Here is a 72,089-nt window from a genome sequence, read left to right as displayed (position 1 = left end):
ATAAACAACTTCAGTGAAGTAGCTGGATATAAAATTAACTTAAACAAGTCAATGGCCTTTCGCTACACAAAGAATAAACAGGCTGAGAAAGAAATTAGGGAAACAACACTCTTCACAATAGTCACAAATAATATAAAAAAAACTTTGGTGTGACTCTAAGGATATGAAAGATCTGTATGATAAGAACTTCAAGTCTCTGAAGAAAGAAATTAAAGAAGATCTCAGAAGATAGAAAGATCTCCCATGCTCATGGATTGGCAGGATTACTTTAGTAAAAATGCCTATCTTGCTGAAAGCAATCTACAGATTCAATGCAATCCCCATCAAAATTCCAACACAATTCTTCACAGAGTTAGAAAGGGCAATTTGCAAATTCATCTGGAATAACAAAAAAACCTAAAATAGCAAAGACTATTCTCAACAATAAAATAACCTCTGATGTTATCACCATCCCTGACCTCAAGCTGTACTACAAAGCAATTGTGATGAAATCTGCATTGTAATGGTACAGTGATAGACAGGTAGATCAATGGAATAGAATTGAAGACCCAGAAGTGAACACACACACACCTATGGTCACTTGATCTTTGACAAGGGTGCTAAAACCATCCAGTGGATAGAAACCAGCATCTTCATCAAATGGTACTGGGTTAACTGGTGTTTAACATGTAGAAGAATGTGAATTAATCCATTCTTTTTTTTTTTTTTTTTTTTTTTACGTATTTCTTTGTACAAAGCTCAAGTCTAAGTGGATGAAGGAACTACACATAAAACCAGAGACACTGAAATTTAGAGAAGAAAGTGGGGAAAAGCCTCGAAGATATGGGCAAAGGGGAAAAAAATCCTGAACAGAACAGTAATGACTTGCATTGTAAGATCACAATCTGCATAAGGGACCTCATAAAATTGCAAAGCTTCTGTAAGGCAAGGACATTATCAATAAGACAAAAAAACGCTACCAACAGATTGAGAAAAGAACTTTACCAATCCTAAATCAGATAGGGGGCTAATATCCAATATAGATAAATAACTCAAGAAGTTGGACACCAGCAAACCAATTAAACCTATTAAAAATTTTGGTACAGAGCTAACAAAGAATTCTCAACTGAGGAATACCTAGTGGCTGATAAGCACCTGAAAAACATCTTCTACATCCTTAATTATCAGGAAAATGCAAATCAAAACAACCCTGAGATTCCACCACACAACAGTCAGAATGGCTAAGGTCAACAATTCAGGTGACAGCAGATGCTGGTGAGGATGTGGAGAAAGAGGAACACTCCTCCATTGCTGGTGGAATTGCACGCTGGTGCAACTACTCTGAAAATCTGTTTGATGGTTCCTCAGAAAATTGAACATAGCACTACCAGAAGATCCAGCAATACCACTCCTTGGCATATACTCAGAAGATGTCCCAACATGTAATAAGGACACATGCTCCACTATGTTCATAGCAGCCTTATTTATAATAGCCAGAAGCTGAAAAGAACCCAGAATTACCTCAACAGAGGAAAGGATACAGAAAATGTGGTACAATTAGACAAAAGGGGTACTACTCAGGTAACTTCATACAAACAATGAATTTATGAAATTCTTGGGGAAATGATCAGATCTGGAGGAAATTTTCCTGAATGAGGTAACCCATTCCCTAAAGAAGACACATGATATGCACTCACTGATAAATTAGCCCAGAAGCTCAAATCCTTCTTAGAATGGGGAACAAAATACCCATGGAAGGAGTTACAGAGACAAAGTTAGGAGTAGAGACTGAAGGAATGGCAATCAATATATTGTCCCACTTGGGGATCCATCCCGTAAACAAAACCAAACCCAGACTGTATGGCAGATGCCAACAAGAGCTTGCCTAATATAGCTGTCTCCTGAGGGGCTCAGCAAGTGCTGGCAATTACAGAAGTAGATGCTCAAATTCATCCATTAGATGGAGCACAGGGCACCCAGTGAAGGAGCTTGAGAAAGTACCTAAGGAGCTGAAGCAGTTTACAGCCCCATAGGAGGAACAACAATATGAACTAGCCAGTAACCCCAGAGATCCCTTGGACTAAACCACCAACCAAACATTAAACATGGTGGGACTCAGCTCCAGCTGCATATGTCATAGAGGATGGCCTAGTCAATCATCAGTGGGAGGAGAGGCCCTTAGTCCTGTGAAGGCTAGATGCCCCAGTGTAGGGGAATGCCAGGGCCAGGAAGCTGGAGTGTGTGTGTGTGTGTGTGTGTGTGTGTGTGTGTGTGTGTGTGTGTGTGTGTGTGTGTTGGGGAACAGGGGCAGGAGGGAATAGGGGATTTTCAGAGGAGGCTCTCAGTAACCAGGCCGAGAGAGCAGCAAGGAGAGATGAGACTGGTGGTTTCCATGCTGCCAGGATTCCCTCCTATGCCTAACCTAGCAGCTCCTCCTACATTTAGATAGCCCTTGGTGATAGCTATCACTGTGCTGAAGACCAGCCAGTCTTCTGAGTAGTAGGGCATTCATGAGTGGGTGGGAATAGACTAATACAATAACTTCTGTTATGCATGGGGAAAGTATACATACCTTTTTTGTTACATTGTTAATATTCCTGTAATTGAAGATTAATTTGTTTTATATATGCTTCTTTATCTAATATCTGCCACGTTTACTGCTCTTTGTCAAGGGTCATAGATTTGGGGTTTTACAGTTATTGGAAAATCTTTACAAATGTCTTCTCAGTAAGTGTAAAATAAGACATGGGAAAAGGTTTCATAGAACATGATTCTCTATAATTGGTAAAACAACGTAAAGTGATCAGTTCATCCTTGTCACTCTTGGTTTTGTCTTTAGTTTATAATTTTAATAGAAATAAACTTGGTTTCATTGCCTTAGCAAACTCCTTAAGAAAATAAACTGATGAATTTAGCCTCATATCCAGTGACTCTGTCATTTCATTATTTTCCCCAGTCATCCATTGGACATCAGTTCTTTTTTTTTTTTTTCCAGCCATTAAATTGTATTAATTTTTGAATGTTCCATTCACTATTTCTTTTTTATTACATATTTTCTTCATTTACACTTCAAATGTAATCCCCTTTCCAGGTGTCCTCTCTGAACACACCCTATCTCCCCTCCCCCTGCTCATTTATTCACCCACGGCCATGGTATTCCCCTATACTGGGGTATAGAACCTTCACAGGACCAAGGCCCTCTCCTCCTGTTGATGACCGATTACTCCATCCTCTGCTACATATACAGCTGGAGCCATGAGTCCCACTATGTGTATTCTTTGGTTGGTAGTTTAGTTCCTGGGAGCTCTGGGGGTACTTGATAGTTCATATTTTTGTTCCTCTTATAGTGCTGCAAACCCCTTCAGCTCCTTAGGTCATTCCTCTAGCTTCTCACTGGGGACCCTGTGCTCAGACCAATGGATGGCTGTGAGTATCCTCTTCTGTATTTTTCAGGATATCAGCACTTTGATAGCTCCTTCCCACAGATATTGTCAATGAAAACAAAGATTCATCCACAACTGATAAATTAAGCCCCATATCCAGGTTTCTTTTAATTTCATTATTTTCACAGTCATTTACTGAACATCAGTCCTTTGATAGCTTCCCTCCACAGGTATTATTGTCAATGACAGCAAAGTTCCACCCATTGCCCAAAAGGATTTCCAATCAATCAGCAGCTACACATCTGGAAGAGGATAGAAAAGTCTTTATACATGGAGTTTAGACAAATAAATTAAATAAATGTATAGAAAAAAAGAAGGGCATTCAGGAAAAAGTATTAGGAAGAACAGATTTCTGATTCAGTACAGCTACATATTATCTGATTTAGGTCATTTAGAGCATTGGAGGATTTCAGTTCTGTCAAGAGCATGTATTTTAAGTGACACTGCATGGTAGGTTGTGTGAGGCTGTGGGAGAGATGAGCAAGGTAAGATTCTCAGAAGATGGGCCTCTTGGAGTATCATGAGTTGATGAGCAAATATGACTCAGTGTATCACAGAGCTTAAAGTTTAAGCTAGAACAGGAAATAAATCATAAGTGTCCCTTAGGATCTGAGTGCACCAAGAGGAAATATTTCCTTTGTTAGAAATGGTCAGAGTCATGTGTTTATCCCAGTGCAGGTGAATACACTGCAAGTGCCACAAAATACTTGGATTTTCTGAGACAAATTGATGAAAATCCCTTGAAAATAAGTTCCAGGAAGACAATTGTCTGTTAGGGCTGGTAGAGCCAAATTCTCCTTCCTTTAAGTATATTTAAACCAAATTTCATAGAAGATATTTTGTTAAACTTCAAGAACTAGGCTAAAATTGGTTGTGATAAAATAATTCCAAAGCTTAATTTCAATGGAAAGTACTTTAGATTAATATTATCAAACCCTGAAACATAGTAGAAGTCTAGCTGCTGATACTTGATGAAGAAATAAATAATGTACACCCAAATTAAGTATCATTTTCCATAGAAAGTACTAATTTTTATTTTGATATCATTAAACCATTTCTCCTCTCCCATTTCCTTGCTCTGCTCCCTACTTTCCACCCTGTTTTAAAAGTTTTGACCTCCTTTTTTTTTTTTAAATGGTATTCATACAGATACAATGGTACCATTTATTTGTATATGAATATATATATATACATATATATACACACACACATATGTATGTGTGTGTGTATGTGTGTGTTTGTATGTGTGCATATGTGTGTTGAAATTGAAAGAAAGTCAGGAGGGAAGGTATGACGTATGTAGGTATTTGGAGGAAGAAAATGAGAGGAGGCAGTTATATGATTACAGTATAACTTTAAAAAATAAATAATAATGGGAGCCATATATATTTTTGTGTTTTTCACATCATGTGCATGCACACACATGCACATACACAAATCTTGGTCTATATATGAAGGTGATAGGATAACTTACAGGAGTCATTTTTATTATGTGGTTTCCAGTGATCACACTGAGGTCAACATAGTTTGGGGCAAATGTTTTACTTGCTGCTGAACCAACTATCACACACAGACACACAGACACACAGACACACACACACACACACACAGTGGGTGAAACAAAAAGCTGAGTCCAATAACTTCATACATACAAATACATGCATGCATGCATACATATATACATACAAATAAACACATATACATTCACACATAGAAAGGATGGAACAAAGCTCTAGCAAGCAGGCTCCAAGCATTTCACACATATACATATGTACATATACACATATACACACATATTTGGAGGGTGGAAGGAACAATGTCCCAACATATTCTCATACATACTTTACATATATACATACATACACATAGTTGATAGAGGGAACCATATTCTAACCCCACACTTTATTTTTTTCTTCCATAGCTTATATATCCCAGAAAATCTTTCAAGCAGAATAAAATTCCAATGTGGTTATATTTTAGTTTTCTTCTAGTGAATCAGTATGAAAAACCATTATGTTTCCGCAATATCTTTATAAGAATTAACATTATGCATGTAGTGTAGGTAACGAAAACAAATAATTCCCAAAACCCACATATTTTTTTAACTAAGCAACTTGTTATAGATAAACAAGACCGTTTTCTCACGTAGCAGTACTCTTTTACAAACAAAAGATTAATTATTTTATTATCTATCTTTAAAAGTAATCTTGTAATAATCTTAAAAGAATCACAAATCTAAACTTTTATACAAAAGTCAGTCATGTGTGTGTGTGTGTGTGTGTGTGTGTGTAATGGGGACAGCATCTTGGAGATAGGGGGTAGGAGGAATGGGATAAGGAACTGTGGAAGGGGGAACCAGGAAGGGCACAATGGCTGGACTACAAAAAATAAATAAATAAAAGTAATAAAAACTCGGTCATATGTCTTTTATATCCTCAGAATGCATAATCTACTCATTAACAATCCTTAAAAAGTTATATTAGTAAGCTGAGGGCAAAAATGGATATAAGAAATCAACTATTACTAACCCAGCCCCAGTGAGAGTCATATCAGCCAGTACTGCCATTGTTCTTGTACCCTGATCATAAAGGGTCCCTAGCTTAACTCATAAGAGTGTGCCTTTCTGAACTTTAAATTGTTCCCTAAGTTTTTTACATCAGAGCCAGTAGCAAAAACTATCTTAACCTAGCTTCACTAGCAATTTTATTTTTCCAAATAGGGTAGTGATCACTGCTGATAATCTACATCTCTAAGATCTTCCCTTGGGTGGTGATTGACTTATTAATCTGCTGCAGGAGCAATGCTAGAAAGAGATCAAACATGATTGTTATGAGTGCCAAACATATGGGCGTTTTCATACATTTCTTAGATCAAAAGGGAAATGAATGAAACTCTGTAACAGCATGAAGTCCTCTGGACAAATATTCCTCAGGGCCATGCCTCAACCAAGGTGCAGCCAGCCTGGCTGTGCTAACTGGTGAGCAGCATTCAGCAATTTCTAAAGTCATTTGTCATTTGTCTGCGTGGCCCTTCACAATCTTCACTTCCTGTTTTAGATGTTTTGGTACAGAGAAGTCCGTTAGTGAAGAATGTCCCAGTAAGGTACCTGTCTGTGTCTGTGAGTGGGATCGTGAATGGAGGCTGGATTTTTATATTCCTAGACCCACAATAAATGGACTTGTACACCAAAGGGACAAAAAGTGAAAATGGTTCTATAGTTTTGTCCATTTCATTTGTAAGTGATTAAGGTAATACTTACTTTGCACAGAGTAATATAAGAGCATACAAAATTAAAAGCTGATGAATTAGACTTTGTGTTTCATGAATATTTTTGCATACATGCGCAGAGCATGTGCTCATTGAATATGCCTGTCACAACACTGTGATGCTTAGATAAAGATATGTGTCTTTTAAATAGAATTTTGAACATGTAAATCCATGTAACACCAGTGAAATATTGAATTATTCCTTTTAAATTAACAGAAAAAGGGAGTGAGTGTAAGGGTGTTTCTGATGTGAGTGACCAAGTAGAAATGTTCTAATCATAGCTTATGGGATACTTGTGAAAGAGCAAGTCCCATGGGACATAATTTTTAATTGTTGAAGATAGGAGGATAGTTGGACAAATGGAAAAATTAAAAAAAAAAAATAGCATGCCCTGAGAGTTAAGAGACAAAATTCTTGTAAGTTGATGGTGACACTATTTTTATAACATCTCATTCACAGAGTTGCAGGTGCATCTTGAAAGGCATTTACTTTTCAGTTTGGAAGCATCAGAAGTAAAACGATCAAGAGGACTATAGATTCAATTCTAGAGGAATTGAGGCTACTTTTAGTTCTTGAATAAGATGGTGTAGAGAGAGAAATGTGGGGGTTGGGGGAAAGAGAGATGTTGGAGAGGCACAAAGAAGAGAAAGAAAAGAAGAGGAAAATCTATTCTATTTGTTAAAGGTATATTAATCCTAATATGGAGGCAAAATATTATCATATTATTAAAACCCAATTTCTTCAGAAACCCTTTAAGCACTTTATGATGTTGTAGACTGAAAAGAATAGAATCTAAGCCTCCAAATTAATTTCAGTTCATTTAAATTCTTATTTTTGCACTTGAGCATAATAAAAAAATAAAAATAAAAATAAAGGTTTCATATATCAATCCATAACTTTAAAAATAATCTAGTGAAAAGGACATTTAACAAACAAATAATAGAAAAGAGAATGTTGGATGCAACATGAAAAGAAAGAGGGAAGCATAACATGTGGTGTAAACTAGAATGTCAGGATGATGTCCAAAGAGGTTGTTGCCAATCAAAGATATATGGCAAGGGCTGCTTAATTCACTGCACAACAGAGGGAAATCTCCAAAGGAACATGTAATGAAGACCCGTTTTACAGGTAAAGGGCCAGTAGTGTAAGGACTGCACACTAAGGAAGTCTTAGAGGAAGGGTGCTATAGTGTTCCAAAGAGCTACAGTGGACATAATACCAGCTTCTGAATCCTGTTCACTTTTAGGAAGCATAGACCTAGATGTAGCAGGTTCCTAAGAAAATGAATCTTAAGGCCAACAGCTTGATTTGTATTTTTTTGTTCTCTCCCTTTATTGATTTGTTTGTATTAATTTATTTTATTAATTTAAAAACCCACACCAGCTGAGGCAACCATAGGGCCCATCTTATGCAGGAAGCACCTCCCCCAACCCCATCCCAGGAGCTCCAAATTTCTTCCACCCCACTTCCTACATGGGTCAGATAAGCAGCCAAGCTTGTGTGCCTCCTAAGGGGTCCACAGAAATCAAAGACATAGGTGAGAATCTCACCCAAATACCCATGCCAGCTGGGACAATCATAAGGTCTCCCTGATTCAGGACCCACCTCCCCTACTTCCTTTTGGGCAAGGGTGTAGATCAGCTGCCAGATACCCACCCCCACCTATAGCCTACCTGCCTTCTAGGAGGTCTGTAGTAATCCAAGATACATGGCAGAGCAGGAGCCAGATAAACTACCCACATGCCACAACCTGCTTGCCTCCTAAGAGGTCCACAGTAACCAAAGACATAGAGCCTAGCTGACATGGGCCCCACTTGCTCTACTGAAGTTCACCTTCCTCCTGGTCAGTTTCTACACTCAGGCCAGATCAGAGGGCCCAATATCTTCCCAATCCCCACAGCCTGTTTGCCTCCCGGGAGGCCCAACCTTACCAGAGACAGTACTGCCTGCCTCCAAGAAGACCAGCTCTAACTGCCACCAAAGAGGCCTGCTCTAGTCAGAGACACCAAGGCCATGTAACACCCGTGATAACAAGATGGCCAGAGGCAAGCTCAGGATCATAAATAACAGAAATCAATGTAATCTATTACCATAAGAACCCAGTTCTCCCACCACAGCAAGCCCTGAACACCCTAAAAGCAAGATTCAAACCTTAAATCCTATCTCACAAAGGTGATAAAGGACCTTAAGGAAGACATAAATAATTCCCTTAAAGAAATACAGGAGAACACAGGTAAACAGATAGAAGTCCTTAAAGGGGAAACAAATAAATATCTTAAAGACATACAGGAAAATATAATCAATCAGGTAAAAAAAATGAACAAAATGGTCCAAGAACTAAAATTGTAAATATAACCAATAGAGAAAACACAAAGAGAGGCACCTCTGGAGATGAACAACTTAGGAAAGATATCAGAAGTCATAGATGCAAGCATCACAAACAATACAAGAGATAGAAGTGTGAATCACAGGTATAGATGGTACAATAGAAAATACTGATACATCAGTCAAAGAAAATATGAAGTGTAAACAGTTCCAAACCCAAAGTATCCAGGAAATTCAATACACAAAGAAAAGATCAAAACTAAGAATAATAGGGATATAAGAATATAAAGAATCACAGGTCGGCCATCACTGGAAAGAGAGGCCCACTGGACTTGCAAACTTTATATGCCCCAGTACAGGGGAACGCCAGGGCCAAAAAGTGGGAGTGGGTGGATAGGGGAGTCGTGGGGGGGAGGTTATGGGGGACTTTTGGGATAGCATTGGAAATGTAAATGAGGAAAATAACTAAAAAAAAAAATAGTTAAAAAAATCACAGTGCAAAGGGATAGAAAACATCTTCAACAAAGTCATAGAAGTTCCCTAACCTAAGGAAATAGATGGTCATAAATGTACAAGAAGCCTACAGAACACTAAATATATTGGACCATAAAAGAAAATCCTCTTAAACAAGAAATGCACAGAACAAAGAAAGAGTATTAAAAGCTACAATGAAAAAAGGCCAAGTAATATCCGAAGACAGACCTATAAGAATTCTACCAGACTTCTTCAGAGACTCTAAAAGCCAGAAGACCCTGGACAGATGTCATCCAGACCCTAAGACAACACAAATGCCAGGCCACTCTCAATCACACAGCAAAACTTTCAATCATCATAGATGGAGAAACCAAGATACTCAATGACAAAACAAATTTTTTGTTTTGTTTTGTTTTGTTTTTGTTGTTGTTTTCTGAGACAGGGTTTCTCTGTGTAGCCCTGGCTGTCCTGGAACTCACTCTATAGACCAGGCTGGCCTCGAACTCAGAAATCCACCTGCCTCTGCCTCCCAAGTGCTGGGTTTCAAGGCATGTGCCACCACTTTCCAGTGACAAAACCAAAATTTAACAATATCTGTCTACAAAAACAGCCTTCCAGAGAACAGTAGAACAAAATCTCCAACAAGATGAAGGCAGCTACATCCAAGAAAATACAAGCAATTAAACATTTCACAGCAAACCCCAAAAGAAGAGAATCATGCACACATAATACCACCCCAGCAATAAAAATAACTGAAACAAAAATAATTTAATATATCTCAGCATCAAAGGACTCAACTCCCCAATAAAACAACACAGGCTAAGAGACTGGATACATAAACAGAATCAAGCATTTTGTTGCATATAAGAAACAAACCTCAGTGGCAAAGACAGACACAATCTCAGAGTAAAAGGCTGGAAATTTTTTCTAAGCAAATGGTCACTATAAACAAGTTGGGGCTACCTTTCTAATACCCCCACAAAAATAGACTTTCAACTAAAAGTTATCAAACAAGATTTGAAAGGACACTTCATATTCATCAAAGGAAAATTCCACCAAAGGAAATCTCAATTCTGAACACCTGTGCTCCAAATGCAAGTGCACCCACATTCATAAAAGAATCATTACTAAAGCTCAAAGCACACATTGCACCTCACAGAATAATAGTGGGAGATTTAAATACTTTACTCTCATCAGTGGACAGGGCATTTAAACATACACAGTGAAACTAATAGGAATTATGAACCAAATTGATTCAACAGATACCTATAGAACATTTCACCCTAAAACAAGAGAATACAACTTCTTCTCAGAACCTCATGGAACCTTCTCCAAAACTAACCATATTATCAGACATAAAACAAGCCTTAACAGATAGATGAAGATTAAAATCATCCCATATATTCTATCAGATCACCACAGACTAAGGCTAGAAACAGAAAGCCACAGCAAAGTACAGAATGGAGAAAAAAAAATTCACTAACCCTATATTTGACAGAGGGCTAATATGCAAAATATATAAATAACTCAAGAAGTTAACCTCCAAATTCCAAATAAACAAATTAAAAAATTGAGTACAGAGCTAAACAGAAAATTTACAAATGAAGAATCTTTAATGGCCAAGAAGCACTTAAAGAAATGTTCACTTTCTTGAGTTCTGTAGAATGTATCCTGTGCATTCAGTATATTTTAGGCTAATATCCACTTACTAGTGAATACATACCTTACATGTCCTTTTGGGTCTGAGTTACCTCACTCAGGATAATATTTTCTACTTCCATCCATTTACCTGCAAAACTCATGATGTTCTCATTCTTAGTAGCTGAATAGTATTCCATTGTGTAAATAAACTACATTTTCGGTATCTTTTCTTCTGTCTTGGGACATCTAGTTCTTTTTTTCCAGCTTCTGGCTATCACAAATAGGGCTGCTATTAACATAGTGAGACATGTGCTCCTTTGGTATTATGGGGCATCTGTGGGATATATGACCAAGAGTGGTATAGCTGGGTCTTCAGGAGAGCTATTTCCAATTTTCTGAAGAAGCTCCAGACCGATTTGCAGAGTGGCTACACCAGTTTGCAATCCTACCAGCAATGGAAAAGTGTTTCACTTTTTACACATCCTTACCAACATGTGCCGTCACCTGAGTTTTTTATCTAGCCATTCTTATTGGTATAAGGTGGAATCTCAGGGTCACTTTGATTTGCATTTATCTGATCACTAAGGACTTTGAATTCTCTCTATTTTTTGTTCAGCTATTAAAAACAATGAATTCATGAAATTCTTAGGCAAATGAATGGAACTATAGAATATCATCCTGAATGAGGTAACCCAATCACAAAAGAACACACATAATATGTACTTACTGATAAGTGGATATTAGCCCAGAAACTCAGAATACCCAAGATATAATTCACAGACTACATGAAGCTCAAAAAAGGAAGACCAAACTGTGGAGACTTCAGTACTTCTTAGAAGGGGGAACGAAATAATTATGGGAGGAGATACAGAGACAAATTACAGAGTAGAGACTGAAGTAAAGGCCATCCAGAGGAGCACTGGCTGCCCAAGGCTCACTGCATGCGTGCTGGCCTTGCTGTGGCTGACAGGAGATTCCGAAGCCATCCTCAGGTTAAAAGATAAATGAAGTACATTCTAGTTACTGGTGGTGTTATATCCATAATTGGAAAAGGAGTCATCGCCAGCAGTGTGGGCACAATAGTAAATCATGTGGCTTACATGTAACCTCAATTAAAATTGGCCCCTATATTAACATTGATTCAGGAACATTCTCTCCTTATGAACATGGAGAAGTCTTTGTGCTGGATGATGGTGGAGAAGTTGACCTTGACTTGGGAAATTATGAGTGATTCCTTGATATCCATCTCACCAAGGACAATAATCTGACCACAGGGAAGATATACCAGTATGTCATTAACAAGGAGAGCACATGAGATTACTTAGGGAAGACTGTTCAGGTTGTCCTTCATATCACTGATGCAATCCAAGAGTGGATGATGAGACAGTCATAAATACCCGTAAATGAAGATGGCTTAGAACCTCAAGTGTGTGTTATTGAGCTTGGTGGTGTAAGACCCCCAAAGCTCGGCCTCCGCTCAAGTCCTGGGATGAGCTGGCCAGCACCCCAATGACCCAAGAGAAAACCACACCTGATGCAAACTGCAAGAGGTTTATTATCAGCTAGCTGAGGACGAAGTCCCTCCGCCATGCAGGACAGGGGAGTTCGAACCTGAGCGGTGACAGTAGGGGGCTTTTAACAGCTAGCTGAGGAATTGGGAGGAGAGTTGGGAGGAGTTGGGAAGAGTTGGGAGGAGTTGGGAAGAGCTGGGAGGAGTTGGGAGGAGAGTTCTTCTCTTCCGGGTGTCCTTGGTGAAATTTACAAGGCAGGAGTGGGGAGTGAGTTCTTTCTGAATTTTTATCTCTGTGTCCTTGACATAGGAAGGCAGGCATCACTGGTTGTAAAGTATAGAAACAAAAAGGCTTTTTGCTGACTATAGAGAACAAAGAGCTTCTTTCTGGCTGTATTTTTAGAGATCAGGGAAAACAAGCTTGGGGAATGTCCAGGGGCTTTACCTTCCAAGGAGAAATGCTCTAAGTCGGGGTCCCACAGTGGCACAGTGGGAGACATTGAAAGCATGCCCTTCATTGAGGCCTTCCACCAGTTCCAGTTCAAGGTCAAGAGGGAAACTTTTGTAATATCCATGTCAGTCTGGTTCCTCAGCCAAGTTCAACAGGGGAACAGAAGACAAAACCCACCCAGAACAGTGTTCGGGAACTTAGAGGACTCGGGCTTTCTGCAGACTTAGTGATGTACAGGTGCTCAAATCCTCTTGACACATCTGTGAAAGAGAAAATATCAATGTTTTGCCATGTGGATCCTGAACAAGTAATCTGTGTTCATGATGTTTCATCCATCTACTGGGTACCCTTGTTGTTAGAAGAGCAAGGGGTTGTCGACTACTTTCTTCAGAGACTTGATCTTCCTATTGAGAGAGTCACGAAAAATGCTGATGAAATGGAAAGAGATGGCAGACAGATATGATTGCTTGCTGGAGACCTGCTCTATCGCTCTTGTGGGTAAATACACTAAATTCTCAGACTCCTATGCCTTTGTCATTAAAGCTCTAGAACATTCTGCATTGGCTATTAACCACAAGTTGGAGATCAAGTACACCGATTCCACAGACCTGGAGCAAAGTACCCTGCAGGAAGAGCCTGTGCACTACCATGAGGCATGGCAGAAGCTCTGAAGTGCTCATGGAGTGCTGGTTCCAGGAGGATTTGGTGTTTGGGGAACAGAAGGAAAAATTCAAGCAATTGTTTGGGCTTGGAAACAGAAGAAGCCGTTTTTGGGTGTGTGCTTAGGAATGCAGCTAGCAGTGGTAGAATTTTCAAGAAATGTGCTGAGAGGGCAAGATGTCAATAGTATAGAGTTTGACCCCAAGACTAGTCATCCTGTGGTCATAGACATTCCAGAACATAACCCTGGGCGAATGGGTGGAAACATGAGGCTGGGCAAGAGGAGATACCTGTTCCAGACTAAGAACTCAGGGATGAGGAAACTCTATGGAGACACAGATTACTTGGAAGAAAGGCACCACCACCAATTTGAGGTGAACCCAGTCCTGAAAAAGTGCTTGGAAGAACAAGGCTTGAAGTTTGTTGGCCAGGATATTGAAAGTGAGAGGATGGAGATCATGGAGTTGGAAGACCATCCATTTTTTGTTGGAGTGCAATATTACCCCGAGTTCCTGTCCAGGCCTATCAAACCCTCCCCACCCTACTTTGGCCTCCTCCTGGCCTCTGTGGGGCAGCTTCCACATTACCTTCAAAAAGGTTGCCGGCTCTCACACAGCGACACTTATAGTGACAGAAGTGGGAGCAGATCCCCCAACTCAGAAATCACTCAACTAAAGTTTCCATCAATAAGTGAGGACTGATCTGGATGAGTCTTCAACTTCAGCTTTGACAGTTTACAACTATGATTTTACATCCTGCTTTTGGCACTTCTTTTAAATTAAGTTTTTATTAAGATTATTTTATTATGGGGGGAAAGCATTTGGAAAACTTTGTCACTTGCATGTCCCGTTATTTACACAGGATCCTGCAACACATGTATTTGTGCGACAATACCTTTGCAGTTTTTGTGCTTCTGTGATGGGAAACAGGACTCTGGATGGAACCTGATGGTGGCTACTGGCTGTGGTTAAGGGCCATCAACCACCTTGTTTTCCAACCACTTGAGTCACTGTCATTGGAGTGAATTGCAGTTGTTTCCCTGGGGTGCCAGGATACCCAGTGCTGAGCTGCTAACTGGGTGTTGCTGGCATCTCAGTGATGCTGAGTTACAGGGGACTAGGTGCCAGCTGTGGTTGCCCTCACCATCCAGAGGGTTGTTTGGTTCTTTGGTATATCAGAAAAACTCTGTCTGTATAAAGTATCACATTAAAAAAAATAATGCAGAGATTGCCCATCCTGGGGATCCATCCCATATACAGTTACCAAACCCAGACACTATTGTGGATGCCAACAAATGCTAGCTGACTGGAACCTGATATACCTGCCTCCTGAGAGAGTTTGCCTGTGCCTGACAAATACAGAGGTATTTGAGCGGTAGATGATCACAGCCAACCATTGGACTGAGCACAGGGTCCCCAATGGAGGATCTAGAGAAAGGAGTGAATGAAACGAAGGAGTTTTCAACCCCATAGGAGGAACAAAAATATAAACTAACTGGTACCCCCAGGGCTCCCAGGAACTGAACCACCAACCAAAGAGTACACATGGAGGGACCTATGGCTCCAGATGCATAAGTAGCAGAGGATGGCTTTATTAGAAATCAGTGGGAAGATAGGTACTTGGTCCTGTGATTGCTAGATGCCCCAGTATAGGAGAATGCCAGGACAGGGAAGCGGGAGTGGTTGGGTTGGTGAACAGAGGGAGGGGTATTGGATAGTGGGTATTCAGAGTGGAAACCAGGAAAAGGGATAACATTTGAAATGTAAATAAAGAAAATATCTAATAAAAATACTAAAAGAAAATAGAATTCAAAGTAATGGGTTTCAATATAGAATATTTTTACAAATTATTGATTTTTATGCCTGTTCCTATTTTGTATGCCTTCTGGACTCATTCTTTCAGTCAGTAACTTCCCTTCTGATTTATTTTATTCATTTTCTCCTCTCCCTTTTTAAAAGCTATTCCATTTAAAATATTTTAAAGTTATTCTTTGAAAGTTTCATACATATGTATGGTGTCCTTTGATCGTATCTACCTCTGATATCATCCTCCAACTTCTGGATTGTCCTCACCATGCCCTTCTCTCTATTTCATATCCTTGCTTTCCCACTTATTTATTTACTTATTTATTCACTTTACATCCTGTTTGCAGTTCCCTCCCTCTTCTCCTTCCAGTCCCACCCTCACACCACTACCCCTCACTTTCCATGTGTTCTAGCCCACTGTGGCTCATCAAATCTCAGTAGAACTAGGCACATTCTCTCCTACTGAGGACAGAAAAGACAGCCCACCTTGGGGAAAGGGATCTAAAGAGAGTGAACAGAGAAGGCCCCCATTCCAATTGTTAGGTGCCTCATATGAAACCAAGCTGCACATCTGTTCCAAATTTGTAGGGCCATAGGTCCAAGCTCATGCATGCTCTTGGGTTGGTGGTCAGTGTCTCTGAGCCCCCATGGCCCTACATTAATTGACTCAGTAGGTCTTCTTTGGTGCCCTCAACCCCTCTGGATCATCCAGTTCTATCCCCTCCCTACTCTTTCATAAGACTCTCCAAGCTCTGCCTGATGCTTGGTTGTAGATCTCTGCATCTGTTTCTGCCCAGTACTGGATGAAGCCTCACAGATGACAGTTATTTTAGGCTCCTGTCTGCAAGCATAACAGAGTATCATTAACAGTGTCAAGGATTGGTGCTTACCCATGGGGTGAGTTCAGTTTGTGCCAGTCATTGGTTGAACATTCCCTCAATCTCTGCTCCATCTTTATCCTTGCACATCTTATAGGCAGGACAAAATTTGGTTCACAGTTTTTGTGAGTAGGTTGGAGTCCTCCTTCCTCCACTGGAAATACCTCCTGGCTATAGGAAATGGCCACTTCAGGCTCCATAAAACCCATATCTAGGAGTCTCAGCTAAGGTCACCCCCACAGACTCCCAGGAGCCTCACCCATCCCAGGTCTCTCCTGTAGCAGAGAAGAGCCTCTATCCCAGGATTTCCATTCTCTCTCACAGCCCTCTCTCCCCTCCTGATCCACACCCTGGGTCTCCTCCTCACTCCCTCTCCCACCCAGTTCCTTCCCTCCACCCACCTCCAATGTCTATTTTATTTCCCTTTTGGAATGAGATTCAAGCATTGGGACCTATTTGTTACTTAGCATCTGTGGGTCTGTGGATTATAACAGGGTTATACTGTACTTTATGGCTAATATCATCATCATCCTTTTCCTTTTTATCTTCTATGGAATCAAAACTTATGGATACTAAGTTGTTCATCGGTAGAAAGTCATACACTTGTCAAAGTTTAGGAAAATTTCTCCTACTAGATGAACATATTATAAGGTAAATCAAGATTTAACAAGGAAAGCAAGAATAATTGTTTAGATTTTATCACACAAAAATGGAATGAATATAGGAATAATTAGCAGGAGAAACTATACAAACACATAAAAGTCCTTGGAGAAGTCAGGAAGGATTTTCAGTTTCATATTCAAATAGAAATAGAAACAGAACATGCTAGTATTTATGGGACTGATAGATTGCCCTTACTCCAGTGGATGACTCTACATTTATGAGCACCAATTTAACTCAGTGGGTTAAAATAATCAATCAATCAATCAATCAATCAATGAAGGAGGAATCCCAGTAAAAAACTAATAATTCCCTTTAAAGTAATAATATACAAAAAGAGACAAACCCAAAATAAATGGAAGAAACTATGATCAGAGATGACATTATAAAATAGAAGGTCAGGAAAATACCATCACTTTCCTGAAATAATAAGATGGATGAAACATCCATTTAAACTAACAGAGATACAGGGGATCATATTAATAACACCACATATCTGCCTATCCTATGAGCAAGCACCAAATCTGACACTATTAATGTTGTTATGCTTGAAGACAGGTGCATGTTGCTGGCAGAGAGGTTCCAGCTAGCATCTAACTCAGAAGGGCACAAACACACATAGTCAAACAGTGGGTGGAGCTTGGGGAATCTTAAGGAAGTCTAGAAAAGGCTTTCAGCCCCTAAAGTGGATAGAAACACCAAAAGAACTCACTAACTTGGGGCTCTCAGAGAATGAACCACCAACCAAAGAGCATACTGGGGTTGGATATACCCTGTAACCCCTACACATATGAGAATTTAATATGAATGCTAGTTTATATCATATAGTATTTGATTATTAGATTTGCTTTTTCACTCAAGCACTCAGTATTTGTGTGTTTGTGTGTGTGTGTTTGTGTGTGTATGAGTGTTTGTGTGTGTGTAGCAGGAGCCACATACCAAATCATGTATACTCTTTGATTGGTGGTTTAATCCTCCTTGGGGAGCGTCTGGTTAGTTGCTATTGTTGTTCTTCCTATGGGGTTGCAACAATGCACTTGTTCTAAGCTATGAATTTATTTAAGGATTGTTGAAACATCCTCAATATTACATATTACAAATATAGCTTCTATGTTAATTTATTAGTGGAGCTGTGTATATGTGTGTTTCCAGTAAAAATTTTCAGACACTCCAGCTTCATAACATGATTAGTGAGGTTTAAACTTGAACATTTTGCTTTCTAGTTATTGATCCAGTGACTTTAAATATTCGTGAACATTTGGTAAAGTAATATTTTTACATTACCCATTGTAGTAGTTGTCTATGGGCATTTCAAAATTCATTTCTTCAATGGATAATCATTAAATACTCACCTATGGCTTCTTGTTACTCATGTGATACAAGTGTTCAACATTTTTGGTGAAGTACAATTTACCTAACTGATATTTATAGATTTAAAGAAAGTCTGTAAAGTTGTCAAAGTGTTCCAATATTACAATCATTTTATTTTTATAAGCATTAGTATAAAAAGTACAAATAAAAAGATGTCAGATGCCAAAATTAGTCAGAGCCAAAGTCTATACATCTTGGTGAACTTCTATATAACTGTTATGAATCTGTAAAGCTTCAGATGGGGTATTATGCCTTCTCCATCAATTGTATTTTTATGCATTTACCCACAAAAAAACCCAAAGCATTCATGGCAGAGGCAGAATTATGAAAACTGATACCTTTGTATCATCTTTTATAATTCCTCTCCATTACCAGCATTCACCTTTCACATCATTTTAATATAAAAATATTTTACCACATGCCATGCTGTACTACTTAAATGTAAACAATAAAAAATGTATTGAGAAAATTGTGTTGCTAAAAATTATTAAACACATTAAGGAATGGAATGTTTAAAAATCTGCTTGGATGGTTTTTCGTTCCATCTAGACTCCGAACTTTGTCTCTGTAACTCCTTCCATGGATATTTTGTTCCCCATTATAAGAAGGAACTAAATGTCCACACTTTGGTCTTCTTTCTTCTTGAATTTCATGTATTTTTCAAATTGTTTCTTGGGTATTCTAAGTTTCTGGGCCAATATCGGCTGATCAGTGAGTAGATATCATGTGTGTTCTTTTGTGACTGGGTTACCTCACTCAGGATGATATTTTCTATAGCCATTCCTCTGTTGAGGGACATCTGGGTTCTTTCCAGCTTCTGGCTATTATAAATAAGGCTGCTATGAACATAGTGTAGCATGTGTCCTTATTACAAGTTGGAACAGCTTCTGGGTATATACCCAGGAGACATATTGCTGGATCTTCTGGTAGTACTATGTCTAGTTTTCTGAGGAACCATCAGACTGATTTCCAGAATGGTTGTACCAGCTTGCAATCCCACCCGGAGATCCATCCTATATACAACTACCAAACCTAGACACTATTTAACATGCCAGAAAGATATTGCTGATAGGACCCTGATATAACTCTCTTTTGTGAGGTTATGCCAGTGCCAGGCAAATAAAGAAGTAGATGTTCACAGTCATCAATTAGATAGAACACAGGGCCCCTAATGAAGGAGATAGAGAAAGTACTCAAGGACCTCGCTAAAGGGGTCTGAAGCCCAATAGGAAGAACATCAATATGAACTAACCAGTACCCCCAGATCTCCTTGAGACTAAACCACCAATCAAAGAAGACACATGGTGGGACTAGTGGCTCTTGCTATATATGTAGCTGGGGATGGCCTAGGTGGCCATCAATGGGAGGAGAGGCCCTAGGTCCTCTGAAGGTTCTATGACCCAATATAGAGGAATTCTAGGACTGGGAATGGGAGTGGGTGGGTTGGAAAGCAGGGAATGGGGAGGGGATAAGAGTTTTTTGGAGAGGAAAACTAGGAAATAGGATAACATTTGAGATGTAAATAAAGAAAATATCTAATATATTTTTTTAAAGCTGATTTGCATCTACCTAAACTGAAAAAAAAAGGTGTGTTCTTATAAATTGTTTCAGGTTCATGCAGATTCTAGAAATAAATCTGTATAAAGGATACCATATTCACTTTTTTAGTCTCCATAAAAATACCAAAGACTGAGTGGCTTAAAAGCATGAATCTATTTTCTCACAAGTTATGTTAACTAGAAGTTCAAGATCAAGATGGTATCATTATGGACTTCCTATGAGATCCTCCATCTTCATTTTTAAATTTTTTCTTGTCTCTTCACATGGTAATATCTTTGTGCATATTTTTCCTGAGTGTCTTTTTATTTTGACTTCTATCTTTTTGTTTTTCCAGCTCCAAATAATAGCGAAATCATGAGAAAAATATCAAACAAATACTAATGGAGGTTGTTACATGATATATGTGATAGAAAATGAGGCATTATATAAAACCACAGGCATACATACATTTTTCTGTGTTTACTTAACAGTTCATTGATAATGATTCATCAATCCAGAAAAATGTACAAGTATCCACTAAGAGGTGTTCATAAGGGAATCAAAACTGGGGTATGTAAAATGTTCCCCTGTATCTACAATTAAAAAAAAATTCTTAACCCATTATAAAATACAATATTTGTCAAAATTACATGTTCAAAGCAAAAAAGAAATATCCCATATTTGTGATCCATTAATGAATGTCTTTTTTTGTGCACAGTAATATTTTCATATAAGGTTAGCCTTGTACCTCAGTATTAGATTTAATAATTTAATCTTAAAAGTTCTTATCTCTCAATAGATTTTACTCTGAATTAATAATGGTAAAAATTCATCATGATAAATTTTAGAGAGTTACAGTTCATCACCTAATAGACACATATTGGTGAAATCTTTGTCTTATCTCAATGCACTGTAATATATCTGAAGCAGCTGTCCCATGTGCACTCTCAACTAGTGTTTCTGAAAGGTTGAAACACATTTTTGGCTTTTAGCATTATCTCAGATAATTTTTGTTACTTATCTTATATTCAAAAATAAATACCCAGACATGATGGTGATATTATTTAAGTAAAAAAAAAAAAATCAACATACCTGAACTTCATTAAACACAAAATATTTGCCAGTCACTATGACTAGAATTTTCTCTAGAACATATATGCCAATGATCTTACAGTATTTATTATATAATTGAGCTTTTATAGCAGAATATCTTAGACTATGTGACTTTAAAATAAATAATTTCCTTGATATTCTAGAAGCTAGAATAGGCAAGATCAAGGAATTGGAATCTGATGAGATCTCCTTTTCAGACAAAAGTGATTTTTTTTTTGTCCTCCTATAATGGTGTTAGAAATGAAACCTTTTCTGGCTTGTTCTTAAGTAAGAACATAATTTCCACTAGTACAGTTATTTTCCAAAGTCTCTATTTCCTAATCCTGCCACATTGCAATTAATGTTAATCTTATGAACCAAGTATGCTCATGTAAGCCTGTAATTCAAGCTAGATGAGAGGATGTCAAATAAAATCATAAATTTCTGGGCTGCTTGGGATACATAGTCAGTTAAAGATTAGATAGAGCAACTTAGAAAGGCCCCAAAAAGTATTACTGTAAAACATTTTCAAGCTACATCACTCCTAGGTATATACTCCAAAGATTCTACATTTAACTAAAGAGATACTTGCACACTGAGGTTTACTATTGCTTTATTCACAATAACAAAAAAAAAATGGAATCAAATTAGCTATCCGTCAACAGATGGATGGATAATGAAAATGTTATAACACAACCAAATTTTATTATTCTATAAAGAAAATTGAAATTACTTGTGCTGGAGAATTGTCTCAGCAGTTTAGAGCACTTGCTCTTGCAAAGTACCTGTGTTTGATTCCTGGTAACCACATAGCAGCTTATCAGCAATATGTAACTCCAGTTCCAGGGGATCCTATACTGTCTTCTGACTTTCATAGGCACAGACATGCACATGGTGCAGACATACATCGAGGGAGGCACACACACAATAAATCTGATAATTTTAATTTAAAAAGGAAAAACAGCCTGTACAGACCTGATGCCCCAGGGTAGGGGGATACTGGGAGTACATCCTATAAGAGGCAAAATATGGGGTACTGGGGGAAGAACTCTGCCAGAGAAGACTGGGAGAGGGGCAAAATAAAGGATGTAAATGAATAAAATAATTAATAAAAATGAAAAATGAAAAATGAAATTTATAGGCCCAAGTATGGGAGTAGTAAATATATTACATGGTTTAACACAAGTCTAGAAAGACAAATGTCATATGCTCTTCTTATGTGAGTTTTAAGAAATGTAAACACTGGTGATATTAAAAAGGCTTATCAATGTCAATTGAATGATAAGTAAAACAGAAATTTTAAGATGCTCATGTTATTAAAGTAATGATGAAGCAATGATATATCCCAAATCAGAAATTTTCTAGGGTTGTGTTATTCCACTCAAGGCACAGTTAAATATATATATTGATTTTTATTGATTTTGCTCCTCAACAACTCTAAGTATGCTTTAGATGATTTATTCAAAATATTAATTGCTGAATGAATTGGTGTTGAATCCATACTAGAGAAAAGAACATCAAAATAAATGAGGAGATTAAATAATGTGCAGTGCATTTTTATAACAAAATTAATATCCAAGTTGATGTTAAATTGTTTCAAAGGAATAAAGAGAAGTAAATGTGGAAATAACATAAATATAATAAAAATGCTATTAAATTTTCAAATTAAATTTAAAATTAAATACTAAATTGAACAAATTACTTTGAACACTTTACGGATAGTTCTATCTTCTCAAGTGTCAAAGTGTGAATATACTTATATAAAATGATAACTGGATTCAAATTACAATATCTATTTAAAAACATATACAGATCAGTAGGCTAATCTCTGTCTGGATTTGTTCCATAAGCCACTTTATAAAAATATATTATATTTGGTGAGAAATCAAATCAGCAATGATCCTACAGAAAACACTGTTTCATTTGAAACAGAGCTCTTCTTCCCATAAACCAAATAACAACAACAGTAAATCTTGATTTTCATGAAAAGAAAAAAAAACAGTATTTAATAACTTAATTCATCATTTTCCTGTAGTAATTGAGAATTATCAAGAGAAGTTTTACAAAATTTGATTTTGCATGACAAAGAAAAAAATCAGTAAGTATCCTGAATGACATTTCCTTCAAGAAGCCCACCAATCTTACTTTTTAGCTTCCCTATCACCCAAAACTCTTGAGAAACAGATTTGTTCCAGTATTCACAAGAGTATGCAGGACATTGCCCTTCTTGAAGATACCTTTTATTAAAGCCTTTAATCCCAGCACTGGGGAGGAAGAGGCAGGCAAATTTCTGAGTCTGAGGCCAGCCTGGTATACAGAGTGAGTTCCAGGACAGCAAGCTTGTACAACCACTCTGGAAATCAGTCTGGCGGTTCCTTAGAAAATTGGACATAGTACTACCGGAGGATCCAGCAATACCTCTCCTGGGCATATATACAGAAGATGTCCCAACCAGTAAGAAGGACACATGCTCCACTATGTTCATAACAGCCTTATTTATAATAGCCAGAAGGTGGAAAGAACCCAGATGCCCCTCAACAGAGGAATGGATACATAAAATGTGGTACATTTACACAATGGAGTACTACTCAGCAATTAAAAAGAATGAATTTATGAAACTCCTAGGCAAATGGATGGACCTGGAGGGCATCATCCTGAGTGAGGTAACACAATCACAAAGGAACTCACACAATATGTACTCACTGATAAGTGGATATTAGGCCAAAACTTAGGATACCCAAGATATAAGATACAGTTTGCTAAACACATGAAACTCAAGAAGAATGAAGACTGAAGTGTGGACACTATGCCCCTCCTTAGAATTGGGAACAGAACACCCATGGAAAGAGTTACAGAGACAAATTTTGGAGCTGTGACAAAAGGATGGACCATCTAGAGACTGCCATATCCAGAGATCCATCCCATGATCAGCATCCAAATGCTGACACCATTGCATTCACTAGCAAGATTTTGCTGAAAGGACCCAGATATAGCTGTCTCTTGTGAGACTAGGCCGGGGCCTGGCAAACACAGAAATGGATGCTCACAGTCAGCTAGTGAATGGATCACAGGGCCCCCAATGGAGGAGCTGGAGAAAGTACTGAAGGAGCTGAAGGGATCCGCAACCCTGTAGGTGCAACAACATTATGAACTAACCAGTACCCCAGAGCTCTTCACTCTAGCTGCATATGTACCAAAAGATGGCCTAGTCGGCCATCACTGGAAAGAGAGGCCCATTGGACATGCAAACTTTATATGCCCCAGTACAGGGGAACGCCAGGGCCAAAAAAATGGGAATGGGTGGGTAGGGAAGTAGGGGGGAGGGTATGGGGGACTTTTGGGATAGCATTGGAAATGTAATTGAGGAAAAGATGTAATAAAAAAATTATTACAAAAAAAAATAAAGTGGGAAAGAGCCTCGAATTCATTGATACAGGGGTGAATTTCCTGAACAGAATTCCAATCATTCTGGCTCTAAGATTAATACATAATAAATGGAGCTTCACAAAACTTAAAAGGGTTCTGTAAGGCAAAGACAATGTCAATAGGACAAATGAACAACCTACACATATGGAAAAGATATTCACCAATCCCACATCTGATAGGGGGCTCATATGAAAAATATACAAAGAACTAAAGAAGTTAGATTCCAGAGAACCAAATAACCCTATTAAAAATGGGGTACAGATCTAAACAGAGAATTCTCAACTGAGGAACACCAAATGCCCGAGAAGCACTTAAAGAAATATTAAACATCCTTAGTCATCAGAGAAATGGAACAACCCTGAGATTCCACCTCACAACAGTTAGAATGGCTATGATCAAAACCTCCGGTGACAGCAGATGCTGGCAAGGATATGGAGAAAGAGGGACACTTCTTCATTGCTGGTGGGAATGCAAGCTGGTACAAACCCTCTGGAAATCAGTTTCTTGGTTCCTCAGAGAATTTGATATAATTCTACCTGAAGATCCAGCCACACCACTCTTGGGCACATCATCAAAAGATTCTCCAACATGTAGTATGGATACATTCTCCACTGTGCTCATAAAAGCCTTATTTGTGGTAGCCAGAAGCTGGAAAGAACTCAGATATCTCTCAATGGAAGTATGTATACAGAAAATGTGGAAAATTTACACAATGGAATACTACTCAGCTATTATATCGCTGACTTCAGGAAAATGGAGGGAACTAGATAATAACATCCTGAATGAGGTAACCCAAACCAAAAATGACACACATGGAATGTACTCACTGATAAGTGGATATTAGCCCAAAAGCTCCTAATACCCACTTATACAATTCATAGATCACATGAAGCTTAACAAGGAGGTGCAAAGTGTACATAGGCTTTTTCCTGGTTGAGGGATGGGGTCACTCACCCATCTCAAAACATTTAACTCAGAAGTGGTTCTATCTAAAGAAGATGCATGGACAAAAATGGAACAGAGACTGAAAGATAGGTCATCAAGACACTACCCTACACTGTGATCCATACCATCCATAGACACCATACCCTGACATTATTGCTGATGCCAAGAAGTGCTATCAAACAGAAGTCTAGTATAGCTATCCTCTGAGAGGCTCTACCGCACTAAGACAGATGCAGATGCTCACAGCCAACCATTAAACTGATCCAGGGAACCCCAACGGAAGAGTTAAGTGAAGGACTGAAGAAAGTGAAGGGGACTACAACCCCAAAGGATGAATAACAGTATCAATTAACCAGACAACTCAGGGTTCCCAGGGTCTAAACCAAGAACCAAAGAGTATACATATACTGGGCTGCGGTCCCCACTACATATGTAGCAGAATATTTGGCATCAGTGGGAGGGGAGGTGCTTGGTCCTGTGGAGGATTGTCGCCCCAGCAAAGGGCGATGTTAGTGGGGTGAGGCAGGAGTGAACAGGACAGTGGGGGAGTGCAATCTTAGAGACAAAGGGGAGGGGGGAAGGGATGGGGGTTTGCAGAGGGGAGACCAGGAAGGGGGACAACATTTGAAATGTAAATAAAATAATCAATAAAATAAAACAAACACACACACACACACACACACAAGAAGAAAGGAACACTAATTTTGAAACAGGAAAAAGAAAGAAAAAAAGATTGCCAAGTGAGCTCTGATATATATAAGCAGCAAATACATGATAGTTCAGCTGTAGTTTACAATCAAATTATGGAAGTCCTTCTAAAGAATTCCAGCTTATATAAGGCAAAATCACAGGAGCAAAAATTAAAAGCAAAAATGTTGGATATATACATATAGAGGGCACAGGTTATATCATTTCCCTTTGGAACCACTTCCCCTAGCTGAACTATGCTGACAGGCTTCAGTGATAAAGGATGTACTTAGTCCTGATGTATCTGGTTGTGTCAGTGCTTTTTGGTACATAACCAGAATTCTGTTTCTCTGAGAATTGGAGGAGTAGTAGATAGAGGGATTTGTGAGGGTGGGACTGAGATTATGGAAGGGAGTGGGGCAGCAATCATCGGGATGTAAAGTGAAAAAGTAAATAAAGTAATTAATGAAGAAATGATTTTTTCCTTTCTTTAAGTATTAAACTATATTTAATTTACTGAAAACAAGTCCTTCACAGAAAATCATTAGTAGTTGCCAACAATGTTCATGGGTGCTTTCCTTGTATGTTTCTCCTGTACATGTCAGGTCCTCTATGTCCACTGTGATTATAATTACAGATGGTTGTGAGCTACCATGTCAAGTGGTCGAAAATGAACCAGGGGCCTCTTGAAGAGTAGTCAGTGTTTTTGGTTATTTATTTATTTTTTCCTTCTGCTCTTTTTTTTTCATTAGATATTTTCCTCATTTACATATCAAATGCTATCCTGAAAGCCCCCTATACCCTCTACCCGCCCTGCTCCCCAACCCTTCCTAGCCCTGGCATTCCCCTATTCTGGGGCATATGATCTTCACAAGACCAAGAGCTTCTCCTCCCATTGATGGCTGACTATGCCATCCTCTGCTACATATGCAACTAGAGACACAGTTCTGGGCGGTACTGGTTAGTTCATATTGTTGATTCTCCTATAGGGTTGCAGAGCCCTTTAGTTCCTTGGGTATTTTCTCTAGCTCCTTCTTTAGGGGCCCTGTGTTCCATCCAATAGATGACTGTGAACACCCACTTCTGCATTTGCCAGGCAATGGCATAGCCTGAATCCTCTCAGTTCTGGGCGGTACTGGTTAGTTCATATTGTTGATTCTCCTATAGGGTTGCAGACCCCTTTAGTTCCTTGGATATTTTCTCTAGCTCCTTCTTTAGGGGCCCTGTGTTCCATCCAATAGATGACTGCATTTGCCAGGCACTGGCATAGCCTGACTCCTCTCTTCTGCTCCACATTAGCATTTTTAATAACAAAATTCTGAAAATACTACAATTAGAAACAAACAAGCAAACAACAAAATCAACCCAACAGCACTGTGCTTTGAACCGATTCTGGAAAATGAAATTTAGAGTCTTTGGTTGCTTTTTGAAGATCTCAAATAGTCATAAAATAGGCCTAGTCATGCTTCCTCAGATTGGATTCTATTAGGAACCACTACAATGCCTACTCAGAATTAGTTCTGTCAATCTCTGCAATACTTTCTAACTTCAAGTGGCCTGTGAGATCAGTGACCCTGTCCCTTGCAATTCTGATGCAAATCAATCCACCCAGTGCCTTATAGGCATGGTTTTTTAGTACTAGGATACATCAGTAGTCAAATTTGATATTAAATTTTGAGGACTGAGAAAGTATGGCATTTGAAACATAGAAATTTATAGAAGAAAGTACAATTTGAAAAATAGTAGTAATGAAATTCATTAGCATTCTTTTAAATTAAAGATATTTCCTACCAAAACATCAAACTGGGTAATTTCCTTAAGAAGAGTAGAAAAAACTAGGAAGAATAGAGCCACACCTATTTTATATAGGTTTAAATAACCAAATCTTAATTGCTAACTAATTTTAGAGACTGGGTGAAAAGGTAACAAAATGAAGGGCATCATTCAGCAGGAATCTATATTTATTATTTCTAATTAACAGGGTTCAGTATTTTCCACTATTCTCTAGGGTGGATAGTGGAACACCCTCATAGAAGCAGGGTAAGGGGGGGGATGAAATAGGGGGGTTGCAGACGATAAATTATGAAAGCAGATAACATTTGAAATGTAAATAAAGAAAGTATCCAATTTAAAAAGTTTAAAAATGTTAAAAATTCCTAGGTGTTCTGTTTTGTAAGATCTTTCATCTATGTATTCTGAAAGTTGAGATCCTAGAGTTTCCTTGGAAAAACTATTCACACAGTTGGTTTAGTGTATGGATTAAACAATAGGCTACATTCTTGAAAGTTTCCTCTGCCAAGATTATCTCCATCAGTTTCTGGAAAGGCTGTCCTGGACAGGCACCTGCCCTATACATCTCTCTAATCTCTGAAGTTTTATTAACTCACAGGTACATTCATGGGCTAATGTGACCAACTGCTACTCGGGAATGTGATATAATATATAAAATTTTAAAAGTAATATAAGAATATCAGAATTATGCAAATTACCTAGACTGGACCCTCCTAATGAAGAGAACATTGAGAGAAGTATATGAAAACCATATGCAGTAGTGGCTTGACTAATCTTTGTAAGTTGATTTGATTCAGTAAGTGGTGGAACTAAATGGGAAGAGAGAGCTGGAGACCAAGAAAAGGAAAACTACAGTCAGAATCAATGTCAACCTAACGTTCACATGAATTAAAGTGCTATTATTTGTACTCTTGAATGATATATAACACAGTGTTCTCTCTATGAAACATTAAAGTTAATATTCCATATTACATGTAATATAATATAAGAAAGAGTGGAGTGCCCACAATTTCAGAATTTTCAGTTCTGTGTCAAGCTTTTAGCCAATAACACTACATTGTATTTTGCTATTATCTACTTTGCTGAGTACAGGTGATTCTTTCTATTGTTTTTTAATCCAACATGGCTGGTTTCCATTTACCACCCAACCATGCTTTCAACACTAACCTTTCAACAGTTGTGATAGCCAAAAAGATGATATGCTTTGTTTCCTTCTAATTATCCCTTCCAAATTCATCAGACTTCAGAAGCTAAGAATACATCAGAATGATATATTCATATGCATATTTACATATCATGAATCATAAATTTATAGCTAACTTTCTAAGTCAGAAGTCAGAAAATGTACATTTAAATAATTAGAAACCTAAAATCCCCCATAATGATCAAGAACTAGAAACCAATATAACAGAAGTGGGACTTTTATGACTATGTAACCATATTTTGAAGTAAAATAATTATGGACAAGAAAATGACAGAAGTAAGCAATAGTAAACTTTTCATTATTTTTTTTTCTTTTAGCATCTTCAGAAACACAGCCACCCAGATTCATGCACATTCTGTCCAGAAGCTGCTCCATTTTGTACAGATACTGTTCCTTGGTCAAATACTGAACATAGCCCAGTTCCTACTTACCCCAAAGGGATAATGGACACCTTTAAGAGTGGATCTGCATGCTCCAGATACCAGCCTGCGATTGCATGGCCTGCTTGTGGTGAGCCACAATCTTCTTCTCAGACTTCAGAACTTGGGTTTTTTTCTCCAAGCCTCTAATTACTTAATTGCTTGTTCAAAGTGCTTCTCATTAATGGCATCTGAAGGGTGTCTTTTGGCAATCAAAGCAGCTTCTTTGGAGACATTGGCAACATCAGTGCCCAAAAACCCTGTTGTTAAGGATGCCAGTTTTCTGGCCACTTTATCTTTTTCCAACAGCTATTTCCAGGATACATGTGATGTTCTGGTAGCTCACAAAATAGGTATCTGAAATATTAGACCTAGGTATCACAGTGCTTTGATAAAGTTCAAGAGACCAAGGAGCAGGTTTAGCATTTTATTATGAATGGATTGTGTATTCAATTAAGGCAACACTTTGTGGCTTTAATTTTTAATCATCAAGGATGAAAAGCAAATCCTCATTCTACCTTTCCTGTTAATTCTGATTTGGGGGTGGTGCTAACAAAAGGTGGTAACTTTCTTTACAGCCCCCTACTTTGCTTTCAGTGTTACTATATACAATCTCCCTGGCTTACTGGGACTGCCAATTCTCTGGTAAAGGACATTTCTCTGTTCCAGAAAGCATGGGGAACAGTTTGCTGTATTTGTTTTGAGAGGGCCTTTGACATGCTTAGACAAGGGTACCATTGCCACACCATCAGAAAAGCAAAGAATAGAGTAGGTGTAGGTGTGCATGGTAGCATGTTAAGGCCCCCTATTGGTTGATCTCTTCTTCACCCTCACCTTCAAAAGCCTCTTTACTGATATTGACCTCGAGGAATCCTGGTACTGAATTGGTTAACTCCATCTCATCCATGTCCTCACCAGTGAACCAGTGTAGGAAGTTCTTGTGGTGGAATGTGTCTGAGAACTGCTCTGAGATGATCTTAAATAGCCCCTGGATGGCAGTGCTGTTGCCAATGAAGTTGGAGGCCATCTTCAGGCTCCTTGGTGGGATGTCATACACAGCTACCACAAGGTAGCTGCTATTCATGTTCTTGATGGCCATCATTTACACAACTACCTCCTTCATGGACATGGGCCCCTGAATACAGTGGTGATGGTCAGTCAGGTAGTGGCCATGGCATGGATCACAGGCAGCCATGATGTTATTGGCATCAAACATCTGCTGTGTGATCTCAGGCAATATCAGGGCTTGGTACTGCTGACTGCCCCAGGTTGTGAGGGGGACAAAGCTGGACATGAAGAATACAGGCACAGAAAATGCACCATGATCACAGACAACTTTCTCAGGTAAGCATTGAGTTGGCCATGGAAACACAGTGACTTGGTTATACTGCTCAAGGTGGCAGACACCAAGTTTTTGAGATCCCTGTAAGTGGGTTTGATCAACTTTAGTGTGGAAGCATATTCTTGAAGGGCCTCATTGTCCATGAAGCAGGTCTCATTGGTATTCTACACCAGCGGGTGTACACAGACAGCACAGCATTATAGGGCTCCACCACAGTGTCTGAGACCTTGGGTGACTGCATGACAATGAAGGTGATCATGATGTGGTCCAAGTACTCCTCCTGGATCTTGCTGAAGAGCACTGTGCCCATGCCTAAGCCCGTGCCACTGCCCATTGAGTGTGTGAACTTCAAGCCTACATACAGTCCCAATTATCACACTGTGAACTACCACATCTAGGACACCCTCAGTGTAGTGGCCCTTGGCCCAGTTGTTCCTGGCACTTGTATGTCCATCAAGTTTCCAAAGGGGTATCAGTGACTTGCTTTTGACAATGATTTTTTTTTCAGTGAAAGAGATTGGAGCAAAGGAACAAGAATCATTAGGTACCCATCAAGGTGCCTAGAATACAGATGAACAAGTACATCTACAGACAGGCTAATTATGTACCCAGGGGCCCCGGTCTTGGAAATGTTGTTGACATTCAGTTTATTCAGACCTTACATTCTCAGGATTATTAAAATGGCAGCATCTAATCTCTTTATTTGCTAAAAAATAAAATAAAATAAAAATCTATGTAAGACCATGTTATTTGTTTTCAGAATTTATTTTGTGTTTTCTACCAGAGACTATTTTTTCTTTTCATTTCTCTACCTCTTCCTCCTCCTCTTCCTCCTGTTCCTCCTCCTCCTCCCCCATGTCCTCCTCCTCCCCCTCCTCCTCCTCCTTCTTCTCTCCTTCTCTTCATTCTCCTCCTCCTCCTCCCCCATCTCCTCTTTCTCCCCCTCCTCCTCCTCCTTCTCTCCTCCTCCTCTTCTTCTTTCTTCTTCCTCTTCCTCTTCTTCTTCCTCTTCTTCTTCCTCTTCTTCTTCTTCCTTCTTCTCCTTCTTCTTTTCTTTCTTCTTCTTCTTCTTCTTCTTCTTCTTCTTCTTCTTCTTCTTCTTCTTCTTCTTCTTCTTCTTCTTCTTCTTCTTTTTCATTTTCTTCTCCTCCTCCTCCTTCTCTCCTTCTCTTCCTTCTCCTCCTTCTCCTTCTTCTTCTCCTCCTTCTTCTCTCCTTCTCTTCCTTCTCCTCCTCCTCCTCGTCCTCCTCCTCCTCCTCTTCCTTCTCTCCTTCCCTTCATCCTTCATTGTCTTCCTCCTCCTCATCCTCGTCCTCCTCCTCCTCCTTATTCTCATCCTCCTTCTCTCCTTCTCTTCCTTCTCCTCCTCCTCCTCATCATCATCCTCGTCCTCCTCCTCCTCCTCTTCCTTCTCTCCTTCTCTTCATCCTCATCGTCTTCCTCCTCATCGTCGTCGTCCTCCTCCCTCCTCCTCCTCCCTCCTCATTCTCCTCCCCCTTCTCCTCCTCCTCCTTCTTCTTCTCCTTCTTCCTCTTCTTCCTGTAGCCTAGAGACCAAACTCCATACTATACTATATAACATTTCTCTTTCCACAGTTGGTACAAAATATGGCAGCTTTCTCTTTTAGGCCAATTGAAATATCAGAAGTGAATTAAAATCAAAATTACATCATACATATCATTCATAGTCTTACAGAAGTTTTCTGCTTTCTTTAAAATATATTTTTCTTACACGATATATCCTGATTACACTTTCACCTCCCTCTATGTATATCAGTTCCTCTTCACCTCCATCCCATTCAGATACAGCCCCTTTCTGTCTCTCATTAGAAAACAAACAGGCTTCTAAGGGATAATATAACAAAGCAAACACACTGGTAGTTGAACAAAATAAAGAGAAGGAAAAGCAAACAGAGAAAGCACAACTGACCTACTCTTTTGCACAAGCAGGGATCCCATAAAAACCCTACACTAGAAAGCATAATATGTATGCAAAGGGCCAGTAGGATGTGGGTGATATATATATATATATATATATGTACATAATTTGTGTGTGTGTGTGTGTGTGTATTCCTGAGAAGACACAAGGCCCTTTAACATAATCTAAGTGACATATGATTTCACTATGGTTAAAACAAATTGGGAAGGTGAATGGACAATGCCCCACCATTCTAGTTTTCTAAGACATGGCAGGAAAATGCCAAGTAGCATAAGCTCCTCACTTTCTTTCCTCAACTGGGGTATAAATTTTTTGTTTGTTTGTTATTTCTTTGTTTTTTTTTTTCGAGACAGGGTTTCTCTGTATAGCCTTGGCAGTCCTAGGAACTCACTCTGTAGACCAGGCTGGCCACAAACACAGAAATCTGCCTGCCTCTGCCTCCCAAGTACTGGGATAAAAGGTGGGCACCACCACCGCCCAGTTGGGTGTAAAATTTTTAAGCAGTCCTCATGAAGTAGTCAAGACAGACTAACCAAGACACTGAGGCATATTCATAGTGTTGTAGAATGGTTTTTCTCATTTTGCACTATACCATCACTTCTAGAAGGCTCCTGTGTCATAGCACAGGAATATGAAAGATGAAATTACATAATTGAAAGAAGGGAGGCAAAAATGCAGGATAGAAGAAGTTTTAGCTTTTAACACACCTATGGTTATACTAAATACAACATTAATCCTAACCAGAAAAATATAAAATTTCATAATACATACCAAATTTAGCTTTTTATAAACAATGACATCACACTGTGCTTTCAACAAAATAAAAAATTACAAAATATTATGAATATTTAGAATCAGCTTCTAATATGGAATGAATTTAGGAATTATCAGTTTAGGTAATTAAAATATCTATGTCTATTATATTAAGAGTCCTAAAAATAAAATGGACAACATACAAATATTAACTGGAGTTTAAGCAGATACATGAGAGAGAATAAACTTGAATACATACAATACTTTTAAATAACCCACCAAAAAAGAATTCTATAGCCATCATATTTTCCTTTAACATGAAGAATGGAAAGTTCCTGTGTGGTAAGCAAAATCTGATGGACATGGTTTGCAAAAAATATTAAAATAATTCCTTCATAAAGAAAAGTAAATTATGTAATTCTGAAACACAGTTTTATAGGTAAATATGATGTGGTAGAATATATAAACATACAGCATAACATTTTATTTTGTTTTCTCAAAAGATATAACAGATAAAAGTTTGCTTGATGCCAGTTCCTGAAGCTGCTGCTGGTTGCCCTCATCCAGCAGCTCTGCAGCACCTCCTGTTAGAGTCTGTGGTGGGCTTGAAGAGGCAGCTGATGGGGCTGTGGCAGGCCAGCAGACAGACTGGTGCTCCTAGGGATTGGGTGGCTGCATCTCTGTCTCCATGGGTCTACCAGCCAAGCCACTGTGCGGTGAGTGTTTCCACCTCTCCAAGGATTCAGAGGTCTTGGATAAGTTGGCCTTGTGAGGAGCTGGTAATAATTTAATTCCAACTCTAGGTTTTCTGTGGGCACATCAAGAACTATGAGCAGAGGAACAGTTTGCCTGCCTTGATGAAGACTTTACTGCTAAGGACATTCTGAACCAAAAAATCAATGAAGTCTCTTCCTCTGACGATTAGGATGCTTTCTATGTTGCGGACCTCGGAGACATTCTAAAGAAGCATCTGAGGTGGCTAAAAGCTCTTCCCCGTGTTACTCCCTTTTATACAGTCAAGTGCAATGATAGCACAGCCATAGTGAGCACCCTACCTGCCAGTGGGACAGGATTTGACTGCAAGCAAGACTGAAATACAGTTGGTGCACCTATCTAGGGTGCCTCCAGAGAGGTTTATCTATGCAAATCCTTGTAAACAAGTGTCTCAAATCAATTATGCTGCCAGTAACAGAGTCAAGATGATGACTTTTAAAAAAAAGATAGATAGACAGGTAAGAAGGACACATGCTCCACTATGTTCATAGCAGCCTTATTTATAATAGCCAGGAGCTGGAAAGAACCAAGATGCCCCTCAAAAGAGGAATGGATACAGAAAATGTAGTACATTTACACAATGGTGTACTACTCAGCTATTAAAAAGGATGAATTTATGAAATTCCTAGGCAAATGGATGGACCCAGAGGGCATCATCCTGAGTGAGGTAACCCAATCACAAAGGAACTCACACAATATGTACTCATTGATAAGTGGATATTAGCCCAGAAACTTAGAATACCCAAGATATAAGATATAATTTGCTAAACACATGAAACTCAAGAAGAACAAAGACCAAAGTGTGGAAACTTTGCCCCTTCTTAGAATTGGGAACAAAACACCCATGGAAGGAGTTACAGAGACAAAATTTGGAGCTGTGACAAAAGGATGGACCATCTAGAGACTGCCATATCCAGGGATCCATCCCATAATCAGCTTCCAAATGCTGACACCATTGCATACACTAGCAAGATTTTGCTGAAAGGACCAAGATAGAGCTGTCTCTTGTGAGACTATGCCAGGGCCTAGCAAACACAGAAGTGGATGCTCACAGTCAGCTATTGGATAGATCACAGGGCCCCCAATGGAGGACCTAGAGAAATTACCCAAGGAGCTAAAAGGAACTGCATCCCTATAGGTGGAACAACAATATGAACTAACCAGTACCCCCACTCCCCGGAGCTCTTGTCTCTAGCTGCATATGAATCACAAGATGGCCTAGTCAGCCATCATTGGAAAGAGAGACCCATTGGTTGTGCAAACTTTATATGTCTCAGTACAGGGGAAGGACCGGGCCAAGAAGTGGGAGTGGGTGGTTGGGGGAGTGGGTGGGGGAGCATGTGGGGGCCTTTGGGATAGCATTGGAAATATAAATGAAATAAATACCCAATAAAAAAGAACATTAAAAAGATAGATAGATTGATAGATAGATAGATAGATAGATAGATAGATAGATAGATAGATATAGATATAGATATGCTTTTATTTATACCTTCTTATAGAATTACTGAGTCAGGAAACATCATCATATACAGAGTTAAAAATGTATTAAAATGATTCTAGACTCTTTCTGTTTCATGATCTATTCTATTTGTATATATACCCCTAATTCTATACCTGAGACATTAAAGTAAGGAAGGATGTCCTACCATGTGGTTAAAAACTCTTCTTGAACAAATCTCTGGAATCCTCATCTATGTAGCTCTAAAAGTAAAGACTGATTCATATGTTTATTCTTTTATAGCATCTTGGCTAAAGCTTTGATAGGCAACAAACACTAAGTCTAAAAGTGTTTTTCATCAGTCTTCAAGTGCTTCTGACGCTGAATGTACACCCTGAGTAACATCCAGTTTACCTGGATCATAGTCAAAGTGGGTGAAGATAATCATATATTTAAGGAATTTTGTATTATTCCATGTGAAGGTGGGGTTTCTGAAGAATATGGAGGGGAGTTTCTATAGAGTTCTCAATCAAAGGATTTTAAAAGTTGACTCTAATAAATAATAAAGCCCTTACTATTCTTTGTTTAATTTGGCAATGTCTTTTGGCAGTGAAATTGAATTTGTGAAAGTTGCCAAAGTGCTTCCAAAGGAAAAGTTGGTTTTGCAGATTGCCACTAATGATTCCAAAGCAGTTTGTCACCTCAGTATTAAGTTTGGGGCCACACTCAAAACCAGACAAAATGTGGAACAGACAAAAGACATAAATATTGACATCATTCGTGTCAGCTAAAGAAATCAGCAACAAATTTTTGAAAATGTAAAATTTCTATGTTAAAAGAGGAAATAGGAAAATAAAAAAATCTCAATTACTGTAGAATATCAAAGCAAAATAGACGTCCCCCCAGATTGAAAAAAAAAAAAAAAACATCCAAAGCAAAAGAGCACTTGCTATGTATTAGTATAACTATCACAAAATTGATTCTAGAAGTCAGTGACCTAAATAAGCCAGCTAAAAGTTGGAAGGTTTCATAGTAGATTAGAAGACAACAACCATCCTATCTATAAGAAACACACAATAAATACAATGATAAAAATACATTAAAAGTGACCATGAGAGTAAGTTCTAACTTTAGAACAGAAATACAAATGAAGCCAAAATAGTCATATTTGTTTCTGAAAAAATCAGAATTTAGGTAAATGAAAATTATCAGAGATAGGATAGTGCAATATAATAGTACAGGAATTCATTCTCCCAAATATATAGGAATCATAGTTGTATATACACTGTGTTAAAAAGTAATTATAAAGGGGCTGGTGAGATGGCTTAGCAGTTAAGAGCACTGCTTGCTCTTCCTCAGCACCCAAGTTTAATTCCCAGCACCCAGACATCATTAACTCTAGTTCCAGGGAATGTGATATCTTCTTTTAGCCTCTGCAGGCACCAGGGACACAAAGAGGTGGCAGAACCAGTATGGGAGGAGATGTACAGAGGGTCAGGAAATTGAAAGGAGGTGTGTAGCAATGGGGCATGGGAAACTAGGGGTAGCAACCAGAAAGTCCCAGACACCAGGAAAGCAAGAGCCTCCCAGGACCCCATGGGTATGACATTAGATGAAATGCCCTGCAAAGGGGAGGGAGAACCTGTCCAGACCATATCCAGAGGTTAGGCAAGGCCACCTAGTTGAGGGATAGGGCCACTCATCCATCTCCAAAATTTTAACCCAGAATTGCACCTGTCTAAAGGAAATACAGGGCGAAGGAGTGGAGCAGAGACAGAAGGAAAGGTTATCCAGAGACTGACCCACCTGGGCATGCATTCCACATGCAGACACCAAACTCAGAAACTATTGCTGATGCCAAGAAGTGCTTGCTGATAGGAGCCTGATACAACTGTCTCCTGAGAGGCTCTGCCATATTCTGAACAATACAGTTGCTGATACTCCCAGCCAACCATCGGACTGAGCACAGGGTCCACAATGGAGGTGTTAGGGGATGGACTGAAGGAGCTGAAGGGGCCTTATCTCGCATCAATTGGAGGGGAGGCCTTTGGTCCTGTGAAGGTTTGATGATCCAGTATAGAGGAAAGCTTGGTTGATGAAGAAGGAGTGGGGGGGGTAGGTGGGTGGGTGGGGAGCATCTTTATAGAAGCAAGGTAAGGGGGGGGTGGAATAGGAGGGTTGTGAGGGGTAAACTGGAAAGGGAATACCATTTAAAATGTAAACAAACAAAAAAATAACCAATTTAAAAAAATGTGTTTTTAGGCAAAACATCCAGATACACAAAATAAAAAATGTTTTAATGAGAAAAAAATAGATATAAAGACAATTCCACTTGTATAGCTAAATATTTCAACATTCCCCTATGAGTCATTTATAAGCCCAAAAGCAAATAATTAATAAGGATTTAATTGAAAAGAATCATCATTTACTGAAATCCACCTAGTCTTTATACAATATTCATCACAATAGTCTACATCTCAAAGTTTACATAGAATAAACACACACAAGGACCATATCTTTCCCCAGATAATAACTCATAACAACCAATTTCAAAGAACAGAAACTTTACAGTGTATTCTATAAGGTGATGAAAACATTAATGTAGAAATTGACTAGAGAATAATTATAATATTTCTCTAAAATATTTAGAGATTACAGTACATACTTCTAAGGAAAACAAAAATCAAAGACTATTTCAAGCATTTTTAAAGATAAATGAAGTGAAAGCAAGTTCATCAAAATATCTGAGTGCCATAGAAAGCAGTATTTGGAGGGATACTTATAGGAATTAAATTGGTGGTTAAACAATGAATGATATATACTATAATCATGCAAACTACCTATCATAGATAATTACAATAAAACAAAAATTTAAACTTGACTTAAAATGAACAAATGAAACTGAAGCCTATTAGAGAAAACCAATAGAAACAAATTCCAGCACTTAAATAAATTAGTGAAGATCATAAACTTCTGTCCATATTAGGAAGTGAAGAGATATAATCTAAAAATATAACAAAAACAAAAAGAAGTCATAAGTATGGGTATTAAAAGTATGCTGGACTTTTATGTTGTTTCTGGGGTTTGAACTCAGTCCTTTATGCTTCTAACATAAACACTTTACCAACTGAGCTATTTCCTCAGTCTTTTGAGTCTTATGAAAGCATGAAAATAAAAGGAGACCATTGTAGGTAGGCATTGGGAAGACAATAACAGGCTATAGTGATCTAAAGGGAGAAATGGGAGAAGCTGAGGGTCTCAGTGGAGGGAGCTGAAGGAGGTAAGTAGAGGGAGGAGGGTGGAGAGAGAAGAACAGTAAGAATTGTAAAATAGTTTTTTGGAATCCTTCTTAGTTGGGGCTTCTATTGCCATTATAAAGCATCATGACAAAAAAAAATGACTTTAGGAGAAAGGGTTTATGTCATTTTATAGTTTCATGTCACAGATCAACACTGAGCTCACTGAGCAAAGTAAGGGCCAGGACTCAGAATGTGGAGGCAAGAACTGATGCACATGTCAAGGAGGAATTCTGACTGTAGACTTGTTCTTAGTGGCTTGCTAAGCTGCTTTTGTATAATACCCATGACCACCAGCCCAGAGGTAGCACATTCCACAGTGAGCAATATGTTCCCACATCATTTATAAATCAAGAAAATGTTCTGCAGGCTGGCTCCCAGGCCAATTTGGTGGGGGCATTTTCTCAATTGACTTTCCCTCTTCCTAAAATAACTCTAGCTTGTGTTAAGTTGTCATAAAACCAAAACAACTCCCATATCTAAGGATCAATGAACATTGTGGAAAATGGGAGAGAAAGCATGTAAGAACCAGTTTTCTGTGAAATTGTGTCTCCTAGTAAAGTCAGAAGTTACATCCTCAGTGTCACCAACAAGACTGATTAAACAGGAGCTGAAAAGGACAATGACATACCGATGTGAAACTACGCAAGCCCATGACAACTCAATTTTACACAAAGAATTATAGGCAAATAGAGAATGCTGAGAGTGAGAGAAATAGTTTTCCCCAGGGGAGAGCACAGCTATTGGTTATCCAATGTTAAATGGCTGGCTCTTAAAAATATGAACATGTAACATTATACAGACTTAGCAGGTTATACAAATATGTGAGTAACAATTCATGAAAAAGAGACCTCGAATTGACAGAGAGCAAAGAGTGGTATGTAGGAGGGTTTGGAGGGAGGAAAAAGAAAGGGGATGTGATGTAAGTATATTAGAATTTCAAAAATGCCATAATACTTAGAAATGAACCACTCCAGAATCACAGTTAATTATTTATCCAAAATAACCTTTAATACATTTAATTACATTTCAGTTAATACATTTCAGTTGTTATATAAATATACATATAAAGTTTATATGTGTTTTCCTATCTGGGATGACAATGCATCACCCAAAATCTGTACACTGTGTAACAAAACACCAATATGACACATTGGAAGCTGCCACAACCAGCATAGCCATGGGCATCATGGAGTAGTGGTATACAGAGACCCAAGATTGAGTTTATCTCAAAAACGAATAGAAATTATTTTCCCAGTGCTATTTATTTTATGTTGTTTTTCTAGGTGCAGGAACTAGCATTGCAAACAGAGCTTGAACATACAGTATCTTTGACGGATTCATCGGATTTTTTTTTCATTTCCCTGTACTTTTGACTTGTTTTGCCCTGGAAAACATTACTCATAGGCTTTTATTTTATTATTGAAGTTTTATGAAGTCACAGGACCACAACTGGGTTAGGATTTATGCTTGGGAAAGGAACTGCAGACCATTTGACCCCAACAAGTAACCTTCTTTTGAGCTGTTAATTAGGATTGTCCAAAAGACTCCCAAAATACGGTGTGATATTGTCCTTGGGTCCTCCTCAGAGGTGGAACATAAGTCCTTATTGTTGAAGAGAGCATGCACTACTAAGTGCACAGGGCTCAGAGGACACAATCTGTATCATACAAAGCCCCTTCTCTCATGGCTAACTTTCCTGGTATGAGAAAGACCTATGCAAGCTTCAAAAAAAGGAAACAGAACTATAGGAAAGTATAGAATACTGAGAGTGAGAGGAAATAGTCCTACCCAGAGAATAGTATATTGATTGGTTGTCTAATATCAACTAATCAACCATGAAAACATACATATACAAAGAACACTATGCAGGCCAAGGAAGTTGTAATTATCTATTAATGAATATAATACACCCACATAAGTAACAACAGACAGGAAGCCATGCATTTGAAAGGACAAGTTGGGGGTGTATATTAGAGGGTCTGGGGGATGAACTAGTAGGGGGAATGATGTAATTATATTCCAATCTCAAAAGAAGTCATTAAGACATGAAAAGACATGGGAAAAGCCTAAATGAATATAGCAAAGTGAAATAGCCTATCCAGAATAGGCTACCTGCTGTGATTCCACCTTTATATAGAAACTATAGTTACTATAGTTTATATAGGAAAATGCAAAATTATGAAAACAATTTTAAATGATTTTAATGAAAAAAATTATAATTAGTCAATACTTAGATTAAGGGGCTATAGGGTACTCTATACTGAATGGAACATCTATATTAATTTCCTAACAATGCTTAGGAAACATTATGGAAGTGGTTGTGGAAAGTCAGAGGATGGAGAGAAGTTATTTGAAATAATGTCTCCTGTCTCTGACTTGTCTGTTTAGTGAAACACCATGAACTTATAAAAAGCTTTGAATGTCTTCATTAGATATGCATGAGACTGGCATATCAGCATCATATTATTGTTAGCAGAGGGGCTTATAAGGTTCCATCAATAGCAAGGAGCTTTTGACAGTTAATGGTTGCTGGGTAAGAGAGAGACATTTTCAGTTCAATAATATAGTCACTTATTTAGTTGGCCATGACACAGGAAATAATTTCATGTCCTTGTATATGTAAGTAATCCTAATTAAGGTAAATGGGTTATAAAAATAAATAGATGAAAAAGAGGAATATGTTAGAAAAAAAGGTTACCAAAGGAATAGAAGTGGACAAAAGAATGAATTATGAGTGAATAGGGTCTCAACTTATTATATATGTGTGTGAAAATGTCAAAGGATAAATATATTTTTTTAAAAAGATAAACCATTACTGTGGTGTAAAAGAAGAGGATGCATCACTAGGAGTCCTGAGGTCCCCTTAATGAAGTGGTAGCATTGAGATGCTTTTTAAAATTTCCTGTGTATAACTAGAGAAGTTTGTAGAATGAACTTCAGAGTAACAGAAAGGAGTGGTTCTTCAGACTTTAACAACCATGAATGGATACATAGATAGTTGGGAATATAGATCATGAGTATTTTGACACTTATTCAGGGGCAACAGCCTGTTCTCTGACTCTAGGTAACTGGGCTATCATATAGCAATCTAACAAACTCTAATTTCTTTTGCAGGGTTCTTTGGATTCAAGCTGACCAAGAGAACTGTAGTCCTAACCAAACTGAAGAGGAGAACAGGAACATAGTATGTTGCCCTCCAAGAAAGCAATGAAGGAAACCTTCCTAAAAGCAACAGTATTCTCTACTTTTCAGTGGTGTGGTGCTCACATGTTGTCATTCTATTCTTCCAGGTTCCTGCCTTGCCAGCTCTCCTGATCTTTGTTGAAATGCCAAGGGCCCACAAGAATAAGGGCCACTCCCGTGCCAAACATCACCATGCACGTTGGGCTTGCCAAGGTCTCCAGAGTGATCACCCTATTGCAGGCAGAGGGTCAAAATCTCTTACTGTTAGCCAAGCTAATTCCCCAAGTTTTTCTGGGGCTTGCACTCCTCAGAGAGCTGTGTTTTCTCCACCTCCTGATACATATATGTCCAGCACAGGCTTTTATCTAGGTGCTGAGGCTTCTGCTGGCAGTGGTGATACAGAAAGTCTTTGTACCTTAAAAGGAGAACCCACCACTCAGCCAATATGCAAAGATGTTCTTACCAAGAAGGCAGACAGGTAGAGTTCCTGGTGGAAAAGTTTCAGAAGAGTGAACAGTTCTCAGATGCTGATATGCTGAAAGTGGTCAGCAAAAAATACAAGACACAGTTTTCTGACATCCTGAGGAAATCTTCCTCTCGCATGGAAATAATCTTTGGAATGCAGTTAAAGAAAATCGATAGCAGTAGTGAAACCTATGCCATTGTCAGCAAGCTTGGTCTCTCCACTGCTGAAATTCTAAGTGGCAAGAGGGGGTTGCCAAAATTGGGTCTTCTGATGACCATCTTGTGTCTAATCTTCACAAATGGCAACCGTACCACTGAGGAAGAAATCTGGACTTTCCTGAGTGTGTTAGGAGTATATGCAGGGAGGAAGCACTTGATTTTGGGGGAGCCCCTAAGGCTCATCACCAAAGATCTAGTTCATCAAAATTATATTGAGATCCACAAGATGTCTGAGGGTAAATTCCCAAGATATGATTTCCTGTGGGGTTCCCAGGTCCATATAGAAACCAGTAAAATAAAAGTCCTAGAATTTTGGGCTAAGATCAATGACACTGTTCCCAGCTTTTTCCCTGCACTGTATGAAGAAGCACTTAAAGAACAAATGGAGAGAGCATAACGGGGAACTGCCTTGGGTCCCACAGCTACAATGGACAGGGCTCATCCCAGCTGTATGTCCTGCAGCTTCTCCCACAAATAGCTGCAAAGAAACTTGAGCTTTCAATTCTTGTTTGAAATGTAGTCAGCCTTCTGTGTAGTGGAGAGTTTTGGGTTACAGGAATAAAGCATATATTTTCTTTTATTTGTTTATACATGAGTAAATGATATGTGTATTTGCTTTGGTGAACTGCAAATGTTCTGCTAATGGAAAGTTAATTTGTTTCACAATCGTTGTTTCTCAATGCTATGCCTGATACATCTATTGCTGCATTTCAATGTTACAACCAAGTGTTCTGTTACTTTAAAAACAAACTGAAAAATCTCCACAAGTCTCTTTTTAGTATTACATAAGAAAACATGAATTTGTAAAAGTTATTCTCATTGAAATGTCATGTCACACATTGGTGAAACAAATACAGTAATGAACTAATTAGCTGTGAGATTTTGTCTTTTGTTTGTAATATCAATTGAGACAAACTTGGATTTGATTACTCAATGTATGAACTAATGAATTATAGTAAACTTCTTATATACTCTTTCATTGCCTCATTATTTTCTCTAAAGCTTAGTTGATCCTATATATTTTGGATATCATTTGGATATTTTTTGGTTTGGGTCTCCAAACCCAGTCTAATCATCACCTAAGCGGATAATGAAAAGAATGCCATGTAATTTAGATGGGACATTAAATCTTTCTTAGTTACAAATAAAGAAGAGTGTGAGATAAGATGTGAAGACAATTGGAAAGATAACATGAAGAACAAGAATTTTCCAATGCAAGAAAAGAGTGAATTATTTGATAGAAGTTGTTTGGAACAGTAAGAATTTCTATGTTTAGTGCACAATAATTTCAATAATGTTGCAGAATGGGCTTGGAGAAATGTGGGAGTGGTGATCAAGGCCTCATATGGCATATCTTCCAGTAGGCATACCAACTCTTTTGAACAGCAAACACATATTAATTTTAAATATTTCTTTAGAACTTTAAAAGTACCAGAAGCAAATGACTATTTGGAATATGAATGGAAGAAATCTAAGTGATTGCCTGGTACAGATAAATACTATGGAAAACTACACACATGGTGTCCAAGGATTCTCTAACATATATTAGCAATATACTACCTTGAGAAGAGGACTTAGAAACTGCTGAGTTGTCGTTCTTGGTATGAGCTGGTAGGCCCATGCTATATTTTAATAAATGGATATAAATGGATATATTTGTACATATATATATATATATATATATATATATATATATATGTGTGTGTGTGTGTGTGTGTGTGTGTGTATGTATGTGTGTGAGTGTGCAAGTGTGTGGTATATGTACACACATGTGTGAGAAACCTTGAAAAAAATTTAATGTCCAACTCTATGACATAATTCTGTATTTCTTGAGAAAGTCTCTCCCTCACTGAAATTGTAGCTATGCTATTGGCCAACATACTTCATGAAGCCTCCTGTTTCTGACTCCTCTAAAAGCCATGGAATTACAGGTGCATTTTACACACCTGGTTTTTTTTAGAAGGGTGATACATATTTGAACTCAGTTTCTCATTTTGTATAGCAAGTGTCTGTCTCCCTAAAACCACATCCATATCCTACAAGAGTTTATATATATATACATGTGTGTATGTGTGTGTGTGTGTGTGTGTGTGTGTGTGTGTGTGTAAGTATAATTATTAAAGACAAGTTTATTGGAAAGCTGCTCTCGTGGGAGTTCATTTGCCCCAAGGACTGAGGCCACAGAAGTTTCCATGGGGAAGTAGGGTTGGGGAGAGAGAGAAAGGGTATGCTTGCATAGAGAGAAGAGAAGAAGAGCAGAGACAAGGGGCTATCTTTTTTTAAGTTGTTTGGAGTGTAGTTTGTCATACTCTAAATGACAGCTCTGCATTTGAATAATGCAAAAATGTATACAAAGTGTTTTTAGAAACATTAAGAATTTCTGTGAACTAATTAGTGAGTAAATTAATAGGTGCCCTTAACACAAATTAATGCCTCAGCTGAGAAAAACAACAACAACAACAACAACAACAACAACAACGTCTTAATTTTATTGTCTAATTAAGAAACACTACTTAGTTTTACTTACTGAGCAGAATTTTGGTATATATACCTCTCATATACACAGAAGAATCTCCAACATATAATAATGACACATACTCCACTATGTTCATAGCAGCCTTATATATAATAGCCAGAAGATAGAAAGAATCCAGATGTCCTTCAACAGAGAAATGGGTACAGAAAATGTGGTATATTTACACATGAAGTACTTCTCAGCAATTAAAAATGACTTCACGAATTCCTTAGGCAAATGGTTCCACTTGAAAATACCTTCCTGAGTGAGGTAACCAAATCACAAAAGAACATACATAGTATGCACTCACTGATAAGTGGATATTAGCCCAAAAGTTCAGAATAACGAAGATTCAATTCACAGACCACATGAAGCCTAAGAAGAAGGAAGACTAAAATGTGGATGCTTCAGTGCTTATTAGAAGGGTGAACAAAATACCCATGGGAGGAGATACAGAGACAAAGTGTGGATCAGAGACTGAAGGAAAGACCATCCAGAAACTGCCCCACCTGGGGATCCATCCCATAAACAGCCAGCATACCCAGACCCTATGTATTTATGCCTGAAAGTGTTTGCTGATGGAACCTGATATGCCTGTCTCCTAAGATGCTCTGCCAGAGTCTGACTTATATAGAGGCAGATGTTTGCTGTCAACCATTAGGTTGAGCATGGTGTTCTTGATGGAGAAGTTGGAGAAGGGACTGAAGGAGCTGGGGTTTGCAGCTATATTGTGGGAGCAACAGTGTCTAAAGGTGAGACCCCCCAGAGCTCCTAGGGACAGGACTAACTACCAAAGAATACACATGGAGCAACCCATGGTTCTGGACACATTTTTGGCAGAGGATGGCCTTATTGAACATCAGTGGGAGGGGAGGCCCTTGGGCCTGAGGGTATTCAATGACCCAGTATATGGGAATGCCATGGCAGGAGGAGTGGAGAGGATAGGTGGGTGGGGAAGCACACTCGTAGATGCAGGGGGAGGGAGGATGGGATAGGGGGTTTCTGAAGGAGAGACCTGAAAGAGGAAAACATTTGAAATGCAAATAAAGAAAATATCTAATAAAAAGTTGAAAAAAAGAAAATATCCAATAAAAAGTCACAAAATTATTTTATCTGTAAACCAAAACATGTGTTATATCTACAATGAATATTTTGAATAAAGTTCAAATATTTAAAAAAAATCTTCCTTGTTTAGTTTTGCCAATTGACACCTTACTTTTCAAATATTCATACTAATGAAATCAAATTGGGAAGCTTTATGACCCAAAACTGGGTAAGATGACATTGGGGTAAATATTTCTTTTGTGACGTATGTATGGTTCTAAGGATTTAATGAATTTTGTTTTTAGAGACTAATATCATGAAAGACACTGTAATCAAGAAGAAGTGTGGAAAATAATCATGTCAGCATGATGCTCAAGATCTGTTAAGTCCACTGCAATATTGGTAAATGTAAGTTCTCAAAGGCAAGTCCATTTAGAAAAATTACATGTTCATCAGTGAGACTAAGGTTTAAATTCATTTATGTCATGGAGCTGTAGCACTATGTATATAAGCAACAAGGGAAGTCTTTTAAGTTAGCAATATTCTGGAGTTCTTTATTCTCCCATAAAAGACTCTGTTCTGTTTTTGAGGACAAACAACTTTAACTTCTATGATTCTGACACGTATCACAATGTATTCTTTCATTTCCACCTCCAAAGAAGAATAGTAAAAAGCCCCAAATTTATGAGCAAAAACAGTTTATGTTGGCTCCTGTTCTATTGGAAACTGTTTAGATTTCATTGAATTTGCCATCTAAAATAAAAACAAGTTTAAGAAATATTGTATTTTATTTTTATTAGATATTTTTTATTTACATTTCAAATGTTATCCCCTTTCCTGATTACCCCTTAGAAAGCAACCTATCCCATCCCCTATCCCCTTGCTCATCAACCCACCTACTCATGCCTCCCCACCCTGGCATTTCCCTACACTGGAGCATTGAGAATTCACAGGACCAAGGGCAGAGCAGATAACATCATTCACAGTACAAACAGAACAGGTAACATCATTATTAATATAAATTATCAAAATATAACAATTCTCAAAAATGTCATCAGTAGAGGCAATTGTCCAAGGCTAGCAACATAGTTCCAAGAGCAGGTTAATACATCTTTATGGTCAGTGCTCTTAACCACTAAGCTATTTTCCAGCCCCATATAGTCAATTATTATTTAACATCTAATGCCTGAAGTTTTATGAATCTTCAATGCATAAATTTAAACTATTTTAATTATGATTAAGGCTTTCTTTACCATATACTAAAACCCACCTCTGATTACATAACTACGTGTAGCCATATGAAATCTTATTGTTGAGAAAGTTTGTATCTATCATAATAGTTTTGAAAATGATTTAAAAAGTAAAGTGTTGCTTTCCTGGAGATAACGTCATGTTAGTGACCCCATCTCAAGGAATGGTTTTGTTGAACAACCGAAGGGAGACCCTCACTCAAGTCTCAGGGATCACGCGCTCAGAAAGCCACAACAGTCAAGCTTGCTGCAAACACACGAGGTTTTAATAACACACAAACCAGCATGCTGAGGTCGAGAACCATACACTACACAGGGGTAGAGGATTCTGACCATGACTCTATTTTCCAGCAGGCTTATAAGGCAAAAAACACAAACTAGGGGGAGGATCGGAGAGGAAATAGGGGAAGTCTAGGGGCGGATATTTACTTCAAGGTACCTGGGACATTGAAACATTTTGTGGTTGTTTTTCCCAAAAGTTCCGGGGAATTAGGCCATCTGGCTGGGGGCCGGGGCCCATGTTCTCAGGGAAGTCATTATTTTATTTTTTACTCTTCATTTCCCCATTTCTTCTTGTGAGTAGCTCTAATCTTAGAGCGAACCCTCTTCTTCTTTCGGCAAAGTCAGGTACTGTTGTTGGAGCACCATTACCTGTTCAGCACTAACCCTGTCTTTTACAAAAGCCACTAACTTATTAAGAATGCAAGGTCCAAAAGTGAGCAAAAGCAAAAGGAGGATTAGGGGACCGGCAAGAATAGAAACAAGGGTGGTAAACCAAGGAGACTTATTAAACCAATTTTCAAACCAGCTCTGTCTATCTTCTCTTTCCCTTCTGTGCTTGTCTAACCAGTCCCTGAGTTTTGACATAGAATCTTTAATTATTCCAGAATGGTCTACATGGAAGCAACACTTTTCCTTTAGGGCTGCACAAAGTCCTCCTTCTTTGAGTAAAAGGAGGTCTAACCCTCTCCTATTTTGCAGTACTACCTCTGACATGGAGTTCAAGGATTCTTCTAGTTTAGTAACGGATTGCTCTATGGCCCTCAGATCAGTGTCAATGGCAGTTCGCAATTCATCAAAGTATCGAGGGGTCTGAATTAAGGTGGTTGTACCTGTGCTAACCCCAGCCGCCACCCCTAGACTCAGAAGGACCGCCAAGGTCATGGTAATGGGCTCTTGCTTATGGCGGACTCGATGTTCGAATTCATCAACAAAAGAGCTGTCATGGTACAGGAGCCTAGGGACAAGCTGAACTAGAATACAGTAATCTTTAGAAGTATTAAAAACAGAAGTAGATATGCAGGGAGTGAGACCAGTGTTGCAAGCCCACACTGTGTCTAAGGGGGGCACTAGGTACTGACCACTGTTGGAAAACTGGATGCGTTGGGTCTGATTACAGAGGTGCCATCTGCCATGTGGCACTTGACCCAAGCAAAGTCTGCTTGAGACAGCTGCCAGAGTCAGTTTTCTGTTCCCCCCGCCCAAGGGCATTGAGAATGGTCTGCAGTCTTATTATAGGTCCTGACTTGGGCGATTCCCTCATAATGGGGGGGGGGGGGCTAGAGGCATAGTACAGCCAGCAAGACTGAGTAATGTTGGGATTAGTACAGTTGAGGACCAGGAATGCCCCTTGTACCAGGCTAAACAGGCGATTCTCGGTGTCTGGGGGCGAGGGAGTGGTTGGGGCTAGATCAAGGGAAGGAGTGTCAGTAGGGCCACCTAAAGTAGGCCCAGGGAGGGTAGGTCTTGGAGGGGGTCTCTGAGGCCTTTTAACTAAGATGGGGTTAGGCCCCACTGACTGGGCTGGAGGACTTTTAATCTTCAGCCGAACCTTAAAAGTGAATCCAGGGTCTGTCCCTGTCACATAAAATCTTAGGCCCCACTGCCTCCCCTTTATCCAATCTTCTTTTGCCTCTTTTCCTTTCTGAGTAAAACTGATGTTTAAAGAATCATGGCCCTTATTTCGTCTGGACACTACAATAATATCCCAGCTAGAGGAAGGGTGCCAATAAGTGGTACCAGTGGTTTCAAATCCCCACTGACTACAGAAGAAGGCCTCTGTTCCCCCGCACTGGCGAGCCTCTTTTTTTACTTTTTCTATCCCTGGGACAGACATAAAAGGGCTCCTGACGGCGCCCCCTTTGTTTAGACTCACTACTACAGCCTGGTATACCTGCAATGTACTGCCACTGGGAACTTACCCCCTGGTTATATGACTGCTTCTGGTAGATTACCTCGCCCTGGGGCACCTTTTCATGTGACTCTTCAGGGATGTCCCAAGCGTCTAATCCAGCCATCAAGGCACAGATTTCAGGGAACAGAGGGGGCCATCATGTATAAGGGGGGGCTACCTTTGAAGTACTCCATACGGTATCTCCGGCTTGAGAGATGACTTCCCATGTCAGGGTCATGGAAGCATGAGGATTACTACCCAAGGTTGGGGCTACTGCGAAGGCGCAGCTTAAGAGGGTTGTCAGTGGCTGCTACTGTCCAGTCACCCTCATCTTGGTTTTGTGCTTTCTTTACATGGGAGGCGTGGCTCCAGGCAGCAATCCCATCTACCTTCACTGCCTTGGAGGTAGTCAACAGCACCAGGTAAGGTCCTTTCCACCTGGGCTCAAGGGTGCTAGCGTGATGTCATCTGACCAATACCAAGTCTCCAACCTGGAACCTGTGAGGCACTGCTGTGGTCCCTGGTGTGTAGGCTTCTTTGATCTGGTTCCAGATCTGTGTTCTGACAACTTCTAAGGCCTTTAAGTGGGTAAACAGAGCAGAGGGTGAGTAAAGGTCAATGTTGGGATCCAATATCCCACCTGACTCAATTAAGGGGGGGCGGTCCCCCATACAGAATCCCATAGGGGGTGAGGCCGAAAAGTCCGGGAGTGTTTCGGACCCTGAGAAGGGAAGGAGTGTCACCCAGTCCCAACCGCCGGTCTCAATGGCTCATTTAGTAAGGGTCTCTTTTAGGGTCCTATTTATTCTCTCTACCTGTCCTGAGCTCTGGGGCCTGTAAGCACAATGTAATTTTCAATTAGTCCCCAGTTGTGTGGCCAATTCCTGATTTACCTGGGCAACAAATGCAGGCCCGTTGTACGAGCCAATTACCTTGGGGATCCCAAACCGAGGCAGGATTTCTTCAAGGATCTTCTTGAGGCAGGATTTCTTCAAGGATCCTCTCAGGCCATTACCTGAGAGGTTTCTGATTTGGTAGGAAAAGCTTCTACCCATCCTGAGAAGATGTCTATGAAAACTAGGAGATACTTGTTACCATACTTTCCTGTTTTAATTTCAGTGAAGTCCACTTCCCAATAGACCCCCGGCCTATCTCCTTTTATCCTCTTTCCAGGCTCCTTGAAAGGCCGAGTGGCATTGGTCAAGGTGCAAGCTTTGCATGACTTCTCTACCTCTTCAGCTACTGAATTTAACCTTAACACATAATACTTAGATCCTTTAATTAAGGCCTTGAGTTTATCACTTCCATGATGGGTTAGTTGGTGAATATGTCTCACATAGTCCTGTCCTTCTTTGGAGGGTAGAATTATCTGCCCATCTTTAGTCTTTGCCAGTCCATGATGACTAAACATTTGGGCTTTTCCTGCCTCTGTCATATCTTCAATCTTCAAACTAGGATCCGTGGCTGGAGGATCCGGCACAGTTTCAGTTACCAAGATTACTGTCCCTTGGGCTGCCTGCTTTGCTGCCTGATCAGCCATCTGATTTCCCCTTGAGATTGAGTCCTCCCCCTTCTGGTGCCCAAGACAGTGGACGATGGCCACCTTTTTTGGTAGATGTACGGCCTCTAAAAGGGCCAGTATTTCTTCCTTGTTTTTAATGTACTTTCCTGCTGAAGTGAGCAAGCCCCTTTGCCTGTATATGGCCCTGTGGATGTGTGCAGTGGCAAAAGCATAGCGACTGTCAGTGTAAATGTTGACGGGCTTACCTTCTACCATCCGGAGCGCTTGTGTTAGTGCTATGAGTTCCACCTTTTGAGCAGAGGTTCCTTCCGGCAAACCGTTGGCCCAGACTACCGGTGTTCCATCCACCACTGTTGTTCCTGCTCTCCTTTTTTCCTCTACCATGAAGCTGCACATCCCTGTACCAGTTAGGTACACCTGGCCACAGTTGGTCGGTCAAGTCCCTTCTGTCTCCGGGCTCTTTCTCCAAGATGTCAGCACAGCAGTGTATTGGAGTGGAGGCCTCTCTTGTCGCGGAGTGGTGGGGTTCGGGGATCTGCATCACAGTCTTCTTTAGAGCTTCAGTGAGCCACCACTTTCCTTCTCAGGGGGTGTATCCTAGGTAGGTGATCTCGGTATGGCATAGCTGAGCTTTCTTGAGCTTTTAATTTGGTTAGTAGAGCCCTTCCGAATAGGGGGGCTGTGCACTCAGGAAGAACAAGGAAGGAGTGAGAGTCTCTGTCCTCCTGGAGGTCTTCTTGCCCTGTTGCCTAGGTACCCTGACTGTCCTTTCTCTGACTTTCCTTTTACCTACTACTGTGGCCAAAATCTTAGTCAAGTTTCTTTCCTGGCAGTGATCATGCCGATTCTCTCTCTCTCTCTCTCTTATGATACACTTTCTCAGCCCCCTTTACTAGGTCCTGTAAGGTATAATCCTGAAGTCTTCTAACCTCTGCAACTTTTTCTTAACACCAGAGGCAGACTGACCAATGGAAGCCATGGCTACAGACGCTTGCTGTCCCTCCGAGGAGGGATCAAACGGGGTATATCTCCTATAAGCCTCCCTCAGCCATTCTAAGAAAAGGAGGGCGGCTCCACTGGACCCTGAAGAACCTCTCTTACCTTGGCCAAATTGGTGGGTCTCCGTGCGGCCCCCTTGATACCCGCCACTAGAGTCCAGCAGTAGACCGTGACATGCTCCCTACCTTCCACAGTGTTAAAATCCCAGTTGGGGCGGGCCAAGGGAAAAGCCTCATCTACAAGGTTGAGGAGATTAGTGGGGGTGCAGTCTGGTCCCGGGACATTCTTTCTGGCTTCTAAAAGGATATGTTCTCTCTCTTCTGTGGTAAAGAGGACCTGCAAGAGCTGCTGACAGTCATCCCACATAGGTTGGTGGGAGAACATTAGGGACTCAAGGAGGCCACTGAGCCCAGATGGATTTTCTGAAAAGGAAGGGTGGTTAGTTTTTCAGTTGTAGAGGTCGGCCGAGGAGAATGGCCAGTACTGAAGAGGGGAAAGTTCGTTAGGGCCCGGAGGCGGCCCGCAGACTTATGCTCGGAGTGACAGAGCTGTCACCAAGGACAGCTCCAGGCCGGCTCAGAGTGGCAGAGTTGTCACAAGGACAGCTCCGGCCTGGCTCCATCTGGACTGCGGCCCAGGGACTCTGGTAGCTGGCTGGCGGCCCACTATCACTGGCCCCTTTTGTAGGCTGGGGGGGGGGGGGGCGCCGATTGAGGAAGAGGTTGAAGGGCAGGGGCAGAGGCAGGAGCAGGGGGTGGTTGGAGATCTAAAAGAGAGACCTCCTCAATTTCAGGATAAATATGTGGAGGGGTGGGCAGACTGCTTGCCTCAGCTGGGACTTTCGGCTTTGCTGCCATGACCACTGTTGCCATCTTGCGTCCCGTGGTCCAAGGTTTGAGCCAAGGTGGTGGATTTTGTACCAGATCTTGCCAGACCAGGATATAGGGCACATGATCTGGATGGCCTCCAGGGTTCTGAAAGCAATGCGCTTAATAGTGTAAATGATGGGAAGATTAAGAGTCCCACCTTGAGGCCAACCCACTCCAAAGGTGGGCCACTCCGAAAAACAGAACTTCCGCCAAGGTCTTTTTCTAACTTCAACAGAAAGATTATGAACCCTAGTCTTAACGTCTGTCCAGTGGTCAAGGGTTAGCGTCAGAGGGGGTCATCACAGTCTGTCCCATTTCTAAATCTATAATACAAATGACAAAGACAAGACAAAAGACAATCACTGAAATAGAGAAAATCTGTCTCCTGTTCCAAGTCGAGCAGAAAAGAACCGCGACACTGTAGACTGGCCGCCTCAGATTGCTGGGGGGAGAGTCGGTCCCCCCGTCTCCAGATGGGGTCCGCCAGGTGTCCCTGCCCCTCCCCCCCCCCCCCGTCTTCCCGGGACATCTCCCAGGGTGAACGGATGGTGGACACCTGAATACATCTATTCATATCCACTCCGCACTCCCTCCAGGAGTGCCTATTCAAATGAACTTCCTCAAAACCGAAACTGTGATCACCAGAATTCAGACAGACAGAAATACAGATAAGACAGACACAATGCCTTACCTCCAAGTGATGTTATGACTCCTGGGTGGTTGTCAAATCCCAGATGAACCCCCACATGTTGGACCCCCGAAGGGAGACCCTCTCAAGTCTCAGGGATCGCGAGCCCAGAAAGCCACAACAGTCAAGCTTGCTGCAAACACAAGAGGTTTTAATGACACACAAACCAGCATGCTGAGGTCGAGACCCATACACCACGCAAGGGTAGAGGAGTCTGACCATGACCCTATTTTCCAGCAGGCTTATAAAGGCAAAAAACACAAACTAGGGGGAGGATCGGAGAGGAAATAGGGGAAATCTAGGGGCTGATATTTACTTCAAGGCACCTGGGACATTGAAACATTTTGTGGTTGTTTTTCCCAAAAGTTCCAGGGAATCAGGCCATTTGGCCGGGGCCTGGGGCCCATGTTCTCAGGGAAGTCATTATTTTATTTTTTACTCTTCAGTTTCTTTTTCTTTTTAAATATTTTTATTACATCTTTTCTTCAATTACATTTCCAATGCTATCCCAAAAGTCCCCCCCCCACTTCCCTACCCACCCATTCCCAGTTTTTTTGGCCCTGGCGTTCCGCTGTACTGGGGCATAAAAAGTTTGCATGTCCAATGGGCCTCTCTTTCCAGTGATGGCTGACTAGGCCATTTCCCATTATTCTTGCTTAAGATCTTGTTTTAGGCTACCAGGAACATGTAAAATAAGAAAAGGATTAAGAGAAAACAAAACAGATAAATTGCCATGAGGACTATGGCTCATTATTTTTTCTCAGGCAGAGTTCCACAACTGGTTCCAGGAGGCCTCCCCTTTTTGAGGTCAATCACCTCAGTCTATAGAACTTGTCACACAGATCCCTACTGTAGGTGGTGTCTAATATTTTCCATATTCTGGATCCTATATCCAAAAGACATAGAGAATGAGGGAACATATATGTTTTCAGTCTTTGGATGCCTATTCCAGTTTGCCCCAAATGATTTAAGAAAGTCAAATCTGAGGTTGAGGAACCATAGGCAACAATATTCATAATTAGGTACTTGTCTGAATTTCTAATCAAAGTTTATATGTGTTGTACCAGAGCATGTGCCTCAGCAGCTCAAGGCAACACAAGAAAGGAAACTAATCCTTAGAGTCTTTTGCAATTCTGATTTTTAACAGGTCCCTGGGACCTCAAGTTTCTTAAGGACTGTCTTAGTCAGGGTTTCTATTCCTGCACAAACATCATGACCAAGAAGCAAGTTGGGGAGGAAAGGGTTTATTCGGCTTACACTTCCATGCTGCTGTTCATCACCAAAGGAAGTCAGGACTGGAACTCAGACAGGTCAGGGAGCAGGAGCTGATGCAGAGGCCATGGAGGGATGTTCTTTACTGGCTTGCCTTCCCTGGCTTGCTCAGCCTACTCTCTTATAGAACTCAAGACTACCAGCCCAGGGATGGTCCCACCCACAAGGGGCCTTTCCCCCTTGATCACTAATTGAGAAAATGCCTTACAGTTGGATCTCAGGGAGGCATTTCCTCAACTGAAGCTCCTTTCTCTGTGATAACTCCAGCTGTGTCAAGTTGACACAAAAATAGCCAGTACAAGGACTAAGTGTATCTTTCCCCACTAAGGCCGGACAAGGTAGACTTCTGCTATATATTTGTGCCCAGGGGTTTGGACTGGCCCATGTACATTCCTGGCTGGTGATTCTGTCTCTGGTAGCTGCCTGGGGTCTGGGTTAGCCCGAGACTGCTGGTCTTCCTATGGGTTGACTCTTACCTTCAGTTTCTTCTAGCATTTCCCTAATTCAACCATAGGGGTCTCCAACTTCAGTTCAATGGTTGGGTGTAATTATCTGCTTCTGTCTCACTCAGCAGCTGGTATGGCCTTGCAGGGGACAGCCATGACAGACTCCCATCAGTAAGCACATCATAGCATTGTAGAATCAGGCCTTGGTGCCATTTTCCATGAGATGGATCCCAAGATGAGCCAGCCATTGAACTACCTTTCCTTCAGTTTCTTCTCCACTTTTGTCCCTGCAGTTCTTTGTCCCTGCAGTTCTTTTAGACAAGAACAGTTCTGGGGCAGAAATTTTGACTGCGGATTAGTAATACTATCCCTCTGCTTAAGGCACTGTCTATCTCATGGATATGGAATCTTTACATTCATTCTCCCTAATGTTTGGCATTTTGGTTAGGGCACCCCCAATGAGTCTTAGAGTCTCTACCTCCTGGGTCTCTGGTACTTTCTAGAGGGTCCCTGTCCCACCATGCTGCTTATCTCAATTCATTCTCTTGGCCCTCTGGGCTTCTCTCCTGTATGTCCCCCCATACCTCATCTTGCTCTCCCTTCCATGCCCCCCTCTGCTCTCCCACCCAGGTCCCTCCCTCCCTCTGCCTCCCATGATGATTTCTTTCCCTCTTCTAAGTGGAACTGTAGCATCCACACTTGGGCCTTTCTGTTTGTTAAACTTCTCACAGTCTGTAGGTTATCCCAGATATTCTGTACTTTTTGGCTAATATCCTCTAATCAGTGAGTAAGTACCATGCATGTCTTTTTGAGTCTGAGTTACAACACTCAGAATGATATTTCCTAGTTCCATCCAATTCCCGGCAAAATTCACGATGTCCTCCTTTTTAATAGATGGATAGTATTCCATTATGTAAATACAGTACATTTTCTGTATACATCCTTTGATCGAGGGGTTATTTGAAGTTCTGGCTATTACAAAGAAGTCTGCTATGAACATGGTGGAGCACATATCCCTGTGGTATTACGGGACATCTTTTGGATATATGCCAAAGAGTGGTATAGCTGGGTCTTCAGCAAGATTTATTTCCAATTTTCTGAAGAACCACCAGACTGATTTCCAGAATGCTTGTACCAGCTTGCAATTCCACCAGCAATGGAGGAGTGTTCCTCTTTCTCCACATCCTCACCAGCATCTGCTGTCACTTGAGTTTTTGATCTTAGCCTTTCTGATTGGTATAAGGTAGAATCCCAGGGTCTTTTTTATTTGCATTTCTCTGATGACTAAGGACTTTGAACATTTCTTTAAATGCTTCGTGGCCATTCAAGATTCTTCCGTTGTGTGTTCTCTGTTTAGCTCTATACCCCATTTTTAGTTGCATTATTTGGTGTCTTAGAGGTTAATTTCTTGATCTTTGTATACATTTTGGATATTAGCCCTCTGTCAGATTTAGGGTTAGTGAAGATTTTCACAGTAGGTAGGCTGCTGATTTGTCCTATTCATGATGTCTTTTGTCTTACAAATGCCGTTCAGCTTCATGAGGTCCCATTTATCAATTGTTGATGAGCCTGAGCCATTGGTGTTCTATTCAGGAAACTTCTCCCTGTGCCAAAGAGTTCGAGGCTTTTTCCCACTTTCTCTTCTACTGGATTTGGTGTATCTTGTTTTATGTTGATGTCTTGATCAACTTGGACTTGAGCTTTGTACTGATGATTAATATGGATCTATTTTTATTTTTCTACATCTGAACTGACAGAACTATCTATGAAAGATGCTTTCATTTTTTCCCTGTATTTTTTTTTTCTTCTTTGTCGAAGATCAAATGTCCATAGGTGTGTGGGTTTACTTCTGGGTTTTGATTCTATTCCATCAATTGACCTGTCTGTCTCTATACCAATAGCATTCAGTTTTTATCCCTATTGCTTTGTATTACAGCTTGAGTTCAGGGATGGTGATTTTCCCCAAAGTTCTTTTACTGTTGAGAATTGTTTTGGTTACCCTGGATTGTTTTGTTTTTCCATGTGAAGTTGAGAGTTGCTCTTTCCATGTCTGTGGAGAATTAAGTTGGAATTTTGATGGGAATTGTATTGAATCTGTAGATTTCTTTTGGTAAGATGGCCATTTTCATTATGCTAACCCTGCCAATGCATGGGATATCTTTCCATCTTCTGGAGTGTTCTTTGATTTCTTTTTTCAGGGATTTGAAGTTCTTGTAGTACAGATCTTTCACTTGCTTGGTAAGAGTTACTCCAAGATATTTTATGCTACTTTCAACTATTGTGAAGGGTGTTGTTTCTCTAATTTCTCTGTCAGACTCTTTATCATTTGTGTAAAGGAAGGCTACTGATCTGTTTAAGTTTATATCCTGCCACTATGTTGAAGTTGTTTATTAGCTTTAGGAGTTCTCTAATGGAATTTGTGGGCTTGTTTATGTATATACTATCATATCATCTGCAAAGAGTGATACTTTGCCTTTTTTCTTTCCAATTTATATCCTCTTAATCTCCTTTTATTTTCTAATTTCTCTGATAGAATTTCAAGTACTATATTGAATAGATGGAAGAGAGTAGGCAACTAATCTTTTCCTGGATTTTATGGAGATTGCTTCTAGTTTCTCTTCATTTAATTCATGCTGGATGTTGGTTTGCTGTATATTGCTTTTGTTATGTTTAGGTATTTGCCATGAACTTTTGTTCTCTCCAAGATTTTTAAAATGAAGGGCGGATGTATTATTTTGCAAAAGGTTTTATTTGTTTATTTGTTTGTTTGTTTTAGCATCTAAGAGTATGGACATGTGGCATTTTTTCCTTGAATTTGTTTATATAGTACAGTATGCTGACAGATTTATGTATATTGAATCATGTCTCCATCACTGAAATGAAGCTTACTTGATCATGCTGAATGATGTTTTTGATGTGTTCTTGGATTTGGTTTGCTAGAATTTTATTGAGTATAATTGCATCAATATTCTTAATAGAGGGTGATCTGGAGTTCTCTTATTTTGTTGGGTCCTTGTGTGGTTTAGGTATAAGAGTAACTATGAGTTCATAGAATGAATTAGGTAGCATTCATTCTGTTTCTATTTTGTGGAATAGTTTGAGGAGTACTGGTATGAGCTCTTCTTTGAAGGTCTGGTAGATTTCTGCACTAAACTTGTTTGTCTCTGGGCTTTTTTTGGTTGGGAGTTTTTTGTTTGTTTGTTTGTTTGTTTGTTTGTTTTTTGCTTTTTGTTGTTGTTGTTGTTGTTGTTGTTTTGGTGACTGTTTCTATTTCCTTAGGAGTTATTGGATTGCTTAGTTTACCTGATTTTGCTTTAATTTTGTATGAGGTATCTGATTAGAAAATCATCCATTTCATGTATGTTTTCCAGTTTTCTAGAGTAGTAGTAATATCCCAGTAGTAGTATCCAGCTTTCAGTTTTGTAGTAGGTTCTGATGATTTCTTGAAATTCCTCAGTTTCTTTTTTTTTTTTTTATCTCTCCCTCTTCATTTCTGAATTTGTTAATTTCGTTATTGTCTCTATGCACTTTAGTCAGATTGGCTAGAGGATTATCTATCTTGTTGATTTTTCTCAGAGAACCAGCTCTTGGTTTTCCTGATTCTTTGTATTGTTCTCTTTGTTTATACCTGGGTGATTTTACCTCTGAGTTTGACTACTTCCAGTAGTCTACTCATCTTTTACGTGTTTGTTTCTGTTTTAGAGCTTTCAGGCTTTCAGTTAAGTTGCTTATATGGGATCTCTCCAATTTCTTTATCAAGGCACTTGTTGCTATGACTTTTCCTTTTAACACTGTTTTCATTGTGTCCCATAAATTTTGATATGATATATATCCATTTTCATTGATTTCTATAAAGTGCTTGAATTTTTTCTTTATTTCTTCCTTGACCAAGTTATCATTGAGCAAAGAGTTGTTTAGTTTCCATGAGTATTTGGGGTTTATGTTGCTTTCCTTGTGATTGAAGTTTAGCCTTAGATCATGGTGATATATGAATGAGTATATGAGATTATTTAAATCTTCTTTTGTCTGATAAGGTCTGTTTTATGTCCAATTGTATGGTCAGTTTTGGAGAAGGTCCTATGACATGCTGAGAAGATGTATTCTCTTGTTTTGTGGTGAAATGTTCTGGAGATATCTATTAAATTCCTCTGGTTCATAACTTCTATTAATTTCTCTCTGTTGACTTTGTTTCAATGACCTGTCAAAATGGTGACAATGGAGTGTTGAAATCTCTCACTATAATTGTGTAAGACTCAGTGTGAATTTTAAGGTTTAGGAAAGTTTCTTTTAGGAATGTGGGTGCTCTTGCCTTTGTGGCATGGATGTTCAGAATTGAGAATTCCTCTTGGTGGAATTTTCCTTGGATGAATATGAAGGGTCCTTCCCCATCTTGTTTGATAACCTATTGTTGAAAGTCTCTTTTTGTTTTGTTTGTTTCGGTTTTTGATATTAGAATGGCAACTCCAACTTGTTTTTTGGGACCATTTGCTTGGGAAAATGTTTCCAGCCTTTTACTCTGAGGTAGTGTTTATATTTTTCACTGAGGTTTGTTTGTTGTATGCAGCAAAATGCTGGATCCTGTCTATGTATCCAGTCTCTTAGCCTCTGTCTTTTTATTGGGAAGTTTAGTCTATTGATGTTGAGAGATAGTAAAGCAGATGATTGTTAATTACAGTTATTTTTGTTGCTGGAGGTAGTATTATGTGTGCACGATTCTTTTCTTTTGGGTTGTAGTGAAATGTTTAATTTCTTGTGTTTTCTTGGATGTAGCTACCCTCCTCGTGCTGGAGATTTCATTCTAGTATCTATAAAGGGCTGCTTTAGTAGAAAGATAGTGTTTAAATTTGGTTTTGCCTTGTAATATTTTGAGTTTTCTATTTATGATGATTGAGATTTTTTGGGTATAGTATCTTGGCTGGCATTTGTCTTCTCTGTTGATCTGGATGACATGTGTCCCAGATCTTCTGTCTTTTAGAGTCTCTGTTGAGAGGTCTGGTGTAATCTGATAGGTCTTCTTTATATGTTACTTGTCCTTTTCTTTTACAGCTTTTGATATTCTTTCTTTGTTCTGTGTTTTTAGTGTTTTGAATAATATGTGACAAGAAGATTTTCTTTTCTGGTACATCTATTTGGTGTTCTGTAGGCATCTAGTATATTTATGGCCTTCTCTTTCCTTGGTTTATAGAAGTTTATTTCTTTGATTTTGTTGAAGTTGTTTTCTGGCCCTTCAGCTGGGATTCTTTACCCTCTTCTATTCCTATTATTCTTAGGTTTGGTCTTTTCATAGTGTCTCGAATTTCCTAGATATTTTGGGTTAGGAGATTTTTACACTTTGTATTTTCTTTGACCAATGTGTCAATATTTTCTATGGTATGTTCTATGCTTGAAATTCTCTCTTCTATCACTTGTATTCTGTTGGTGATGCTTGAATTTGTCGCTCCTGATGTACTACTCAGGGCAGCCTCCCTTTGTATTTTCTTTATGTTTCTATTTCCATTTTTAGTTCTTGGACAGTTTATTTTTCAATCCCTTCACCTGTTGGACTGCATTTTCCTGTATTATCTTTAATGGATTTATTTGTTTCATCTTTAAGGGCTTCTACCTGTTTGCCTGTGCTTTCCTGTAATTTTTACGGAATTTCTTTATATCCTCCTTAAGGGCTTATATCATCTTCATGACATGGGATTTTATGTCATTATCTTCCTTGTCAGGTGTTTTGGTGTATCCAGGACTTGCTGTGGTTGGAGAACTGGGTTCTTCTGGTACCAGATTTCATTGAGTTCTGTAGATTATGACCCTGTGGTTGCCTCTGGCTATATGTTTAACTCTAGTGTTAACTGGCCTGGATGTCTTTGACTAGTTCAGGCCTCCTCAGTAGTAGGTGAAGCCAGTTTCCTTGAAGGGAGGCAGTGCTGTCTCTGTTTAGGGTGGGCCTCTTGTGTCTCTGGTTAGAGCAGGCCTCCGATGCCCTTTGTTCCTGTAGAACTCCCTGGAGGCAGATAGGATGTGGGGTATAGTAGGGTATCAGGCCTTCCTATGTGGCCTGGTGTAGAATTGGAGGAGTAGGAAGGTAGAGCTCGGCAGGGTAGGTGTGTTCCATATCAGCTGGGATCTTTGTCTTCGGTTGCTTTGGACTTTGTAGGAGGCAAGCAGGCTGTAACATGTTGGTGGGTATCTGGGCACTGAGTTGGACTGAGTAGGAAGCAGATAGGAAGAAGGGTAGGACACAGAACATCTGGGAGGTGGGTCCCTGGTCAGCTGGATCCTGCTGTTTTCCCAGCTGGTGAGGGTATTTGGGTGAGATTCTCACCTGTGTCTTTGATTTTTGCAGACCTTCTGGGAGGCAAGCAGGCTGAAGGTATGGGTGGGTATCTGGCAGATGATCTGGCCTGGGTAGGAAGCTGGCTGGAAAAAGAGCCATTTCTACATCTTAATTCATTTTTATTTTTATAATTTGCATTTATACATCTTCAAATTTTTTTCTTAAGCCCTTCAGCATTTATAACTTGCATTTACCAGCTTTAAATATTTTTATCTGAAGCATTTTTATTTCCATATTATTGTATTTATCATCATTCAAGTTCATTTACATCCTTTAACTTTCATCATTTGAATTTATCAATCTCAATTATTTTCCATAAACATTTTTTTCTTAGACCTTAAGTGAACTTCAAATTTAACCTTTTTATTCCAATTTTTACTGTGAACTACAGGCAGTTGATTATTGAGAGCAATCATTTAATATGAAACCTGTGAGCAAGGCAAACCTGTTTGCCCCTTTAAATAACATAATAACAAGCTACTGAGCTTGTTGCCTGTTGTTAATTTTGTTTTTCTTTTAGCTGTTGAGCTTCAAGTAATTTAGCCATCAATGTGATCAGAGATCTGAAGAAGGAAAAATGATGTGTGTATCAATTAAAATGGCAGATACTAGCCCATATCATATTACCACAACAGTTATTCCAGACTCCTATGACTTTATGGCAGAGGAAATCTTTGGCCATTAGGCCCAGAAGATGAATTGGCTTTGTCCTGTGGAGAAGGAATGTGTGAGAAATTGAGCTCACCTTCAACTGAAACAACTTGTGGAAATCAGTTCTCCAGTTGTCTTCTGTATTTTCACAGTTCAGGCCAGGCCCTGTAGTGGGCAAGTCATTGGGGCAGTAATGACCAGTGGTTACCATACCAATATCCCAGTGGTACACTTTGTCATTATGCTCATATCTTCTAGGAGACCATGGTAGGTCATTGCTAGAATTCAGGAGTTTCTGTCTGTCATGGTAAGTTTAAACATATTAAATGCCATATTTAACCAATCTCTGACTGGCTTGAGGTCTAGTTCCTCCCAGGCATATCTGACCTAAACAATCTTTGTCTGATTTTAGTTATCTGCTCTAAACTGTACATGGCAAAAAAATAAAAAACAAACAAACAAACAAACAAACAGGAGGGTAAATAAACCTTATTCTTGAAATTAACTCCATCAGTACTTAGCATGACTTTAAATATATCTCTGAATATTAAATGATTAGATCAACTTCAAGGTTACTGATTAAAAATTTCTGTTAGTTTGAAATTCTTCTAGTATTAAAATAATAATTTTAACTCATAAAATATTCCATAAAGAGACTACAAACGTTTTTGACATTTGTTTGGTATATATAGAACATACAAGATACAATTCACAAACCACATGAAATCCAAGAATAAGGGAGACCAAAGTGTGTATACTTTGGCCGTTCTTAGAAGAGAGAACAAAATACCCATGGAAGGAGTTACAGAGACAAAATGTGGAACATTAACTGTAGGAAAGACTATCCAGAGACTACCCCACTTGGTGATCGATCCTACACATTATCACCAAACCTAGACACTATTGTTTATGAAAACAAGTGCTTGCTAACAGAAGCATGTTATAGATGTCTCCTGAGAGGCTCTACCAGTGCCTGACAAATGCAGAGGTAGATGCTCACAGCCATCCATCAGACTGAGTGCAGGGTCCCCAATGAAGGAGCTAGAGAAAGTACCCAAGGAACTGAAGGGGTTTGCAGCCCAATAGGAGGAACAACAATATGAAATAACCAGTATTCTGCAGAGCTCCCAAGGCCTAATCCACCAACCAAAGAGGACACATCGAGGGACTCATGTCTCCAGCTGCACATGTAGCAGGGGATTGGTCATCAACAGGAGGAGACGCCCTTGGTCTTGGGAAGGCTCTATGCCCAATTGTAGAAGAATGCTAGTGCCAGGAATTGGGAGTGTATGAGTTGGTGAGCAGGGAGAGGGGGGAGGGCAAGGGACAGTGGGTTCCAGGAGGGGAAACCAGGAGAGGGGATAACATTTGAAATTTAAATAAAGGAAATATCTAATAAAAGAAAAGAAAGGGGAAAAAACCAACAACAACAGAACAGATTACTATATGATTTAGTTTAGGTGAAGCCAATGTCATGACAGAGAAGGATTAACAAGTAGGCAAAAATGGCAGATATATTGGCTGAGAGAAATCTTATCTTTTTTTTTTTTTTTTTTTTTTTTTTTTTTTATCTTGGACTGATAGGAGGTAGGACTGTTGGAGCTTTGCTGGAGCTCAAGCAAGCTGAAAGTTTGGGGATATGGTTGGATTTCAAGAGCCAGTGATTTTTTTTAACATTTTAATGCTGTAAACTTCTAAAAAAATAACATAATAAATGTCTTAATTTTTATTCCTGGCATCATTACCATAATTTACAGAGTAATGTATACCTGACATAATGAGATGAAAGAGACAAAACTACAACAGATAGAATACCTCAAGAATGTACTCTCTCTCTCTCTCTCTCTCTCTATATATATATATATATATATATATATATATATATATATATATATATTAGAATGTCATCTAATTGCATTAATCAATAGACTTTTTCAAATTGAGGCTATGACAGTCCTGAACAAGAAGTAGTTTTTAGTTTAAGTTGCAGTAACTTTTCTGATTATGGATCATATTTCCTTCTGTGGCTGTTTTTTACCGTTTCTATAATGCATTTAGGAAGACTGATTCAAAGTAACCTGCAGTTTTCCTACCAACTCCTTGTCCTCTTGCCTGCTAATAACTATAGTCCATTTCTATTTTATTTTCAAACCATCTGCTACCATATCCAACATTTCCATCCTCAGATCCATAAGCATCACCATAGGGATGCCTGAGCTCCTTCCACCAGAATTGCCCCAATTTGTGGGTCATACTTTGATTTCTGTTGTCCACTATAATTTTCTAAAGTCATTATAGTTTCCATCACCATTATAGTTATTTTCATTAAAATTTTCTCCTTCATTGTAACCATCATATACCAACAAACACATTCCCTAATGTCCCATGGTGCTACATATATTTAACTAATTTTTAAAAGTTCCTTTTGCAATATCAAAATAAAGTATCTTTCTTTAAGAATTAAGTCATAGAGCATAAACATAATTTTGGAAGATAAGGCCTATTTTTGCAAGTGTTACCATAATTCTCAGAAGACAAAACCATTTTTTTAAAAGTTTAAACAAACCAGTGTCTCTAAAATCAATACCAAGTTCATTAATTTTATGTTACAAAGTTTGGATGCCAGAAATTATTTTATATACAAACACATGAAGGTGCTGTTTTAACACTTCATTAAAGAAAAATTGTTTAAAATCCTATCTTTGGTAAATCTGTTTTTTATGAAAGGAATTGCATTAAAACTTACCCAAATGTAAAGGTATCTTTAGAGACCTGTTACTCTGAGTTAGCCCCTGCTGAGTGTTGTTGCCCAAAAGGAAGCCAACCCTGAGTTGGTTTTAAGACAACTTTCTGAGCCAGGCTTGATGGTGCACGCCTTTGATCCCAACACTTGGGAGTCAGAGGCAGGTGGATTTCTGAGTTCGAGGCCAGCCTGGTCTACAAAGTGAGTTCCAGAACAGCCATAGCTACACAGAGAAACCCTGTCTCGAAAAACAAAAACAACACCAAAAAACCAAACCAACAACAACAAAAAGATATCTTTCTGTTACCGATGTTACAGAGTTTTAACTATACCCAATAAGTTATAAGCCAATAATCTATAAACAACACATGCAGAATATATTTATACATTTGCAACCAGTCAGAAACCTACCGTGGCCAAAAACATTCATATATTTGAAATAGACATACAGATTTTTTTTCTTAATTTTTTTCTAGCTGTAATTTCAAAGGAGGAGCACCTTGCCACCTGCTGAACCCAATTCTTATGCCCATCAACTTCCTTACCAGAGAAGCTGAGAAGCTGCTGGTCCCTTTAAGAGCATCTTGGGCAGACATGCAGCCCCCTAGCAGGGATTCTCCAACTGTGATAGACTTGGAGCTACAGGTGCAGAGCTCCAATAGAAGTTTATCAGTTCTTGTTGTGTCAGTTCAGAATTTTTTTTTCCTTGAAATGAGTTAAAACTAAATCAAGTGGTGAATGACCAGCAGATGAAGTTTTAACTGTTTTTTATTTTCCTTTGAATATGAAACACACAGCAACAATCAAGCAATAAAATGAAACTATAGACATAAACTTACAGACATGGACAACCAGGCATTTCAAGGACAAACAATAGAGTTGGGGGAATACCAGAGAGGGAAGCCAGGTATCCCACCAAAGGGACCTAGAACCAGAATCAAGCATTCCCCAGGGGGAACCAGAGAGGAAGGAGGATGTCTCCTGACTTCCTCTTGACCGTAGGAGAATTTGCTGCTTCCAGCTCTCTTTATTTGGGTCTCCAAAAGTCTACACCAAACCAGAAACAAACCAAAAGAAGAAAAAGAACTACTCAGGTACAAAAAAAAAAATTAACTCCTCACAGAGGGAGCCTGCTTGGTGATGTTCTTTGGTAGTAACTAAAGGGATTTCAAGGATAAGAGGCATTCTCATCCAATGTACCAAATGTCAAGGTGCAGAAAACCACCATGTTTACCATGTGTACACCATCTCAGTTTAAATACTGGGCATCGAGGACTACAAAAAAAGGACTTTGGGAGCCTAATCACCCTGATACAAACAAATAAATAAAATAAAAGCAAACAAAAAAGCAAAAGAGAAATAACAACAAAAACAGAAAGAAGAGTAATTTCTAACTGCATTGCATTGATCATAAGGAAGACTCAGGGACCACAGGGAGCATGCATTGAAACACTTGGAAGTTTACCTTGGAGCTTTAGGTAAAATAGATTATGGCAGTGGTTCTCAACCTTCATAATGTTATGACCCCTCCTCATATTGTAGTGATCCTCAACCAAAAATTATTTTTGTTGCTACTTTATAACTATAATTTTGCTAATGTTATGAATCATACCATAAATACCTGTGCTTTCCAGTGGTCTTAGCTGACTCCTCTAAATGGGGTCATGGTGTCCCACACAATGAGAACTACCAGAGTAGAGGATGATTGCATGTTGAGTCTGAAAATGAGGACAATCAGAGGTGATGAATATCAAGAACCAAGACAGAGCAAACAGGATTCAGCAACCACGGAGAAGCAATAAGTCAGGCCTGGGAAAAGCCAAAAGTAATTTATAAATAATAATTAGATTCCTGCAAGAAGGGGAAAACAATGCCCCATGAAGATATCAAACTTTTCAAAAGCCTAAACATCCCTGGTGACAACAGACTGGTGGTTCTGTGCACATAAGAAGCCCTTGAGATATTTGGGTTTAAATTAATCACCTAGAATTGATGTGACAGTCACTCCTCCAAGGAAAGCTTGAGTGAGAAAATCACATTTCTTTATTCCCCAAATCTTGGAAAGTGAAAGCAATGGACATCTTGAGAAGAGACTAGTATTTACACTGGGCTGATAGTCCTGGGTTCTATAAGATAGCAAGTTGAGCAAGCCAGGAGAAGCAAGCCAGTAAGTAACATCCCTCCATGCCTTCTACATCAGCTCCTGCTTCATGACCTGCTTGAGTTCCAATCCTGACTTCCTTTGGTGGTGAACAGTAATGGGGAAGTGTAAACTGAATAAAGCCTTTCCTCCCCAACTTGCTTCTTGGTCATGATGTTTGTGCAGGAATAGAAAGCCTGACTAAGACAAATTGGTATCAGATTAGTGGGGTATTCCTGTGACAATGTGTTCATGTTTTGGGGAGGACTATGGAAAGACTTTGGAACTTTGGACTAGAAGAGCCATTGGGTGTTAAGAGCTCTGTGGGATGTTCTGTAAGAGCTTGGAAGATAATGTTGAGAACAGCACAGAAAATGGAGGACTGGCTTGTGAAATTTCAGAGTAAAGATTCAAGACTCATCAGGGCCGTTGGTGTTTTGATTGTGAAGATTTTGTGGTTTTGGTTGGCTGGGGCTAAAGAATCAGCTGTGATTAACAAGATACCAGAACTACTAAAGTGAAACCTTTGAATTACTGGGACTATCACTGCTGGTTAGTTGGAGCTAAGAAATTAGTGGTGATTAAGAAGAGGTCAGCATCATTGAGGTGACATTTTCTGGGAGCTGTTTCCTGAAAGCACATAGAAGCTGTGTTCCAGAAATAGCTAAGACTATACCTCATGCTGCAGAGGACTTGGTAATGTGTAAGAGTCACCCAGGTGGTACTGGTTTTGAAGGCATGAAGGATTCATGAAGAGCAGCTGATGCTCCACACTGTGAGAGACCATGGAAGGCCATTGCTGAAGGTGCAGTCTTAGTTGCAGTTGATGACCCAGGACTGAAGGGATCAGGCAAAGGGACTGTGGCTAATAGTTTTTAAAGTACTATATTGGGAAAGAATTTCAGTAAGATGACACCTTTTCTCTTTACTTTTTGTCTTAAAAACAAACGTTATTCATTGCAAGAATGAGACAGATATGGCAAGAGATAAGGAGGGGTAAATATCATCAAAGTACAATAAATAAAATTATCAAATAATTAACAAAAATATTTAAAAAGCAAGACAGAATTTGGCATCTATCATATGACTAGTTTCCATTTCTTACATAATTGAGCTCTGAGTAGACTGTTGCATACTAACAAAAAATGGAGGTTGGAGGGTGACTAGAGAGATGTCTCGGTGCTAACAGCATATATTTTCTTGCTGAGGACCTGAGTTCAATTCTAAGCACTCACACCAGGCATCTTACAACTACTATGAACCAGGTTTAGTGGCCAGCACCTCTTTAACATGGGGCACATGCGCACACACACACACACACACACACTTGAGAAAATATGAAAATTTTAAGAACAATTGTAGATGGAAAATTTTTCTTCAGCTGAGCATGATGATATAAACTTATAATCTCAACACTGAGGACTTAGAGACAAGAGCATTGTGAGTTCTAGGACAAAGATCCTGTCTCACAAAACAAACCTAACAAAATACACAAAAACTGGATTTTTTGTTTATATTACTTAATCCTCTGCTTTATTCTCTTGTTAGATGTACAAATGCATGGCAATTTTTCATAAAATTATAACTGTTGATTAGGTTTGGTGATCCAGGCCTATAGCTCCAGGTACTTGGGCAGCTGAACCAGAAAAAATTATCAATTCAGAGATTTCCTAGTTCAAGACCAGCACTGGCAACTGAAAGGGAATTTCAAGTAAAATGTAAGGGCCTGTGTGATGGGGAAAGAGTTTACATGGCTCCATTCATCTCCTAAAGATTTATAGACCGTTAACTGTTAGTAGGGGAGAGGCTCATGATGCATAATTCTCCCTGAGAACCTCTATGCAATTAATGATTGCTGAGGGAGGGAGAGCAATTACCTTTAGTGGTGTACCAAATAGTACTGGCAAACCTTTAATCTGAGTACTCCCAGAGGCACGAGCAGAAGGAAATCTGTGGGTCTCTGGTCAGCTTGCTCTACATATCAAGTTCCAGGACAGCCAAGGCTACATAGTCAGACCCTGTCTGTCAAAACAGGAAAAACCGTTAGGTCACAGTTTGGTGATAAAATGCTTGTCTGGCATCCACAAGGATAATCAATATTATCCAGTATTGCAAATAAACAAAGGAACTAAGAAATACCTAACAGCTCACAACTCTATTTCTGATCCTCATTAATTTTGCTGAAAGCAAAGACTTGAAGTAACTTTACTTGAAACAATGTGATACTGTGCCTTGAAGTTCTGTTATTTTCCATTCACTAATGCCAGTGTGCACTGCATTTGAAAATGTCCCTTTTTGCTATCCTGTACCTTTTACATTGGGGATAACTTCTCCTAGTAAATTTAGGAAGGGCCAATTGTGAAAGGGTAAGAAGACATGGGAACCTGTCCCTTTATGTGGATGTGCTTTGTAAAGATTATTATTAGAAAAGAGTGTATTTCTTTAAGTGCTTCCCAACCACTCGAGATTTCTCTGTTGAGAATTCTCTGTTTTCCTCTGTACCCTACTTTTAAATTGTTTTTTGGAGTCTAGCACTTTAATTCTTTATATATTTTGAATACTAACCCTCTATTAGTTATAGGGTTATTGAAGATCTTTCCCCAATCTGTAGGTAGCCATTTTGTCCTATTGACAGTATCCTTTGCCTTACAGAAGTGTTTTTATTTCATGAGGTCCCATTTGTTAATTGTTGAGCTTAGAGCCTGAGCCATTGGTGTTCTGTTTGGGAATATTTCCCCTGTGCTAATAGCTTTGAGGCTATTTCCTACTTTTTCCTCCATTAGATTCAGTGTATCTGGTTTATGTTGAGGTCCCTGATCCACTTGGACTAGAGCTTTGTGCAAGGTGATGAATATGGATCAAATTGCATTCTTCTATATGCAGACTGCCAGTTAAACCAGCGCCATTTGTTGAACATGCTTTCTTTGTTTCACTGTTTGGTTTTGGCAACTTTGTCCAAGATCAAGTGTGCATAGATGTTTGGGTTTATTTCTGGGAATTTGATTCTATTTTATTGATCAAAACAAAATAAAAACAAAAACAAAAGAAGAAAAAAACAAAAGAACAAAAGAACAACATAAAAATGTTTCAAATTTCCATTTGCTTCCATGTACTGCTTCGAAGGTCCTTACCTTATTCTGCATATATATGTCACTTGTCTTGGGATTTTATGGTCTTGAATGTAGATTCCAAATCTCACTGTGAGAAGAAACAAACATAATTCTTTTGGCCACAAGCATAAGCATAAGAATAAAGAAAACAAAATTGTCATATACAAAATTAAGAGGAAAGAAACAATGTTTGCTAATTAATATTTGTCTTATAATTTGTTTGATACTTGTACTGGCTAGTTTTGTGTCAACTTGACACAGCTGGAGTTATTACAGAGAAAGGAGCTTCAGTTGAGGAAATGCCTCCATGAGATACAACTGTAAGGCATTTTCACAATTAATGATCAAGGGGGAAAGGCCCCTTGTGGATGGGACCATCTCTGGGCTGGTAGTCTTGGTTCTATAAGAGAGCAGGCTGATCAAGCTACGGGAAGCAAGCCAGTAAAGAACATCCTTCTATGGCCTCTGCATCAGTTCCTGCTTCCTGACCTGTTTGAGTTCCAGTACTGACTTCCTTGGTGATGAACAGCTGTATGGAAGTGTAAGCCAAATAAATGCTTTCCTCCATAACTTGTTTCTTGGTCATGATGTTTGTGAAGGAATAGAAACCCTGACTAAGATAATACTTAACCCAAGTATATAACTAATGAACACTGTAAGTTGATATTTTGTTACATTATCAACAGCTCTAATGGATGCTGTGACAAAACACCATGATTAAGCAACTTGGAGAGAAAATACGTTTACTTCCCTTGTACTCCCATTCTACCATCAGAGGAAGTCATCACAGGATCTCAAAACAGGAAATGATGCAAAGGAAATGAACCACATTTTCTGTATCCATTCTTCAGTTGAGGGATGTCTGGGTTCCTTCTAGTTTCTGGCTATTGGGAATAAGGCTGCTATGAACCTGGTGGAGTATGTTTCCTTGGAGTAAGGTGGAGCATCTTCTGGGTATATGCCCAGAAGTGGTATAGCTGCGTCTTCAGGTAGAACTATTTCCAATTTTCTGTCCAATTAAAAGGCTATTTTATCTTAGATATAATTGAACATAACTATTACTATTTAGTAATTTATAATGTACAAGAGACCTAACACTCAGTCCATCATGTTTGTTAATTAAACCGAACCTCTTTCATATATCCTTATTTAAAAGACTTATAATTCTACATCTGGCTATGTCTTGGCTTTAGAGTGAATGCCATCTGAAAATCATCCACTCAAAACTGTCCTCACAAAGTAAAAAAGTCTGGGTTGGCTAGGAGACTGTGTAGTTTTTCAACACCATTAGAAATCCAAGAATGACTGATAATAACTGAAAATATATAGGAAGCCTAAAACAGCTTCAAAACTTAGCCAATTTA

The 72,089-nt window shown here is 39.3% G+C and overlaps 3 pseudogenes; 2 read left to right on the top strand and 1 right to left on the bottom strand.

The window, feature by feature from the left end:
- Positions 1-12,124: 12,124 nt before the first annotated feature.
- LOC147004651 (CTP synthase 1-like) lies at positions 12,125-14,451 on the top strand (annotated as a pseudogene).
- Positions 14,452-30,372: 15,921 nt separating this feature from the next.
- Positions 30,373-31,219, bottom strand: LOC147004650 (tubulin beta-6 chain pseudogene; annotated as a pseudogene).
- Positions 31,220-42,440: 11,221 nt separating this feature from the next.
- LOC147004649 (melanoma-associated antigen B4-like) lies at positions 42,441-43,378 on the top strand (annotated as a pseudogene).
- The last annotated feature ends 28,711 nt before the right edge of the window (positions 43,379-72,089 follow it).

The sequence above is a fragment of the Mus caroli genome, unplaced genomic scaffold, assembly GCF_978045245.1.
Source record: "Mus caroli unplaced genomic scaffold, Mus_caroli_1 scaffold_5, whole genome shotgun sequence".
Lineage (NCBI taxonomy): Eukaryota > Metazoa > Chordata > Mammalia > Rodentia > Muridae > Mus > Mus caroli.
This window is presented reverse-complemented; position numbering and strand designations above follow the sequence as displayed.